The sequence below is a fragment of the Stegodyphus dumicola genome, chromosome 6 (assembly GCF_044657685.1).
Source record: "Stegodyphus dumicola isolate Sdum_Otavi_A_Nest chromosome 6, ASM4465768v1".
Taxonomy (NCBI): Eukaryota; Metazoa; Arthropoda; class Arachnida; order Araneae; family Eresidae; genus Stegodyphus; species Stegodyphus dumicola.
The window spans coordinates 44,667,097-44,728,044 of NC_140773.1; the positions used below are offsets into that span (position 1 = coordinate 44,667,097).

Genomic DNA, 60,948 nt, shown 5'->3' on the forward strand with positions numbered 1-60,948 from the left:
TTCAATTTCGAATTGGTTTTACTACTTTTTCCGTATTTTTTTTAACTTTAATGAATTTTTTATTAACAATCTCAAAGATTTGAAAGCTAGTAGTGGCAACACTAAACGGAATAAAACATTTTTATCTCCAGCACTCGAGACTGTCTATCGAAAATTCTGAAGATCTTAATCTTACCATCTTACTAAGGAAACTGAACACTGGTATGATGAACTGAGAAAAGAGTGAAACATATATAAAAATGCATGCCAACACTATACACTGCATCGGGAATTTTAAATTTTGTTAAATTAAATATAAATTTGTGATTTTGCTGTTGAATTGTATATGGCATAAGTGGGAAAATGATGTTTAACAATGAAGCTAAAAAGGCAAAACAAATTGGTTAGCAAGAGTGAGTGCAACTGCAGACCAAGTAGACTGAGAGCTCAGTGAGAACGCAAGAAATTTTACAAAACCTTTTGGACGACAGTTAAAATTTGAAACCTTTTAGATTTTTTAATTTTATTTACTTGTTTACATTTATTTATTTATTTAGTACAGGGTGTACATGATAACAACATTAAAATTATGTTCATATTAAAACTATAAATAAAGTTGCATAGTACAAACTCTAGGGATGGTGCCAACTGCTATAAGTTTAATTTTATAGTTATAAAAGAAATAATATTTTTACATGAAAAAATATATCATTGTTAAATACCCTCATAGTTTAATGAAGAAATAAATTAAAAAAATATGAAGTTATATAAATGTAATACTTTGCAACTTTAGATCTCAACAGATATTGTTGGTATAATATAACAATTAAAAATAATTTATACAGTTAGAACTCACGTCCCTTAAAATTTTGTAAAAACTACAAATCCCAGTGGTTATGTCATACATGATTTAAAACATTTTAATTCGTTGAAAACATTTTGAGTCATCTTGAGGTCCTTCTACGGAAGCAATTTAGAAATTTCTTGACACAGAATTTGCTGCTTATTTGGATTTCTAGCCAAATTGTACAGAAGAAAGCTGATTGTATGTGACATCTATAAATAATACAAAATAACTCAAAGAACTGCATGTTATTCACTTTAATTTCGAAGCCTGTTCTGATTCCGAATAAACCCGATTTTAAAAGTAAGATCAAAAATTGGGAGCGAAACATATTTTATTATCTTTGACAAAGCACATTTATTCTTGAGTTATTTCTGATACTAAAATTAATTCTTAACATAGCTAACTTTGAATAAAAATAGTATGATCCCAGCAATTACGTACAGAGTGCTTGCCGGTCTTGCTGTTACACGGTCTGTGAGCTTGCGGAGGAAACCAAACGAAACTTTTGTTTACGGTGTGAGGTTATTTTCGTTCAAAATTATTTTGCTCTATAATAGACCAATAATCAATCAAAAACCTTACCTTTCTTTGTCAAAACATTTTAGCTTTGTCACCGAAAACTTCCAAAACACTCGTGAAACGGTCTAGTGTCATTACTCTTATCGAAAAGCCATCGCCAGACACATAACATGCATAGGGCATATAAACCAAACAAAAGACAATAAGGGCACCTGAAATCATCACCACTGCAAAAACAATAAGGGAGAAAAACTATCAACACCAATTTGACACTTAGCTTAACAACTTGACGTTAGTTCAGCCACACATGGAAAAACGTTCGCAGAGATATTGACAGATATCGCAGAGACTTCATCACTCACCAAAATTGTCAGATTTAGACAGAGAGAAGACGAAAATGAAAGTTGTTGAACTTTTCATTCGCAAAAGATCATTGTTTTGTGTCATTAGAGTACTCATAGTATTTGGGATCCGTAATATTTTGACAATACGGTGAATCCAGAACTCTAGATATCGAGTTCTGGTGAACGAGGTTCATACTTGATGCCTGCTACGAGATTGGATCCAACACTTACGGTTTCAGAAAGTTCCATTCAACACGCGACGGCCGTCCTAAATTCCAGGCACTGGATTTGATCAGAAGTAACTATTATTACTGTGCAAAGAGACTTCGCGAAACGCTTTGCCAAAAGTTATGTTTGCAAACCCCTTCCTCTTCCATAACTTATTACCGCTTTATAAAGTCTACAGAGATCGATTAAAAATCATAAACAAATGAAAACATCAATATAGAATGTGACAGTTCGGTTTCTAGACCAACTCAAGTGATTATCCAGAACTCCTAGCTAAGACTTCGTTCCATAGTGTCCTCAAATGGCAAACATTTTGAAAAACCGATCTTTTTTTAAGTTCCTTTGTTCTCATGTATAAAGTCTGAAAATTTGAAATAAAAGTATTTTCTCGTTCAAAAGTTATTCAATTTTCAGTTAGCGGAACTCCTGAATATTACGATAAACCAAATTTCCTCCGTGTAACATGAACAAGGAAATTGTAGAACAGCCTTTTCCAACACCTCCTGGAAGAGCAATCTTATAAGGGATGATACCTGAGCTCGCTCCTTCGTGCGCTGTCTCGTGACAGAATCTCGTAGTGAAGATGGCAGTTGCTGATAAATGGAAAGTTATTACTCCCAACGTCACCCCTGCATCATTAATCTTCAGGTTCGAACAAAGGTCTGTGGGTTTTATAAATATAGCGGAATTTCAGAGCCAAATCTGAACTTTTCTTAGTACTAACGTTGGAACTACCATCTACTGAAGCCAGCAACTGAGAGTTGCCATGAATGGACGGCTAACACCTACAAAAACAGCTGTGCAATGCAGCATTAAAGCCTATACTTTGCATCCTCTTGTAATTACAAGGAGACTACCACTTTGTCGATGGACTCATCAGTTAATATCTGTTATCTTTATGATTTGTTACAAGTAAAGCATCATGCAACACCTTCAGTTGTATCAAACCATTGCATACATCCACGTAAATTCTTGTTAACTTAATTTTGTAAATTTTTCTTGCTTGATGTGCAATGCTTAAATAATCGCTCTGATTTCCTCTCTGCATCTGTACTTTTATGTAGACCCTGGCGTTATTATATTTGTGTACCCAATTATACTAATACTTCAATAGTAGTGTCCCCACCTTGTACTTTCCCACATTTTTTTCAGTGCATCTCTCAATATTCAACCCTTTACACAGTCTAATCCTGGGAACGAAGTTCTCAGAATTACCCACGAAGTTCTATTTTTTTTTTAATTCATCAACGGAAACAGGCTCAACCTAACCCAGTGGACCAACTATTCTTCTGATGGTGAAAAGAAAGAAAGGAAACTGCAAGTTTAGTTGGCGTCGAATCTGCCGAAAATCCGTTTTTATGACCACTCTGTACCAACACTGTGACAGAGCTCGCAAAAGAAGAAATGGGGAAAAAGTATGCTGATTATGGCATCTCAGGAAATGGCAATGTAAAATATCAATATTCTTACGAATTTTGTACATAGACAAATTTTAATGCGATTAGTGGCAAATTGTTGTATTTTTCTGTGTAATGTAACATGAAAAAAATCTAAAGAGACAGGCTATGCCGGAAAAGTAAGAATACAGTGGCAAGTGAACTTAACATTGAATAAATGGGTATCTCGGTAATTTGGCGAGGTATCGCCAAGCTGACAACAGTTCTGATGATCATTTGGCGATATTTTGGTCCGGTTCCTGCATTACCGTAATATGTATTATAATTTAATAAATGTAATTGATCACTATGTTAGCTGTAACCATAATTCGACCCTCATATTGCTTTCCAGTAACTTCGAGATGCAGAAAGTACTAGAAATATCTCGGCGGCCGGTTGAAAATTATAAGACGTCGGAGAGAGCATCTGCTCCCAGTAGTTGTTTACTTATTGTTGTTGGGAGTTGTTAGTTCAGCTTGAGCATGAACTAAGATATCTCCGGATTAGCTTTCTCTTTAGGTGTGCTTTCCTTTGCGTTGTGTTTAGCGTTCTTAGTAGTTTGAAGTGTAACTACTAATTGTACTCTGTGATACTGTGAACACATGTACACGAGTGTTTCTGTGGAAAATTCCAGAACTTTGAAGTGTTTTTACTTGATAAAAATAAATTTTATTCACATATCATCGGACCTGTGAGCATTCAATCTATTACGAAACCGTAAACTCACAACAGTATAAAACACATTAGAAATATATCGATTGTGTTTATATGCGCAACTGCTAGTGAATCAAAAGGAAATAGAAGGAATAGATTTACGATGTCAATTAAATAAAAAAAATATAGACTTTGCATGCTTGCATGCCAGGTCGTATAACTAGACTAAGGTGGGAAGTCGGTACAATCAGTAAATTTATACGCCAGCCACAAGCTGATACAACTTTTATATTTTGGTGTGTCCTCCCACACCCTCCAATAAGTTGTTATTTTTACTTTTGAGTCAGTCGGTAGTTGATTGAAATTACTACCTAACTAACTTGAATAATAGTCACGTAAATAATAACAGTAATATCGCTTAGTCCACTTTCTTGTGTGTGTGTTTTTAACTGCTGTCGAATTAGGCTGTGATTTTATATTAACGCGAACGTCGTCCCCGTTATTTTACAGGTTTATTGGAAATCGACTGTAATTCAATGGTATTTCGTTCCTAGCTTATCTAGCTCTAAACGTGCTTATGAATAATAAGTTTGTCAACGAGCAGTCCGGCGTTTTACACCCTACGACGATGTCTTTCGAATCCCTCGGCCTTGATTGCTCAAGGCCCAAGGCCAAACAACCGCTTGTCACTAGAACAGAACGTGTGGCGTTCGCCCACATGATTCCCACATCAGTTAAATTCCACAACCGCGTAGTCAGTCTTACGGAATTCTTCGTATTTTCTTCGTTACCAATCGCGGCAAAAGGAATGAAAATTCCTGACTTTTTTTTTTCTTTGTTTCTGGGATTTTAACCGAAATATATTAATTTTTCTTAGTCATAGTGACATCTGGTACATGACATCTGAAGACGACACTGAAAATTTATGTTCGGTTAATAAAATAAGTCTGTAATTTTGCAGCAAAGTCTTGATTACTAAACATTATTTAATCGGATGATCGGTTGCGCATACGCGTAAAAATACATTTTGGCAGGTCGTGAGGTAATATTACAGGAAACATCTACAAATAAATTGCGACTACGGTGAAGAAAATTCTTCGAATTGTTCCGATTTTAAATCTTCTCAATATTCGGATTTCTACGGCTTTTCATTTAAGTTCGCGCGCATATCTTTTCTTGTGAGTATATTAATTCTAACACCTAAACTAAAAAAAAAAAAAAAAATGTTTGAGGAAAACCAAAAGTCTGTATGACAGATATTTCAGTTTTTACATAATAAAGCAATCGAATCTAATACGCTAATACTTGTGTGGAAACACGGCGATGTTGAAATCCTTTTGCGGATAATCAGAAAGTTAAAAAAAATTAGGAGTCATTACAGTGGAATTATCGATTGTTCTCTACCGTTGCGCTTATCCAGATTTGCAAGAAAATTTTCGAATACCGATTCTCGAGAATTGTTATTCTTCAGATTTCCAGATTTCTAGTTCTAGACAGAACTTAGCATTTTAAAAAAATAATTTCCTGTGTTATGGTAAGTTACGTTTTCTTCAATCTGAATGCTGGTTTTTCTTCTCGACGAAAATGTGCAACTTGACGGTGGAGGTAATTTGATTATTTAAAATGAAATACCAGCAAAATAGAAACAATATTTCCTTATTATAGCAGCCATCATATAAAATTTTGGCGATATTTGAAATTTGCAGAACACAGATAGATAGATGGGTGATTAAATTTGATAGTTTTCGCAGGACTGGATTCATTACTGTTATCAGGACCGGATTCAGAAGTGCATGTATGTGTGTGTATGTATGTGCATGAAGTGTATGTATGCATGTGCATATATATGTGTGTACACACACAGATACATATGTACGTACATATATGCATGCATACATGAAAACATAAATCCCCACATGCATACATATCTTCCTGAATCCGATCCTCATAACAGAACAGTACTTTTTAGCGACTAAGCACAATATGTCGCTTTGACAAGGAACAACATAGAAAGATTTGGAAATGAAACTCAAATTATAACATTTATCTTTTGTGTTTCTTATGGAATGAGTTATCCTTCGCAGAAAAAAATTAAAAAAATTAAAAAAAAAAAAAAATCGAACGATTTTTAATAAATTGCCAAAATTTATTCTATTAATGACGTTAAAATTCTAAAGAACTTCATTTCAAAGATTACTTCGTGACCTATTACGTGAAACGCAAAGATCAAAATTCTGCGATTATAATTTTGATCATTAAAAGAAGATATGTGAGAAAAGATTGATACTGATTAAAAATAATATGTATTATATTATAAGGAAAAACGTTTTTTGGAAACCATAATGACATAACAAATACGCACGTTTTAAAAAAATTCGAGATAGCTGTCTCAATGGAAAGGGTCAGACCCTTTCCACTGAGATTTCAAGATTTCACCGAAATTAGCAGAGAAACTGTCTTAAATAAAATAAAGTAAAACCCTGTTAGCAACTGTAAACAAACAGTGTACGTTTTTCAATATAATTCAAAGTTAATTAAAAAAACGTAAAACAAAATAATTCATTATTTATTTTTCTTTTTGCATTCTTTGGTCTCATATTCTCCTAAAACAGGCCTTTTTTAATTAACGATTTTTTTTTTAACGGAATCTCGGGATTGTTCAAAAGAAATCTTGAATTTCGGGAAATAAATTAATTACTAATTCAGGAATTCTCACATCTTGGAAAAAAATAGAATCTTACTATCACTTTTTTTACTTCGCTTTTTTTGTTAGTTTTAATGAACCGACGAAAAGAGGAAAGAAAAAAAAGGAAGGAAAAAAAAAAAAAAAAAAAAAAGAAGTTACTTACGTCATCGAAACATTTCTCTTCCGAGAAGTAAGATTTCGTCGTTACATTAATATTTATGCTATCTGTAAGGGATCGTATGGAAGGTGCTCTCGTGCTATAATCGATTTGTGCGTTAACTAGCAAGTTGAAGGTCTGCGGTTCGAACCCTGGGAAGGGTTTTCTTGGCTTTTCACTTTTCCAGAAGAGATAAACCTAATAAAACTCTACAAATCTATATATTGTTACGGAATGTACAGGCACGGTGAGCTGGCTTCCCCGCAAAGCAGTTTTAGGATTGCCATAAAATAGCAAGGGAAGGTATAGTTGCCACATTTGGCGAGAAATCGCCCATTTGGCCACAAAATTGGCGATGTACCATGGCCGGATGGAGAACCTTCTGAAACGAATTCTTACCGGTTTAGCCCAGAATGTTCTCGAACACAAGCCGAATGCTATATAAACCCTGCTGGTCGGCAGTCAATGTGTGTGTGCCTGGTCTAGAGTGCGAGTGAGTTAGTATCGAGTGTGCCTCGTCTAACGAGCCGTTAAGTTCAAGTTAACAGCCGGGCAGCGAGTGCCGAATGGGGCGTCGAGTGCACCGAAGGAGTCTCTTAGTGTATCGCGGTTAGTGCATCGTCGAGAGAGCGTGTTGAACTCCGGGAACGACTGAACCGAAGAGTCGGGAGCTGTGCTCGTGTGTCGTCGAGTGCATCGTGAGTTGTAGCGTGGAGAGTCTCGAGAGTACGTGAAGTTCCGAAAACGACCAAGCTGAGTCGGGAGCTGTACTCCGGAAAGCAGAGTGCTTTGCAGGAAGCTGTCTCCACCGTTATTGTCTAACAGTGTGAAGGCTTTGTCGGTGATTGTTCCAGCGTGTTTATAGTAGATCTTCGACGACTGTAAAAAGTGACTTTGGAGCTGTCCTGATTAATATTGGCTAAATAAAGTGTGTTTCGGTACTTCATCAAGTGTCGTCGTTATTCACTCCAAATCTACAAACCCCGTACGAACGTGAAGGAAGAAAATAACGTAACAACTGGTGTCAGAAAAGAAAAACGCAACAATATTTTAATAACACGATGAAAGAATTGTAATGCTTCTCTCGTAAGTAGCAATCTAAAGGATTGGACTTAGACCTGTATAAGGTCAGCAAAATGTTTTTTAAAAAACAATTGTTACTGGGAAATCATTGACTTCATTTATATTTTAAAGTTTTATCTATGCAGTGTATGATATCATTACGCCTAACTTACGCCTAAAAAAAATCTTAAAAATGATTTTTCGGATGTTATAGATAAGTAAAAATTCTTACATGTAATAAATCTCCCGCGCCAGCTCCTTATTTTAAAATTGATATAGATCTTGCAATTTTTGCAGTCAGAAGTCAATTCTATTTGAAAAGTAACTTCATTCTTTAATTTTTTTTATTATCTTTTGAATAATCTCAAATTAAACTTTCAATAAATTTGAATTTGTTTTCTGCCGTTCGAATAAATTATATATAAGTAAATGCAACACCCAAAGCGAAATCAGGTTGAGGAAAATAAAATAAACTTAGCCTTAGATTAGCATTTAATTAAATAAACTCAGCCTTAGATTAGCATTTAATTAAATAAACTTAGCCTTAGATTAGCATTTAATAAAATCACATATTACTTACTACAAACATTCGTGGAAAATCATATGTTGATGAATAGAAAAAGCTCAAACATTTTCTTCTAAATAATGACATTTTTTTTTTCACATTCAAAAAGCAAACGATGCGGAAACTGTTGCCAAAAATAAAATAAAAAAATATTTAGTATATTGTGGGAAGAGTCAGATGAAGTGAACCATCGAATATGAGACAATGTAGTTTCAGTATTCAAATTTTGAAACGTTTGCGAATAAAGGAAGCAAATTAATCGCTTTATTTTTACGTACAGAATTTAATTTGATACACCGCTACCTCGTAAATTCAATACCCTGAGACTTTAACAAGACCATCATTTGACATTTTACTTAATGCATTATTTCCTTGAAATTTGTATCCTCTGAGTCACCCAGTAACAATGGCAGAAAACATATATTCTTATTTTTTTTTTTTTAATTTTCTTTCTTAAAATGCAAGATGGGGCAATTCACTGTTGTTTTTAGTCCAAAGGGATTTCAGTCCCGAAGGACTATTGCTTTCGTTTTGGCATTTTGCGTCGGACTCATAAACGTCGGTTCACTTTTCAAACTGTTGTCACAAATGTTTCAAACTTCAAATATAACTGCATTATATTTGAAGAAATTAAATTGTAAGGATCTTAAGTTTTACTAACGTTTATTTTATTTTAAATCTTTACTATCACTTCTTATTTTCTACTTCCGGCCAGAATTATAAGCGTGAAGGTTTTTATGCAAAGTTTGTCTGGCGAACGCCAAGTATTTAAGTGTGGCCTTTTTGCCAAGCGAAAGAGAGGAAGCAGTGAGTTAACGCAGGCCGCTTACCTTAGAAGTTACGCAGTTACTGTTTGCCTTCCAGGCCAGAGGTTTTAAGCCTCTTGATAAATTAAACGTATTGTAGTGTTCATAGTCTCTGTGCTACATACGCTTCCTGTTATTATAAGGCCAATCTTCCACGTGTATTATTCTAAAGTTAAATTAGAGTTTAGTTTTATTTTTATACTTTTACGTTAGACCCCGAGTGGCGGGTCATTGTATTCCGAAGTACGGAAGTTATTGTATATAGAGAAAAATAAAGGGTTTTGTATACCCTTCGTCTGTATCCTGTCTACTTACCACAATTAGTGAACATAGCTTTAGTAAGCTCTCTGTTCCGAGTCAGGTCCTTGTATGTTCCCGAAGAAGGTTAGAAGGAACATTGATCCTGATAAAATAATGAAAAATCTGCATAAATGATTGCTATTTCTCGCATTGTGATAAAACAATGGTACATAGAGCCATCGAATTTTGAATGACAAATCCTACTGCGAATATGGGCATCTGAAATCCCAAATTTGGAATTTATTTTATTATAGATTTTATATTTTGTAAAACTTTAACGAATTTTTGATTTACAAACTCAATGCTTTAAAAGCGAGAAATGGCAACGTTATATAGAAAAAAAATACTTTTATCTCCAGCTCGCGAGACTGTGTATATCGGAAATTCTAAAGATATGCTTAATTTAACATTATTTTGCGATATTGCTCTTGAACTGAATTTTATGGTTTAAGTGCAAAGAACATGATATTTAATAAATAAAGGTAACACTCAAAACGTTAAAAAAACGCCCCTTTGGACGTAAATTAAAATCTGAAAAATTTCAGATTTTTTTTTTTTCTTCATATTTTTCAAAATATTTAAGCTAATGAGATACATTCCGCAGGAGAAGAAGAGGAAGAATAACCTTGCTTGTTTACATTAGCTGTACATAAGTCACGTTGTCTCTGAGGGCATTCACATTGTTTGTTTACAAAAGCAATACATAAGTCACGTGATCTACGAGGTCATCGGAGTGTATCTCATTGGTTATATTTTAGCTCGTTCTAAAAGCATATTTGCATCAATACAGATTTTATTAGCCCAAAAAAGGCTGCTAGTCTCGAAACACGATTTTACGTCCATAGTGAGTGCGTTTTGCTTCATTTTTCATTCGAGTCCATTGACATTCGGAAAAATGTAAGATATTTAGCTTTCACATTTAATGTGTCTGGTTTGGATTAACAAACTATTTAAAAGCAATAGATGCTGTTCTTAAGAATCTTATTTTTTATATTTTATTCTGATATTTAGATTAACGTTATGTTAATTATAATAATATATTCTGTTATAACATAAATATCATAATATAGTGTTACGAATTTGGTATTTAAAAAGCTAATGTTAGTTCAATTATAAATTAAATGGTTTTATTTCTCGCGCAGTGCAGCGCGTGACGAATATTAAAAGAAAGATAAGCCGGAAAATTGAAAATACAAGAGCGCGTGCATTAAATAAATAAATATCTCTCTTTGATTTCGAGAAAGTACTGGAAAATTCTAGCGCGTTATTTTAAAATCTTATAAAAGGAGGAAAACATCTCAGTTCGTAGTAGTTGCTTAGTTTGTTGTTGTTTAGAAAACTGCTCTTGTTGATTGTAGCGAATTCGTGGATTAGCGTTCTTTAGCTGTTTTGAATTACGTTCTATTGGACATTTGAGTAGTTAAAAGATAACTACTGAGAGATATTGTAATACTGCATGATAATTTGAGAAAATTTAAGCATTTTTGTTGTGATAATAAATTTTTGTTCATTTTTCATCGGACTTGTGCATTCATTTCGTAACGAACCCGTACGCACGCAACAATATTTTAGGCAGGTCTCTGCGGCAAACAGTTAGCTATTTATTAATACTAGCCGTTGACGAGATCAGCCGAGTGAAATAGTTATTATAAAGAAGAAAAAATATGTAATCATTTTAATGAGCCTATTTTGTATAATTTATCGGGTGCAGCTAATCTAATAAAAGCTGTTGCCTGTCGTATTGCGGGATATTTCCTTTACTGTTTACAATAACATAATGGTTATCGATGTAACAAACAATTCAGTTTTTAAAACAGTATAAACCGAAGATCCATTACATTATGACCACCCTGTTAATAACATGTAGGGCCATCTTTAGCCCTCAAAACCGCCAGCACACGGCTTGGCATTGATTGCACAAGGTGCTGGTACCTAGTATGAAGTATCTGGTACCAAATGTTCACCAAAATGGTCCTGCAATACCTGCACATTGCGAGGGGGTAGCATAGCGAATTTGGTTTTCCAGGTAGGACCACAAATGCTCTATTGGATCAAGCTCAGGTTAATTTGGAGGCCAAGACATGACTTAAAAGTCACTGGAATGTTCCTCGAAACACTCCTGATGATTCGACCCTTTAATAACCCCCACAGGCTGGTCACCGTTCAACTGGGCATCCGGAAGACAAGGTTTCGTTTGGAAACCGGCGTATTGGCACACGCCCGTCGATGTGATCAACCAGAAAACGTGATTCGTCGGACCATACAACTTTCTTCTATTCTTCTAATGTTCAATTCCGATGTTTCTTGGCCCATTGCAAACGCAGCTGGCAATGATATGCCGTAGTGCAGGGACATGTTTCGGCCTCCGGCTTCGTAGGCCCATACGGAGCAATGTAAGCTGCACAGTGTGTTGAGAAACACAGTTTGGGTTTACGGTTGTAGCTGCTGGTGATTTCGGCTGTTGTAGATCTTCGATCACGACGAACAATGCGTAGCAATCTCCGCTCTTCTCTGGAATCAATGCACCATAGATGACATACTGCTAGCCGGCAACTTGTCGTTTCACCATCCATAAAAAACTTTCGATATATGCTCACAACAACTGCAAGTGAACAACCCACTAAACGCGCCGTTTCTGATACTGATGTTGCCAGTCGCCGAGCCATAACAGTTTTGGCCTCTATCGAAGTCTGATAAATCAGCTGCTTTTGTCTCGCTAATACCGCTATGTTTGGAAATAACTTGGGAACTTTGGGGTTATACTGTTTTTCAGCAGATAATTCTATCCTGCTCTTAGCAATTCCTTATTTATTCCTTTTCTGGGTCTGGTGGTGAGAAATCCACATAAAGAGTTTCTCCCGAATAGGCTCATCTGAAAAGGAAGAGAAGCGAAGCACCTAGCTTCTATGTTTGAGCTACCTGACTGAAGTTCACATCGTCGGGAGCAGGGTCCATGCAACGCTGATAGTGGCGTGACGGGGATCGTCGAATCAGAAACGATGCGGAGGGGCTTGCCAAATACTTCATAAGATCTTATTTCAGATGTACATGGTAAAACAGAAATACATAGTGCAAAATTGACATAATATTGACGAATAAAATAAAAAATATACATTACTCACAGCATCGAAAGTTGCACAGAGTTCCACACTAAGATATTTTCAGACTATTTGGAGCCGGTGCGGCTCAACCAGTCAGGTGCAGGCTGCAGACATTAGAGTCACAGTATGCAGTTATTAAAAGTGTAATTGCAGTTGCAAAATATTTACATATTTAAAAGTGTGACCACTTATTTTTCTCAGAAAAACATCTTCTATACGGTGGAGTCTAAACTGAGCTCGCAAGTGCCACAGATAAAAGGAAATGACCAATCTTATCACTGTTGAGTTCTAAGAAAGCATCCTATCTTCACACTGGTCCGCGCAGTCACGTGGTCCTGGAGACGCGAATTAAAAAAAGCAGATTTTCTTCTCTTTCAATTTAGAGGTGGATTTATGATTAAAACTTGCAGTGTGACCATTTAAAATAATCACAATATCAATTTCTGTTTACTGAGAAGTCTAATTAAATTTTCAGAGTCTTTATTTAAGGAGAACAGATTCACTAATGTTGTCAGTTGTTGTTCGGTAAATTGGAGTTTCCGGGTTGGTATGCGAGGTCTACGTTCAGGAGATGGACGGCAAACGGGCAGTATTTCTTATCCTCAGCTAGACATTCGTACAAAGGACGTCTGCGAAATTTGCTGGGTTGATACTGATTAATCGGTTGAAGAAATTACTATTTAATCTGGGAAGGACCTCCGAGATCATCTCAATACGCAGGTCAAGAAGCGTTAGTGATGAACCTTAGCACCTTATTTTGTGAGATTTGCAGTCTTCTGATTTCCTTTTCACTCGCGTTGGACCAAGCAGGAAATGCATAAGTCATATTTGGCCGAATCACTGATACATAAAGTCTCTTTTTGATCCTGAGAGATAAAATTTCATTTTTGAGCAAAGGGAAGAGATGGAAGTCAACTCCGTAAGGTGTGCCGGACTGTACACATATGGTCGGTCCAGTTTAAAGTTCTTATTTGGGGTGACCCCTAAATGAATGGCTTTATCAACCGTAGGTACTCGTGCATCGAAGAGTTTGACTTCCGTGTTGATAAGTTTGGAAAGACATTGCATAGCCACTTTATATACTCCAACATCAGCCGCGCACGGGCAGTGGTTTTGTTCCCGAGCGAGCATATTGTTATAGATGGAGGGTGGTCATATAATGTAATGGCTCTTCGGTATATATTTCTTTACATTGATTCTTTCGGACTGCAACAAGTTTCATTAACATCTATATCGTTTGCGAAATTAAGAGAGCTAGTCAGAATAGACTTAGAATGAATTTATTAATATTGAAATCTATGAGGCGTAATTTATCTTAGTATAGCAGTTTTTGAAATGATCAGCTCTTATTGTTATAACACATGCTTAGACCAACATGTCCGCCATTCCTTGAAGCCGCATCAGCCTTCTTGAAAATGACCATTGGATGATTCAAAATGGTGGCTTCGAAGATCTGATTTTAGGCAAAATAAAAATAGTCATTGCTTCATAATACGCTAAGGAACAGTCACATTTTCAGGCATTGCAAGATGATAAACCCTTTCATGACAGCCAAAGCAAGAAGGAATAGTGACTTTACAATTTTGGACTTCTTTCTGACTTTACGATTTTAGACTTCTTTGAAGAAGAACTTTGTGATTTTTAGATTGTGCTTCTATGTTTGCTTTTAATGTCATAGTCAACGCTCATTAACAATAATGACGGATTTTAAATACATCTCATTATTTTCCGCTATGAGATTCTGAAGCTCACAGCGGTTATATTCCTCATAACGCTATTCAGTGCTCTAGCAAGAGCATCGAATCATATTGCTTTGAAACACTGCCTTCCTCAAATTCTTTTAACCGCAGAAATGCTCTTGATATTGTGGTAAAATATCATCGCCATATTTTGTTACACCATTCCATATGCTCCTGTAGCAGATTTCTGCAAAAGAATGCTGAATTTAAGAGTTATTTACTGACCATCACGAATAGACTATATTTCCTATGGGGAAAAAAGAATTTGAAAAGTGTTTTTATATTCATTTCAGCAAAGACTTTGCCAAATTTACATATATTCCCCCCCCCCAAAGCAGATGATATCCGAGCTTTAAAGAAGATTTATTTCGCTGCCGTAAATCGCGGTGCTTTTTAAGAAATTTGTTAAGAAATAAGATGTTTGTAATGTTAAATTTTTGTATATTTCAACTACAGAATTCCTATTTAATTTTCCTCTGCATCCGAAAAGGAGATTAACGATAATATGATTCTAATGATCCATGCGTTAAGTCTCTTTTTTTTAATTTTTTTTTTTTTTTTTTTTTTTTTTTTTTGCTTGTTGATTAGGTGACTGGTTATTTTAGAAGAAAACAACTGACTTTACTTTTGTTAACGGAAAGCATGGTTTTCTAAGTATGGATAATTATAGAAAAATTATATGTAGTATTCGAATTCCTTTCAGGTTTACGCGTTAGAATCATGTATAGAAAGCATCTCTTTTTATATGCATAGAATACTCAGCTTGCACTTTTTTATGAACTCATAAGTACTACAGTTCAGAGCATCAGTATATGACACCCTTCGGGTTTAAACGAAAATTTGAAAAATATTGCAGTCAAGAGACGTCCTTAGCGGATACTCTCAAAATTTTTGGTGCTTAACATGTGTTACGTTACGTTATGCTACCACAACTACACCTACACGCCATATCAAATAATGTCATTGTGCAGAGCATCAGGTCTTTTAATTCATCTTTCAGGCGGTATGCTGAAATTGGGTGAAACATAAGAAGTTTAAGTTACCTTTAAAATTTAATTAATTTATAATTTCCTACTATACTGAGCGATCTAACAACATATTTCTTAATAATTTAAATCTTTATTTTACTTTTAGGGACATATATAACTGATACAAAGTAAAATACATTTAATTATTAGTTAAATATTTTATAAATATTATAATTCATAACATATCCAACTGGTAGTTTTTATAAACATTTGCAATGTTAATATAATTCATTAAAGATACTTCGAACGTCGTAACTTTATGGACCAGGTACAAAATCTTTATTCGGGTCTTTTTTTTTTCTTATGCTGTTTTGCTTCATTTGAAATAAAAAATATTATGGCCAAATTTCTTTTTAAAATATTCTGATTTCAAATTATCGGAAGAGCAAAGTAGGCTTATTAAACTAAGCCTCGAACAAATTGAAATTATCAGGATACGATACCTCGCTTTTAGACATATAATTTAAAATTCTTATAAATTATGCATATCTTCTATAAAACGTGTTATTATTATGCTTTCAAAGGCAGAATTGTCAAAATTTATATTCATTTCATCATGCTCAAATATCTTTGAGGAAAAAAAATTGCAGGATAACACTGGTATTTTGGTGCAGATTTTAAGTAGACAGAAGTAAAAGTAAATAACAACTTTCGTTGATGAATTCTTTCACTGCAACCATGCCGCGAAGCGCTCTGCAAGAAGATACGCCCTTCCGCTTTGTTTAGTAAATGAGCGCTTCAGATTTATAAAGAGAAATGCGTAAAACTGTCGGAGAAAACGGAACTAGATGATAGTGTTTTATAAACCATGTGCTCATCCTTTTCATTATTTTTTTTAATATCATCTACTGCAGTAAAACCTGGCTCTGCGGAGACGCGATGCAGTGAAGGAAAACGCGCTAAGGTGCCGATGCTTTCGAGTATACGTTCCACATCAATTGCGCATGCTCGCGGCCTGCGGTGCGAAACGTCACATCGATCCCCTCACTCTCTTGACAATGCCGCACAATGTAGTACTTTGATCAGGTGTTTTTATTTGTTTTTATTTTCTCCCCTTTTCTCTTATTTTCATTTTCCGGTTGTTTACGGAAAACGGAAGAAACTTTCCAAGAACTTTGGCGGGTGATTCCGCCATAAAACTTGGATCATTGTTTGCTTCTTTCTTTTTTTTCGCTGTTAATTCAAAGGACGGAAGTGCATAAATCAAAAGAACTCTTCGCGATTCTTTTATGATCACGAAATGAAATTTGGTAGAACCATTTTCAACTCTTAAAAAAAGTATTATTGTTTTCAGTTACCTACAAAATCCCTCTTGTCGCAAACAAAGATCGGATACACGAAAGCACGTTGTTGCCAGTCCAGTGTTGCCAGAAATTTTTCAACTAAAGTAGCAAAAGCGTACTAAAAAAAAATCGAAAAATATCGCAAATGACGTCAGAGATCACGTGATATTTTGTGACGTTATAGTTACTTCTATCCTTAGTTGTTTTAATTACGTATCTTAACTTACTAACTTTTACGAAAATTTTAAAACTATATTGCTCATTTTCAATTGTTTAAATATACATTCCTTTTGTACTTAAGTCTCATTTAATTTAGATTTCTGTTTTTAAATTAATTTGTAAGATATTCCTCACTTTTAGATTGTTAGCGCTTTTGTATTAAATGTTTTGAATTGGTAGTTGATTTTTTAAATCCAGTTTTTTTTTTTTTTTTTTTTTTTTTTTTTTCATAATTGTAAACATTTAAATTGAGGAAAGCTTTACAGTGAGTTTTCCGTTCTGGGTGGTGGACTTATTCCGGATTCTGATTACTTAAGAAAGCCTTGTTTGTTCTTTCACTGTTAAATTTATTTGTGTTGTTAATTAGTGTGTGTGTGTGTGTGTTATTATGGCAAAGCCTCGAGGGCTATCTGCCTAAGGGGAGGGATGCTTTCGTGGAGAACTTTTTAAGGGAAACTGGCTCGTATACACGTTACACATGTTGAAAACCACGAAAACGCCCATGCAGCCAGCCCGTTCGCGGCATTCGAACCTCGGACCGAACTACCAGTGTTCAGCGACTTTACCGCTCGGCCGCTAGTGGGCGTGTTGTTAATTAAAAAAGTGCAGTTGCTTTGATTTGGAAGTAATTTCTATTCTTTAGTTCTTAGGAATATTATAATCAGGAGAATAAATTTTATTTCTTTCTCTGTTTCGGTACCCAATATATAGGGCGCAACTGCAAGTACTTTTGTTCAATTCGTTATCATCATAGAATGAAGCTGGGAGGGGGCACTGTCTTTTAAAAAATGTAGAGCACCAAAATCATGAATATTAGTATTAAGGTACATAATTCTGTGTTTCACAAAGCATTTTACGATATATTAAAAAATTCTTTGAAGTCGCAAAACGTAGCATAAGGTAATGATGGAGGTGGCAAAAATTTCGCAGAATCGCAAATGCTAAAATTTTAGTAGCACAATTTTTCGTCAAAAATTATTAACAGTGAAATTATGAGGTGCTTACATATTTCTTCATGCACCATACTCGGCGATGTCACCAAATAGTGTAATTTAGTGTCAATAATATATAAACGTGTGCTCACAGCACACTCGTAAGATCTTCGCTTTGGTTTAATGTAACCCTGATCTTCAGTAAGCAAAGTTAGGTTTTGTAAGAAAAGGTATTTTAAGAAACCGCAACTACTTATTAACCTAAAAGAGCTTTATTTCGCTTTAATGCCTGCGTTGTTTCACTTTTCATTGGAGTCTGTTGCCATTTGGAAAAACTTAAGATACTTAAAATTTTTCAGATTGTATCTGTCTGCTATGGATTCACAAACTGAAATATTTAAAAGCAACAGATGTAGTTCTTAATCGGATTGATTGACATGAAATTCACTTGATTCACGATGCATCTAATAAAAAAACATTTAATATTTTTATAATGACATTGCACATATTTTTTATTTTTTAAATATAGAGATGATATATAACGTTCCAATCGAGTGTAAATGCATATTCACCAAATATACCATAAAATGTTTTGCTATTCCAGCTGGACCATCTTTATCGATAATCTCTACTGATAAACTCATATTAAACTTTAAAACAGCCTTTTGCACGATCGTTAAAAATCTTAACTCTTCCGGATTTTTTATTTCCCTTTACCATTTTTTTTAACAAATGGTAACAAAATAATTAAAACTTGTAATCTGTTTTCTATCTTCTAGCAAGTAGCAGATTGTTCTCGAAGTTACGGGATTAGACTAATGGGCGTGCACAAAATATTAAATGACTCTGGAGTTCGCTAAAAATCGCGCAATATACACTGCGGAAGGGATTGTATTCGTATTTAAGAGAATTTATGTGACACCGATTTCCGTGTTGTCAGCTAGCGATATTTTTCGTAAACTGCCTACTTTTGACAAACCTGTGCTTCTAAAGTTTATGTCTATGTGATTTTATGTATTTTCTATTACTTCATCGCCCATTGCGCTGCATTTAGTTGTGTAAATATTTTTAATGTATAATAAAATGCATATACATTAATATATTGTACCTTATTAAAATTAATTTATAATAAAGAAATAATTTATTTAGGCTGAGATAAGAACTGGCAGCTGGTAATCCTGCGATCATAGCCCATGTAGAATGTGCGTTCAGTTTTCAACACAACTGCTAGTTGTTTTCACGTGCTTCATTTATTCTTTTGTTTAATGTTTTAATGATATGTGAGTAGTGTTTTAAAGTCAGATTATAGCTGCTGTGTTAACTAAGTTAGAAATTATAAATAATGTAACACAATTCAATACCACTTTCCAAAATGCTCGGTTTTAAATACTTTTTATTTTTCTTCTCAGGAATTAGTACATTAATTACAAAATCTATCTTTAAAGTTATTGAGAGCATTCTAAAAATTACAATAAAAAATTTAGGGGTAAACTTTGAAAATTATAGGAGAAGAAATTAAAAGATTCTCATCATTATGCTAGTTAATGTTATTCGAGTTATTGCTTCGTTTTTATCTTCTTGTACGAAATAAGGGAAGCATTGTAATCGCAAAAAATTTCGAGTATCGTATTTCAAAGAAATTATCCATTTTGACCGCTCTCGAATCTATTTGACCGATGTTTTCGTGTGACATCTGTAGGTTCGGACGTAATAAAGGAGTCTTTTTTACAAAACGGATTATGAAATGGATTCACGAGATTTACTCGCGACGTCTGTATGTACATATGCACACACACACACACACACACACACACACATATATATATATATATATATTTGCATCTCGCATAACTCTAAAAACAAGAAGCCGTAAAACGTTGAAATTTCGTATGTGGGACTATTATAGCATCTAGTAGTGCACCTCCATTTTTTGTTGCAATCGGCAACACCAAACGTATATATATATACATATGTAGTTGCGTGCGTGCGTAATAAATTGAATGCACAAGTCCCATAAAATTTTAATAAAATTTTTTCTTATCACAAGAAATACAATAAAAAGCTGGAATTTTCCTCAGAGATATTCGTACAAGTGTTCAAAATATCAGGCAGTAATAATCAGAAGAACGCAAATACGTTAAACAGAACACAATTGACAACGCATTTAAAGAGAAAGCTAACCCGATCTCACCGCGAATCCGTAACAATAACAACAGTAGCTAACTAAACAACTGAGCTGAAATGTTCTCTGTCTGGCCTGGTATAGCTTTAAATCGGTTGCGAGAAATTTCTAATAATTTCTGCTTCTCGAGATTTCTGGAAACCAAAAGCAATGGAATTACGGTTACAGCTAAGATAATGTTCAAAAACATTTATTCAAATTAAATACAAATTACCGAGATAAACTTTTGTTCCATGTTAAATGCACGTGCTCCTGTATTTTTTCTTTTCCGACATAGCTTTCTCTTAAAGTTAGTCTCGCTCTGCGTTGCACGGTGAAATAAAGCAATTTTAAATATAATTCTAGTAACATTAGTTATATAAATACAAAATTCGTAACAGTATACATATATAAACCCAACCTCTTAATCGGGTCGGTGAGCTCTATTTTTTTATTCTTATCTGTTGGTAAATTGTGCACTTTTTGCGTCAAAAGTGATAGAATTATGTTGATAATATGTTCTGGTTAAGTTTTTTATATCTTTAGTTAATGTGCATACAATAGTTGTAGAATTATCAACAATTTAAAAACGTTTAAGAGTGTTACTGGGCCCAACAAAGCTGCTATTTGTTTACATTTCATACTTTTAGTAGAATCGTAAATTAAGTAAGTTGGGGCATCAACTTCAATGTCTTTTTGCCCAGTTAGGCCAAAATTTAACTTTCAGTTTTGTGCACCGAAAAATTAATCTTCTTGCCCGCAGGTCTAATTGTTTCTTTTTCCGTAAAAATTCCCATTTTAATCGCAAAAATTGTATTATTAAACTGTTTTTATTGCATTTTGTGTTTTATGTTTTTCAGTATTTAACTATTTTTAATGAAGATGTTTTGATTTTTCAAGTATTTTCGCGTTGCCTAATTGTTTGTTTTTGAAGTGAAGTGAGAAATAAATTGGTTGAATGAGATATATATATTTAATGAATTTCGAGGAAATATGTTTAAATGAAATGCAGCAAAAAATGTGTATAATTTAATAGGCCATACAAGGAAGTCATGTGATGTCCATATCAGATTTTTTTTATTATTTACCAGATATTCTTTAAATGCTAATGTAACATCAGATATTTTTTTGTTTAAATTATTTCATCTATGGAAGTGACAAATTTGTCTGTTCGAAAAGAAAAATCCGTGTTACTGTTGAAAGGGAAAATCCGTGTCAGTCTTTTACTAAAATGCATAAATGCAATGTAATTTAAAAAAAAAAATCAATGCAAGCTTTTTTTTTTTTTTTTTTTTTTTTAAATTTTTAAATTTTCTAAAAATTTTACCTGATTTCACATGTGCATTAGTTGTGTGCATTCTTCCTACTGAGTTTTCCTGCGTGAGAGTTGTGTTTGCTAAGAAAGTTAATATACAGGGTAAGAAACAATGCTTAAAACGTAATATTACCTGTCTTACCTTTGATTACAAATATATTTTAAACCTAAAAGAAGTGTATTGTTTTTAGTTAACAAATTAAACCTTTACTATGCAAAATGAAATACACGATCGTGTCTCTGAAACTGAAAGATTAGAAGGAAAATACTAGACTCCATTATTGGCTCTCTATGCGGCACCTAAGATTTCTCAGCTATTTTCTACGTTCGCTCACATTGTGTATTGCGTACAAGTGCGTTTACACAAAATGTTTTGAAAACTGCTGCCATTTGGCAAAACGTGAGTTATTTCATTTATCTTTCATATTTTATCGGTCTGTTATTGATTAGAGAGCAATGTAAAACTAAGCGATACTAAGTGATTTAAAAAGAGTGCGTTAACTAACAAACGATTTAAAAATAATGTGTTGCCACCGCCAAGATAAATGATGTTGCTTAATCTTCCCCGCATCATCTCACGTAAGCGTTCTTATAATGTTGTCATTCGACAAAACTTAAGATCTTTAATTTGTCTTCGAAATTTAATAAATTTGTTATCATTTAATTAGAAGTTTAAAAAACAATAAATATGATTCTTAATAATTTAATTCTTTATTTTACTTTTCAATATTATATCTAATTAATTATAAATTTATTATAATTATAATGTATCTGCCTGATAATTTTTAATAATGCAATTAATATGTATAATTTAAGATGCAGTTAATTTATAACAAAATTAATTGATAAATTTTATGAGCATTTGACGTTTTGCAGTAACTAAGACTTCCTAACGCCATATGTTACGTAACTTATATATATAGGGTGGCCCAGAAGTCACTTTACATTTTGAAAATTAAATAACTTTTTCTTAAATGACTGTATTTAATTAATTCTTTTTTATTTTTTGCTTATTCACATGTCCATTCAAATGGAAATGAGCTTCATCTCCCATGGTCAACTTGTGAATAAACTCATTGTCATTTCTTGCAGTTCTCTGAAACCTGACAGCATAATTTACTCGTTTCTGAAAGTCTGCTGGTTTTAAAGATTGCACTAATTGAACCTTGGAAACGCGTCACTAAGTTCCTTATTGCAGGCCTACTAGGGGGATGTCGAACATTAAAATGGCGCATATAACGATCTTTGCATTGCAACAATTGACCGTCCATTTTCAAAGTAAAATTCAATTATCTTCACTCGTTGTTCTGTTGTAAACTTATCCATGCCAAAAATTTCCAGGGATTATATTTTTTAATTCTGAAAAGAGAAAAAGAAATATATTAATAGAAAAAAAGTTATTTAATTTTCAAAATGTAAAGTGACTTCTGGGCCACCCTGTAGAATCCTTTTTCATGATGTTTTACAATTTAAAATTTTTAAAAATATTTTTAAAAGTATACTCTTCTTGGAGATGCGAACGGTAGTCTGAAGTTTTCAGACTACTGTTTTTATTTCGTATAAATTTCACCGCTTCACTAATTGTTTCTTTTCTGTTTTCCCTTGAAATGAATGCTTTAATTCAGTTTACCCAACTTTACCAGGAAATTCAATTAAGCTACATATAATTATGGTATTAGTGAATTTTTTATGTATTTGCAAGTTTATGTTTAAAAGATTTTGCTACAGAAATTAAAAATTCTTTGCTTCTTATTTTTTAGCATTCATTCTTCACGTTTTTCGTTTCATAGGGCTTACGATTAATTAGAAAACTCGTCATAACTTTCTGAAAAAGTAGCAATTTTTGTTCTCCCAAAAGTATATAATTTTAACTTATGTACTTGATACCTGAATATTAATGTATTAGATGACATTTCGTAAGCTAAGGAATATGAGATTTAAAAATAATAATAACATGCGTCTCGAAGTGATTTAATTTAACAGAAGGAGGAAACTTAACAGCAGATGTTTTTGTTGTTCATTTCTGAGTTTTCGTTCTTCAAAGAAAAGGTTAAAAATTATTCTTAAGCCAAAATGTTTTTAATTTATTTTAACAGTATCACGAATAAAAAATCAAATTAAATTTTGTTCACTTTTAAACCGGAGATACTTGTTTAAAGTTTATTGCATTGCAAACAAGTGGAAATTACTATAAATTCACAGGTTATAATTTTAATATGGAATTTTCAAAATTTAAGAAGTTACGATCTCAAAATTATATCTCTCTTCATTAACAACGTAATCTCATTTTTGTGACAGAAAGAAATTTAAAAGCCCTTTATTGTATTGTATATATACCTTTAGAACGTATTCTTCCGAAGTCCGCTGACATTTCACCTGTGCTTTAGGTCTCTTGAGAAGAGATCTTTCTAAGCCTAAGCCCTCCACGATTGATGGACTCTGCAAATTAGTCGAAGAGGAAATAAGTACCTCTGTAATATTTACTAAAAGTCCTTCTATCATGCAAATTATGATGCAGGATTATAGTGCCGAGAAATGGCTCAGATCGAACATTAAAAATACTCTTTACATTTAAACATTAATTAAACAGCCTTGAAAGCATTCACAAAATATGTAAACACTCTATTTACTTGTTTTATTCATAAACTATACAATTATCAGGAAAAACGAAAACAATAAAATAAATTGATTTAAAAACGCTGAGTTCCTGGTATTCGAAACCTGGTATTCGAACTTACGAATCCAATATTATTTTTTTCTATCATTTTGGTTAAACGAGATTTTTGTTGTGTAAATCTGTATTTTAAAACCTATCTTCCACCGGAATTTTTTCCCACCATTTTTTTTCTGATGTTTCAGTTAACGATTCAAGTCATGAGTGCCACCAGATGTTGCACGCAAAATTATTCATCGACACGCGAGACCAGTTTGTTCGCGACATTGCTTTAGTATTATTTTTCGTGATATATGATATTTTTGAAAAACAAAACGTAGCTCTTATGGTGTTTTAAGTGTAACACACTTGTTCTTTCTTCCTACTGTTAACTGTTGCAACGTTTTTATTTTTGAATTCCGAAAGGATGGGACTGTTTTATTCTTTTTTTTCCGGCAATATGTACCGATTTTATTCTTTCTGTGATAAAGATTTTGTAAAACTCAATCATCTGCAGTTAATCTCTTACTAAAATACAGTAATATTCCGATACTTCAGCTCTGTCAGAACATTGTAATTTTGGATTATCAAACGTGCTGGACTGTCGAACTTTATAATGCTGTAGATATTATTTCAAAAACGTTATTTAGCATGCTACAAAAATTCAATGTTTTAAATAAAGTTATAGATATATTACATATTTAATTGAAAACATGTACATAGTTGAAAACGTGTTAGAAAATAAGCTATGTGCTTAACGTAGCATTCTTAACTAATTTATATTTCGGAATGTACTTCACTGCATGAAGTTACTTCATGCATTGTTATTGCATGAAGCCTTTCTAAACAGAGTTCAAATGTTTATTTATTTCATAAATTCAGCATTCATTAATATGCTGAAGTGGTAATATGATTAATATAGCAGTAATTACTATGCTGCATTTATATACTGCAGTATTGAGGTAATGCTCTAATGCAAATGTTGGCAGCCTATGGCACAAGTGCCAGATTTGGCACGTAGTACAATTCTCAGTACTCTCTACACTCTACATCACTCTACAAAGTTAAATTTAAAGTTACATAAAGATACGCGTTGTTTCTCCTCTCTACACCGACTTATCTCCCACCTTACTTATTTTCTCGCCTCTCGTTCGGTTCGTCGCGCCAATGCATGAGTATCGATTATGATTTTAATTGATACGCGTTGTGCGCTATAGGTTGCGTTTAGCTTTACGACACGTTTCTTAGTTTTATTGTGAAAACCTAGATTTTCTTTGTTTAATTATTGTGACAATTCATATCTACATATTTAATTAAATGTGCACTAAAGAGAGGAAGCCTGATGTTCCCGGTTTTCAAGATTTTTGGATGAATGAATACATATTCGTACATAAAGGGAATCGTGCTGTATGTGTGTTATGTGGCACATTAAGCATACAAAAACATTTTCAAACTAAACATAAGTCCACATTTCAGAATTCTGATGAGAAATTTGAAGTTTTAAAAAGATCTTTTTCTGGATATGAGAAACAAGTTACATTTATTATCAAACAATTGGAACCAAACCTAAAGCGACGAATATTTTTTCGTAATTACTCATTGTGCAGTCTCCAAACAAAACCTTTCACAGATGGCGAATATATTAAAGAACATTAAGTCTTTCAGCAATTTTTTTCAAAGGATCGCCTTTTTAGTTTTGCACCAAATGAGTAATGATTTAATTGAATATATGATTGATCAAATGATTTCTAAAAGTGCTGAAATATTGTTCCGCGATTTACCAAATCTGCAAACGATATTACCCCAAATTCAAGAAATATCAGCTTCGGCGCGAAATATTGAAAGGCGAATAATTGAAATAGCAGAAAACTGAATATTATAACTGAAATAATAGAAACACAGAATTCTGGATTACAAGAAACTGTTGCATTTAGCCGTTGCTCCTGATGAAAATACTGAAGTAAATGATGTTGCGCGCCTTATTTTGTTATGTTGCAATTGTATGTTGTTTATCTTTCATTTTAATAAATATGTTTAAAAGATACATGATGCATAATATAATTTTATTTTTTATTTATGTTAATGAAATGGTTACATTTTATTTTGTTTATTTTATATTAATAAAAACCTTTAAATTATGCATAATTAATATATAATAAACTCTAAATCTGTATTCTTGATCTCCGTTCCCTAACTCTGCATGCATTGCTAGGGGAATCGAATTGTTTCAAACATTTCCTACTGTGCGGCATCCTGAATCAAATTGGTAGACTAGTTTTGCTCATCACAGCTTCAAGGTTTGCCTACTCCTGCTCTAGTGCCTAATTTCATGTTCTAAAATTCTTCAACAGTGGTTTGTTTTAAGGAACACTCTGAATTGCATTCAACATTCCAAAGTGTTTAGTAATAGAACGATCAGTAGCTTCGCCTTCTTCGAAAGACTGTTGCATTCCAACACCCGGAAACAATTTTGGGTTACATTCCTAAATGCATTTCACAAGTTTTCAGGCCGTAACAATAGCAAAGACTGCATTTATATGAATTCAACATGCACTTTCTTGACACTGCAGTTATAATTTAATAAACTTTGTTCAAGGAATGACTGAATATGCACTTCAAATTTTGAATAACATGTCCTTTCATAGGTTGAATTAAAAGTATTGTAATTGTGGATGGGTTATTATATAATAATTGCTTATCATGAAGCCAGAAGTCAGAATGACGGCCATTTGGTTGTCCAAGAGCCAAAGCGTTTTAGTGGATAGTACCAGGAGTCTTTAGGACAGAGGATTCCAAAGGCTTTAGAATTCCAGATTTTTCAAATCAGTTTTAACATATGTTACATCGTAAACAAAGATTAACTAGTAGTAACTAGTCCGTAAAGCGAAACAGATCCTGAATGTTTCCGACTAGTATTGCTAAATGGTACACTTGTAGTGATTTTTGATGATGCGCAAGCTGGAGATATGTATACTGTAATCGGATGTGCCTAGTCATTGGATACAGATCATCGACTTTTTTTGCTGTAGGTTTAGTGCTTTATTGTAAAGCAATGAAGTAAGTAATTTTATGATTTTCTATTATACAAAGTTTGGTACACCTCATATGTATCAAGACAAGCAAATTTATATTAAAGAGGTAAAGGCTGGCTAAAGGGTGGATATAGACAATGAGAACTTAGAGAGATGTGAATTAACTAATTAAAAAATTGATGCTCATGATCTTGAAGTGATTTTGATTTAAAAGAATAACTTAAATGTAATGTTTTCGTCACGATATAGTTACGCAAGGGAATTACAATTTTAAGTAATCGTAATGGGCGAATAAACGTTGGATTGTTTACAGAATGAGTTAACTTATAACACTTGAAGACACTGATAAGTTTACGTCGGATGATGTTAAAGTACTACTTGAGACACTGGATGATTATAATCGACTAGTTAAAAAAAAGGAGGAAAGACTTCAAAATTTGGGCAAAATATGCACCTATATGTGAAGCGGCATCAATTTGAGTGGAATCGTTCATCCTTAGTGTCGCTCTGCTTGTGTTCTTGCTCGCAGCATTCTATCACTTTTTTTTTGTTGTTGTTGTTTCGTGATGTGAAACCAAAAGGGAGCAAACGGGTTTGCCTGAAATTTTGCTTTTGTTAAAGGAAGCTGCAACTCAGACCGTTGTTATGCTTCGGCCCACCTATAAAAATGGTGTTGTGAGTAACAAAGAACACAGATTTTCTGAGTAATTCACAGATTTTGAGAGACTTTTCCTGATTGCAAAAAGGATGCATGTCAGGTGAAGATTGCTATGGATTTGGCACCCATCAGGCGCGAAAATGAGGAAAACATTGGAACAGTTCGACAGGTTGCTAATCAAGATCATCCAGATTCCCCAGATTTCTGAAGAAACTTTCTCTGTCCAACAGTCCTTGGGGAAGAACAACATGATGCTTGATGTCTCAAGCTGCTAACCAAATGTTCTTCCAGATTAACAGCTTAACATGTTTCTAAAGAAAAATAAAGCTTAAAAAAGAAATTAATTGTATTAGAAAAATTTGGTGACAACATAGATGATGTGAAAGAAAATACGTTGCTTAACCTTACAATAATTCTTCTCAAGGATTCCATAACCGTTTCCACGTTTCAAGCAGTGGGGAAAATGTTGAACAAAAGGTATCGATACTACTACAGAACATTTTGTAAATGATTGCAATATGTAAATGTAAAGTACAACTTAACTGTTTAAAAATTACTTTATTTTTAGGTACGCCGTTTCATATTCTGCAGAAATGCTGAATGAATTTGAAGTTCAAATTGATTTTTCCATTTCAAACAGCAAAATACACCTTTCTTGTCAGAGATTCATTACTCAGATAAATATAAAATAAAAACAGGTAAAGAAATACTTAAAAAAGAAAACATTTTGGAAAGAACTATACTGAAATTAAAAAGACAAGCTAAAGTAATTAAAGCTGTCTGTTTGACTATTATATAAAAAGCGACAATTATAAAGAATATTTAAAATTATTGTTGCTTTTTTATTTTTGTTTATGTATTATTATTTCATCTATTTTAAGTGATGTGCAACTAAGAAAAATGAACACATGTTTTTTGGTCACCGCATTATTTGTCATTTAGCTCCAAGTGCAGAGACAGAAACCAAATAATTGCTAACATCTGACTAATTTTAAAATTCCGTGAGATATCTTTCCGTTCCCACTAATACAGAGAAGAGTTGTCAAGGACTGACTCAACTGCGTCTAAAATTTTCACACAGTAGATTCATACACGAAGCGTGAGCCAAAGAAATAAATTTATCACGTCCCATTCACGATACCTTTGATAACGTAAATGATAAGATTCTTAAGTTGCGTATTTGATAGTCTGAAATTAATTTTTAAATCACGGTTTTCCTTCATGGCAGCACTTTTCTTCATGCAAGGAATGGTTTGAGTATCTGGTCACGAAATGCGCAAATGGTTCAAAATCACGTGATAATGTTGTTGGTTAAAGTTCCATAGAGTGGAAAAAAGAATGTTTTTTGCAAATAACGCACCCATACTTTGAAGAATACTAGCGTAGGAAATCACTCATGACCAGAAATTAATTTACGACGTTTAGTCCTTGATTCCTTCAATTTCAATATTTTAATTTAAAATCATATTGTAATAAAAAAGCGTTAGGAATAATTTTAATAAAATTCAAGTTCGATACTTATTGCACTTATTTCAAGTAATTCTTTCTGGCAGCAATGTACTTGCCAATGAATTATTTTAATCTTCGAAGTATATTTAAATTCGTTTTCATGCAACTTCTTCAAAATTCGCAACAAAATATCTTTTATTGCATACATAAACTCATATGGGGACCGATGCGACAATTTTAAACTTGGAAAAAGTCATGCAATGCCATTTCAAGAGAATATGGAATTAGCAAGATATCTTTGCTGACTTTTAGCCCGTAATTTATGAGCAACAAGAGTACATTATCTGACGAGCGCATTAACCTGACGCAAAATCCATGGGTTATATACACTGTTTAAGTCGTTTTCTTCGAATTGCTCCAAACAAACAGTATTCTTCTTAACAGTTTCACTACTTGATAAAAATTCATGATACACAACAGTGGAAGACAGCATCGGGCATTAAAACTGCCGTATTCGAAGAGTTAATGAAGACAGTTTGTTACAACTGTTTGGCTAGAAGTTAAATTTGGAGCTCTTACAAGTTTGCAGTTTTTATTTGAAAGATCTAGAATAATTAAAAACAGGACGTGACTTGCGAATTAGTGAAAAGGATATAAATTCCTGACGTCCACTTTTCGCGAAGCTAACGGATCTTCCTACAGTTTTTATTTATTTTATTATTTCCATTTATCTCCTGCTAAATAATTTTCATTCAGGTTTCTACAAATTGTTCTTCGTTGAGTCACATACTTAGGCAAAAAAGCTGGTGAACGTTATGTGTTTTAGCATTTTTAAGTTGTAAATTTTGATTTATAATTTTATTTTTTTGTTACTACAGATGTATTTAAAACTTTGCAATTGATTTCTGCGTCGGAGGATTTTCTTTTGTAACCAAAAATTTAATTTTAGAAATATTAGAGACAGTATGTAGTACCTTTTTCTTGTACTCGTTTGGAGTCTTCTCTCCAGGTAGAAATAATGATTGACGGTTTTTCCCTTTCTGATTAATAATGTTGTTTATTTTGAAAATAGATATTTTAACATCATGCATTTCACAACGCTTTCGAACTTGGAATAGGAATATTTCTCTTCAGAAACCGCAAGAACATATGCTTCAATGCACAGCTTGTTTACATGCAACATTTTGAAAGAAAAATAAAGTTAAAAGCAGCAAACAATGCTTCTCATTTCAAATAATAAGCTGGTGCGGTAAATTTCCTTCCAAAAACATTTGCTTTTTTTAATTATTTATCAAAATTTTTCTAAAAGTGCACAGACACCCTCTTTATATACAGACAATTTCGTGAATCCATTTATGGTAATTTAATGGGTCCACCTAGTAATTATTAATATCATTCAAATTCATAACTTTCCTATGGAATTTGCCACATTGTCGCTATTTTGAACTATTTTAATGCTTTAGAATAAAAAAACATAATTTTTAGCATTGTAAAATATGCTTGTTAATATTAATTCTGAATGTTTTAATGTGATTCATGTTTATTACATAAGTGTACTACATTTATCTGAGTGCTTAAATTTAGCTGACGGAAAAATACTTATTAATGTTGGCTTCTAGCTATTTGTTGCGTGAAGTTATGCGCATTATTGCATTAAATAACTTGCATAGCGATACATCTCTTTTTTAAAGCTCTAGGAAGTAACTTAAAAAATTTATTGGGAGCCCATCGTCGGCCGGAGGTAAAGTCTCTGAAAACTGGTAATTTGACCCGGGGCTCGAATTCCTGCAAATGGGCTGACTGCATGAGCGTTTTCGTGATTTTCCCCATGCGCAATATATATGCGAGCCAATTTCTCTTGAAACGTCGTCCTCCGAGAATGCATCTCTGCCTTCGAATGCTTTTCATGATCAAATAAATCAAACTAAAACAAACTTTTGATTTAAAAACCTATTTTGTATCTTTTGCTTAATGTACTTCATAATTTTTATCAAATTTTTAATGATGGGTTTTTGTTGATATTTGTATGTGGTAAGTATTTAAATGCAATGGAAATAAGAGATTGTGTGATTTAAATTGTCTTCCTGGAATCTAAGTTTTTGAATTTCTAAGGAAATTCATACATCGTTCGTCATGTTTATGGAATTTCGGATGAAATTCATAATTTCTTTCATTATGTTCGACTTTGCATCATGTTTCATGAAACAATTTGTTACTTGTTCTCTTATTAAGTACAGAAGTTTATTATTTTATCCAAAAAGTACAGAAGTTTATTATTTTATCCAAAAGGTACAGAAATCTATTATTTTATCCAAAGTGTACAGAAGTTTATTATTCAAGAAAAACAAAAGTTTTAATTTAAGATTAATTAAGAAGTTTATTATTGAAGAAGTACAGAAGTATTAATTTAAGATTAATTAAGTAAAGATGCTTATTATTCAAGAAGTACAAAAGTTTTAGTTTAAGATTAATAAGGTACAGAAATTTATTATTTTATCCATTTATTGATAATTTATTATGTTTTATTATTTTATCCAAAAATCAATCTATTATTTTCTTCAATTTTTGTTTCTGGTTATTTAATTCGGAGGATTTTCGAAGAAACATTTTTACTTCCTTGTACGAAGTATTGTAATCACGAAAAATTCCGGGTACCATATTTCAACGAAAACATCCATTTTGACTGCTATCGAATGCAATTTAACGATGATTTTGCTTGACATCTGTATTTAACGACAGAATAAAGGATTGTTTCCCCTCCAAAAAAACTGTTTTAAATGGATTATGAAGAGATTTTTTTCGTGGCTTGTGTACGTACGTACATACGTATGTATATATGTATGTATCTTGCATAACTCAAAACAGAGTAGCCTCAGAACGTTGAAATTTTGTATATAGGACTGCTATAGGATGTAGTTGTGTACCTCCCTTTTTAGTGGTAATTGGCCGCATCAAAAGAAAATATATATATATAATATATACCAAATCTTTTACTCCACTGATTGAGCTCAGGTTTTTTATTCTTACATGACGGTGAATTGTGCATTTTTTTGCTTTATAAATGATTGAATGATATTTTTCTTATCTTCCGTTTAAGGTTTTTATGTCTTTAGTTAAGCTGCATGCAATATTTATTGCTGCATGCAATATTTGTAGAATTATCAACAATTTAAAAATTGTTTAAGTGCGGCTAAGCCTATTTTTTTAACCATAGCAGCCATATTTGATTACATTTGAAACGTACCAGTATAATGGATTTGTTGCCAATCTAGAGAAATTAAACTTCCAACAACAAAGTAACGCCTTCTTTTATTGTTGCGAATTACAATGCCTCATCCAATCTGGAATTATCATTTAAGTTATTAAATTATCCCATATATTGACTCAGCGTCCACAGCAAATTAAGTCAGTTTCTACACCTTCGGTGTCTTTTTGCCGAGTGAGACTAAAAGTAAACTTTCAGTTTTGTGCACCGAAAAATCTGCCTTTTTGCCCTCTGGCCGAAGTGTTTTTTTTTGCGTAGAAACTGTAACTTAAATTGTAAAAATTGTTTTTTAAATTGTTTTTAACTATATTTTTTATGTTTTTCTATATCTTTCAATTTTTAATATAGATATTTTAATTTTTTATGTATTTTTGACTTGTCGTCAAATGAGAGCTCAATTAATTGAATGAGAAATGTATCTCTAATGAAATTTGAGGAAATAAATTTAAATGAAATGCACAAAAAATGCGTATAATTTAATATTCAGTACAAGGAAGTCATGTAGTGTATATATCAGATTTTTTATTAAAATGTATTTATTAATGGATACAATTTCTATTTTAGTATTGTCATTTAAATCATCTATCCATATTTAAAATCACTTCCTTTCCGACTATGTAATTGCTTACATTCCCATGCCTATCTTTCCTTGTAAAGAAAATTATAGAGGGAGCTACGCCGCTCTTAGTTAATGATTCTATAGAAAGCTTTCAGTGATTTGAATGAGAGATAGAGAAATTTATTAAGTGTGGATGCAATCTATTTAAAATATGTAATTATATTATATTCATAAAGTAGTACAACCATAAAATGAAGTTAACTTTCCGTGCTATTTAAATAAATTTGTTAGTAGCTTATTTTATGCTTACTGCAAACTTCTAATGTTCCTCAGCATGCTTGAAACACTGAAAAATGCCTAGAGATAACTACATGTAAATAGCAGTCTGACTCAGCTGATAAAAATGAGCGAGAAAAAGTGACGAGGTTTCAACCAATTGTACAACGAAGATTGTTCGTAACAACTTGATGTTAAAGCGAGGTCATATGGGCCACAGTACCATCGCGAATTCCCATATGGCACAGACTCTCGTTTTCAAAATATGGTAAATTAGATTCACCGGTCATCAATATTCAAGGATAATGGCAGAAATAAAACGTAACTGAAACTTGAGGAGAAATTATTAATAGAAATTCGTACAAATGCATTAGTTAACATAAATTACAATATTTGGCAGTTGATTTTTCGCAAAATGTTGGAATTAAATGCAAATTTATGGAAATTGAAAAATGATGGAAAAATTAAGTCACCTCTTGTGGAAAACGCTCTTCTTTAATATGGTGTATGGTCACTTCGGACAGATATGCGTACCTCACATATTGATTTCATAGACTTTCATAGACTTTACAAAAGCGTTCATCAAGTCTTGGGAATTGCACTCCGCTTTTCTAAAAGTATACTTTTAAGCTCCTTGGTCCATGGAGGAATTTGTTGCGCTGAAATTCGGCGCCCTTAAACATGCCACTCATGTTCAATCGGATTACCGTCGGGTGAGTAAGATAGACAATCCATTCGAGTGATATCTTCTGTTTGCAAGTATTCTGACACCGTATATGCTGGATGGGGGCCGGGCATTGCTATCCATTAGCAAAACCTCTGGGCCAAAACAGTCTAACTTGGAGTTCCAGTACCTCGTGCACATATCTCCGAGCGGCTACAGAACCATCTTGAAAGATATGCAGCTCTGTAAGGCCATTTGTCATCATTCCTCCCCAAACCATTCAACCGCGGTCGCGGAAAGATATTTCGCGAACAAGGGAAGGCAAGTTACGTGTTCCTTCCTGTCTCCAGATCAAAAGACATCTAGAATCTCTAGAATCACTATTCAGACTTTATCTGGACTCGTCAGTAAATAATACTTTAGCCTAGTCATATTGGCTTCATTGAACATGACGACGGAACTAGTTTAAACGGGCCCGTCTGGAAGCTGGAGAGAGTGGAACACAAACCATTCGTTTTCTGGTATAGAGTCCAAAATCATTAATCCTCCATGCAACAGTAGAATGGCTACTTCGAATTCCTGATGAAGCCTGAAGGTCTGAAACCAAATCTCTTGTAATAGCTTCGCGGTTTCTTCGAGCTGGCAACGACAGAAAACTGTGTTCTGATGCAGTTGTTGCTCTTGGTAGCTCTTGACCAGCTGTCAATCAACTGATTAAGTGCTTCAAACATGACACTTTGAGGGATATTCAAATCTCCATTTGTGTTTGACCTCCCTCGATTCTACAAATTGTTCGCCCCTTTTGACCTTCACATAAATGATGCCTTTCAGCCATACAGTACATTGCTCTACACATTGTCAGTCACTGAATTTGCATATTGCCAGCGTAAACGTATGCAGGGAAATGCGATGTTGTGTTCAATTAATTGCATTTAATTAACGTAAATAAATAAAGCTTTGGGCACTGGTTGCAACATTAACTCAATGAGTATATTGTTTTCATTATACTTTAATTTTCATGACCAGTGTATTACGAATAACCTTTATTCTTTTCTGATGTCATTATGGTACGCACCCGCGTGGATCACGTGCCGCTCACTCGCGAAATTTAAAATTCTTAGATCTCTCAAGCTTCGAGATTTTTTGACAGGACATCAAAAATCGGAAATAAGAATTATATGCATGAATACAGCTGACTTCGGTCAACATGCCATCTCGAATTGCTTATCAAGTATAAAAGGTCTGACATGGACAACATGTGACTTCCTTGTATGCCTGTTAAATTATACAAATTTTTTGCTGCACTTCATTTAAACGTATTTTCTCCTAGTTTAATTAACCGATCCCTCAAGTCAAATTGAAAATGACATCAAAAATTAAAAATTGTGAAATTAAATATCTCAGTCCATTTTTCTCGTACGGAAGTTAAACTTATTGCAATTTTTTTTTTCGTAACGAGTATAAAACATTCCCAAGTACAAGTATAGGAAACAAGAATGGTATTAAAAGTTAGATTTCGTTATTTGTTCAAAATTAATATCTTTTGAAAAGTGAAATTACCAAATCATGAATATTTTCGTCATTGAAAACACTTCTGTAATTCAAAGTATATGTCTACGGCCAACGATTGCAAAAATAAAGCCAGGGAAAGAAATTTAAAGCCAGGAAAGGATACGGCAATTTGAAAAAAAAAAATGAGATGAGTAACGAAATATCATAGCAGTCGCATATGCAAAGTATTTACGTTCTACTGCTAATAGGTTTTGAATAATGCGAGATACATACGTACGTACGGACATGACGAAAAAAATCTCTTTAATCTATTTTACAATATGTTTTGGAATAAAGTGTCCTTTATTGTGTTCGTATCTACAGACGTCAAGCAAAAACAAAATTTTCAAAATATATATTTCCGTTGAAATTTGAATTTTTCCAGATTTTTTTCTTTAATTCGTGCAAGGAAGTAAAAACAAGATTATTATTTTTCATTTTTAAAATTCAATTACATTAATAATAAAAATTAAAATTAACAGTTTCAGTTAAATTTACTATTAGAGAGTAATGAGTTTAAGTTTCCTATTAATATTACTCACATTAATAATCAAAAGGAAATTCCAACTCTGAATACCATGGTGTAAGAATTATTTTTACCATTACTGCAGCTACAAATTCGTTGTCGTACGCACTTTGGTTTTGGGTACTGTAAAACTTATCAGAAATTACATTTATTGAAACAATAATAGAATTGGCTTTGTGCCATTCGAACACAAGGCTAGAATCCAAGTAAGAAATCAAGAAGATGATTTAATTAATAGTATTAACTCAATTGTTTGATATTTTACAATCGGTAACTCTGTTACCGCTTGCAAAACGAAAAGATATTTACATTTGAAGCAACGTAGCGATCTGTATTTTTCAGTGAATATATGTGTTACATTTGAGTTTATTATGCCTGGAAGATATAGATAAATTGAATTTTTAACTATATTTTAAATTTTTATATACTCTAAATTTAAGTGAAAAGGCTAAAAGTAGTATTTTCCCCATTCACATAGTAAATTTTTCTCTTTCTTATTCGTAGCTTACAATTTTAGTACAGAGATTAAAATTGGGATAGGATTATAAAAATAATTTTTTGATATAAAATCATGCTTAGTTTAGTGATTTCTTCGTAATTTAAATGTGTAATGCAAAATTTAATACCAGGTCATGCCTAATATAGTAATGTTGGTTGAATTTTAAAGTGTGATACAAAATTTAATTACAAGACTTAATAATATTTTCTTAATTTAGTGATTTTTATTGAATTTTTTAATGTCTTAGAAAATTTAGTTACAAGTAATGTTAGTAAATTCTCACAATCTAAAATGACCAGATTCTTAGTAGCCATTGCCGCAAAGACAATTTTTCCAGATTGAAGTAAGTACTTTAAATAAAATAAACAAATAATTGAAATAAATACTAATAAATTTTTATTTCTTAAAGCTGTTAATAGAACAATTCTTATTCATCAACATTTAATCATACAAAAGCAGCAAAAGAATCAGCTAATCAACAAACACTAACATTTTATCTGATAAATATCTTCTCCGAGTATGTTATTCAACAATTTCTAGTCATACTCTTTCTAAACTGGCTGAAATTCTTCGAACACTTCAACAGTGTTAAGTATCATGATTATAACAAATTCCAAAGTATCGAATTTTTTCTCCAGCTGCTCGCGTGTTATTTATTATCGAAATACGTGCTATGCTGCTGCGTTTATTCCCCGAAAACACGCTTCAGTTATTGATGCTACAAATTTGCTTTGAAAGATAAATGATTATTCCTAAGTCTGAAACAATATCTATTTCACTTTAATTTCAATTTCATATTCGGCTATTGTTTCATTTCTCAATTGTTGCATGCCATTCATTTTAAATATAATATTTCATTGAACGATTTGTAAAGTGTTTGTTTATTTTATTTAACCAGCTATGTTATCCCACGAAGCTTTACTGTCACTTCTCCCTTTTCGCTTTCCTGCCAGAAGCTAATTTTAGCTCAGGAGTATTTAAATGAGGTAAAAAAGAGATAGTATTTAAACAGAGGTTTTAAACTGCTTAGACAGAGCGTGTTCCACCTGCTGAAGGCCACATTACTAGTTGATATTCTACAATATCAAGGTGTCTTCGGTATAAATTGCTTTATTCTTGCAGTAGTGCTTATCACGCTAAACAGATTTGAGTCAACTATCGCGCTAAGTATTTTTTATATGTAGCCTTTGGCTAATTTACTATTTAGCTTTAGTTTAAGTTTGAATTGCTTATTTATGAGTTACGCCGCAAATGCTGGCTGGTTTTGGAAGCACAAGAAGTGCCTTCTGTTCAATTATTTGAGCTCTGAATAAAAAGGTCTTTTATACCTTTCTTACGTTTTTGTATGATTAACTAGGCATGGCGATAATTGGTTTATGTCTAATTGGAGCCTCGACTTAGTGCATGCTACCTAAGAGAGTGAAACTGTACACATTTTTTATCAGATAATTTTGTGTCATCAAAATATTTTCTCCTGCGTTTTTATATTTTATGATAGTTTCAAAATGAACCATATAAAGTTATGTACCTAATTCATTACACTGCTATTTCAAGCACTATTTCGAAGTATGAAATGAGTTTGGAGTAGAGTTTCAACAGTTCTTGAACAAGTAATTTTTTTATCCAAAACGCGATTTTTCTAAAAAATTCAAAATTCGAGGTACATCCTCAAACAGAATATGATCATCCCAGTACCTGACATATCCTAAATAACAGACTGAAATGCCGAACCATCCCGCGCAGTCCGGTGCGAGTGGACCTTTATCATAATCCAAAAATAGATGAATATAGAGATCTCTAGATAGATACAAACAGATTCCTTTCATCTCAAAGCATTTAAAAAACTCTTCGATAAGAGATAGATTTTATTGATGATGGTATTGATTTATTGAATGATAGTATTTGATAAGAGATAGTATTTATTGATGGCATAATGAACTAAGCTCTTTATTTAAATATTTTAAAAGATAATTTTAAATCCTTCTCCCAAAATTTGAATACTGGAAACAACTTTTTTTATCAGAATAATTAAGCAAATGGCCCTCAACGTTCGCCTTTGGTGTGTCCGCAAGCTCTAAAATTACCACATCACTCACTAGATTAAAACCCGAAAGAACGTATTTGGAGATAATTACAGGTCAGAGTACGATGATACAACATAAAAACGTAAACCGAACTTTAGAAGGAAAAAAAAATCTGAAAGCTTTCAGATTTTACATTACGCACAAAAAGGCGTTTTTTAACGTTTTTTGGGTTACTTTTATTTCTTAAAAATCAAGTTCCTCGCACTTAAACCCGCGCGCTGAGATAAAAATGTCTTTTTTTTGGGGGGGGGTACAGTGCTGCCATTGCTCGCTTTGAAATCGTTGAGTTTGTTAATCAAAAATACGTTAAAGTTTTATAAAATATGAAATCTCTACATATAATAAAAGAAAGATTCTGTCTGTGTGTGTGTGTGTCTTTCGGTTGCGCTGCGCATAAGCTAATAGACCCACGGCTACGAAATTTGGTACATAGGTGCATCTAGACAAGAGCCAGTGGACTTCGAAGCGAATTTTTCGAAATTCGAATTGGAATTTTTTTAATTTTATGTTTTGTGACGAAATTGCGTCAGTTTGAGACATAATGGTCTATAGGAAAGCGAGATTTTACTTTACACATTCCATTTTCACATCGTCATGAAACGTAGGCACTTAGCTAATTTACGAACTTAAAATAAATTTCGTGTTTTAATAAATCGATTAAATACGAATTTATTTAACAAAGGGAGCTTAACACCTTTTCAACGGGATTTTTTCTAAAAAAGTTTATTTTTAAAAATGTACAGTTTATTTTTCTGTGATTTTTGGACACGTTTAACTTTCATCCTTGCGACTGCTTTTACAAGAAGAATTTTGGGAAAATGATAATATTTTGTATTTTAAAAAATTTTTTAAATGAAGCTTCCGAGTACACTTCTCACATCTCACATCTTTAAAAATGTGATTTTGGCAACAATTTTCCTTTCTTATTGTTGTTGATAGATTTTTGATGAAATCGCATCATTTTGAATAGTTTCATTCTTTTAGAAATATGGGTTTGGCAACAATTTTTCGTCGCATTTCTTATGTCCCTGTTTTTAAGAGATTTTTTATATATATATAATACATTTTTATTGATATTTTTATCAAAAATTTAGTTGTTCTGCAGAGTAAAACTGTGTGCGGAAGTTTTTGGTTTTTGAGTTTCTTTCATTTTATTGTTTGCTTATTTCACTGTTTGTAAAATATTGAAAAGTTTTGCATGATTTTTTTTTCTTCAACGGAAAGTTGGTTAATTTTTTTATTAGGATAATTAATATTTGTATTAAGGGATATAGCTTATTTCATTGTAATTTTTTTCGCTTGAAAATATAAGATAAAGTATCATTAATTATAATTTGCTTTTCCGAATTTTTTTCCTTTTTGTATTCCTTAATGTTATTAATTGCTCATTTCACTGTTTTTAAGATATTGAAAAGTTCTGAGTGATTTTTTTAGGAAACAAAGTTCTTAACCTCCTTTATACGATTTGAGTTCTTAAGATTTTGCAAAGGGAAGTTGGTTAATTTATTTATTAGGATAATTAATATTTGTATTAATGGGTATTGCTTATTTCATTGTAATTTTGTTATACGTAATAACTTTTTTTTATGAAGTTGCTCTGCAGAGTAAAATTCTACGCAGTTTTTAAATTTAACGTTTGGTCCCGTCAGCCATTTTTACAGTACATTTAAAAGCCAGACGAAGGCTGGGAGCGAAGCTGCTAGTAGATAATAAAACATATTGTAAATTTGGACTTCCAGATGCGCATATTGGGCTGGAAACGTACGCTATTAAAAATTTGATGGCTCTAGATTTGATGGCGTTTTATCACAAGAAGAGAAATATACATACATTTGCAGATTCTTCATTGTTTAATTTCTTTAAATATAATATAGGGCTGTAATATTTGGTAGCAACAGTTCGAAAAGTGAACCGCCATTTAAATATTTCAACGAAAAATGTCAAAATGACATTAATAGCCCTCTGGGCTATAAACTGGTGAACTCTATTATCTTTCTAAAAATAATAAAGCTCAGAAACTTAAGAAACTGCAGTACCTCTACAGATTGATCTGAACAAACGATAAAATTTATGTTTCCTTTTTTCCAAAGGCAGTAAAACCTATTTACTCCCCCTCCAACAAGTTTTAAAATTTTCCTCTTCTAATTATTATGCACGCTTTTCGAATTTATAAATAGAAAATTTTGTGTGTTTTTAATATCTCCTATTCTGTTTCTTTGTCAAGGTATTTTATTTTCATTGTAAGTGATTATCTGCTTCATTTCTGTAGTGGAAGTAACTCCCCAAAAATAAGTGAGAGTATAAAGTTAAATTAACAACACTTTTTGTCTCCTCAGTGGGACATTACCGAGACACGTCGAGTAAGTATTAGGCTTGCAAATAATAAATATTCTTAAACATTATAAGGAAAGGACAATACTGAATCACAAAGAGTTGAAAAATGCGGTAGAAAGCATAAAACTACCACTACAGATGGTTTCTGCCTTGATAAGAAATCAAATGAAAACGCCGGGCTTCCTAATGTTCACCTACAAAAAGAGTTGATATATTCTGGAATTCTACTGTGCGTCAAAAAGAAAGAAAAAGGCTCAAAGCAATCGTAGAACTGCTCGACCTCGGAAGAGGCAACTTTTAACAGCCAGTATGAAAAAAAAGGTTTAGTATTGACACTAAGATATTGGGAAAACATGATGTTTTATAAAAATACAGACCTCGTTGTTAAAGGTAAGCATTCTCGATATTAGAAAATCATTTCACGATAGCATCTCGCCAAAATGTGAAGTATCCCGAAAAAATAACATAAAAGTGTCCTGTGGTTGCTTCTGTATTCTGGATACCGAGCCATTTGCACTCATTAGTTGGGTGATCATTTTGAAAACCTTATCAAAATTGCAGAGAAAAAAACTAGTGGCAACTCTGGGAAATAGGTGGCCAGGTAGAAATGGCATTTTTCAACAAGATTCTACACAGTGCTACAAATTCAAGAAGGGAATAAAAACTTTCCAAAATAATCAAATGCGTGTCCTTAACTATCCAGAAAATTCAGCTGAGCTCAATCTAATTGAAAATATCAGATCAGTTTGGGAAACTGCCAAAATAAGGTTTAAATCGAAAGATCTTAATCTTTCGATTTAAATAATCAATAACAAATCTTCCGATTTCTAAGATCATTAATGTGTGGTTTCGGGATGACGAAGGTAAAAAAAAGGTGAAATCAATGCCCGGAATGCTGGAAGACGTTATCAAAGAAAAAGGAGGATATATTTCTCATTCGGTTGTTTTAGATACATGTTTTATTAAATTATGTCGTTTTATTATGTGTGCAGATTAATTTGCAGGCGAGCTGTCATAAGATCTTTCGCATCCCACAGAACAGCAGTGGATTGCACGTCAGTGTAAATAAGACAGTCATTTAAACACACAAAACGTTTTGGTACTTCTGATTATCCGTGCATCGGGTTTAACATTCAGTTGAACCGACGCATTTTTCAAATATTTAAGTACACATGCGATATTAGCCAATGCAGGGGTTTCGTATGCAAAATACATGCTTGAGAACATGTGAATTTATAAGATTTATATTTAACCGTTGTTTCGCGGATCAGTATTTTTGCATGCGGACGTGTTCCTAATAGACTGAATGCACACAGAACCGATGATAGCTTGATAAAATTTATTTTACCAAAAGGAACACTTTACATTTCTGGAACTTTCCACAAAATTACTAGAATAAGTCTCCTCAGTATCACAGAGCACAATCAGTAGTTACACTTCAAACGACTAAGAACGTTAACCCCAACGAAGTTCAAAGTTAATTCTACGTGATCAGAGATTTAGAGAATTTGTAAAAATTCCGCGTTTGAATGCTGCAAAGAATTCTACATAATTTACTAAAAAAGGTTTTCTACTTCAGTTTCACCTGAAACTGGATTATATAGGCGCTTTGCTCGAAGACATTTTTTGTAAGTGCTAGAAAGCTTATTCTTTTCTTTGCAAAATCAATGGTAAATAAGCCGAAAGCTTATTGGAATCATGTCTTATTTGCAGATGAAAGCAAATTTAGGATTTTTTGTTATTTTAGCAAATTACATAAATTTGCTATTAATATTCACCAAAGTATCTAATCTGTATTTTCGATTTTCAAAAGTTTTTCTGATCATTATCTGAGAATAATATACAATTCGAAACCGCTGCATTTGCATTAGATAAAAAATGGACTTCTATGCTGATGCATATGAATTCCATTTTCAAGCTAATTATGAATATGTTGCAAAAACTCATATACTGTTGGTGCCATCAAATTTAACTAAAATTATAATAAAATATGTCATTAAATTTAATTATTTTGTTTTAGGATGGAATTTTTATTATTGAGAAAATGGTGATTATTTTTTCTCAAAACGAATGAAAAACAGCTGCAACAAAAGTTTAATCTCTTACTGAATGGCAATAATATATTGTATACATTTGAATTTGGTGAGCTGTTTGTCGAGTTAAGAAAACTTTGCGTGTTACCGTTAATTAATGTTTAATAAGTTCTTTTAAGTTGGTAGATTAAAAATATACTGCTTCTTTTAAATCTTCTTTTCCTTTTAATTTTGCTTAGTATCTTCCATCCACTTTTCCAGGCAGATTTTAGGCTCATCTGTATTTAAAGCATCTAAATGTTTCCTATCGTCATTCATTGAATTAATGATTTAAATAAAATTCCATTATATTTTACCTAGGGATTAAAATTCTGTTTAAAAATTTTTTAGTTTAGAGCCACTAAATGCATTCAATGCATATGGTCCGTATATTTTCGATCGAATTTCTTTCCACTGACTATAACTAAAGACTTGTTCTTTGTAGGTGTCGCTCGTCTCTGCGAGTGAATTTGTAATACGAAATCTCTCCCAATAGGAGGTAGTGGCTGAATTTGTCCGCAGCTAAAGATCCGGCTGTTGTGTTCGGACGCGCTTTTTCGTTTCCATGGAGACTACTGCACGTGCTGCTCCCTCCACCGAATCGTCTGTGAGACATCCGCAGCGCGGGTTTTCTGTTGACGCCACCAAAAACCGCTGCTCGTGGTCGCAATGCAGTCGCAGTATACGTAAGATTTCAGGAACTCGAGGGTTTCGTGGCAGAAAGTCCGGTTTGCAGAAGACTGATAATCGATATTTGGATGTTAAAAGTTCTTGCTTATTGAGTCGGCTTTGGATCCGAATAATTCCATGATCATTTCTTCAACGCATAAAAACTGAAAAAGATGCTATTAGCATTCTCATTCCTTTTATCTTTCCCCCCTCACCTTAACAGCTAAAGGTTATAATTAACTCGAAAAACTATTGTTCATTTTCCTCAATCACCTCTTCAGGATGGTGGAGGCTGCGTCCTCAATCCATCCACGCCGTCAAAGATCTTTTATTTACCTTCGAAGCTGCAGCAGCACATTTCCACATAGTTTAAAACAAAAGACAGTCATTTAAAAACAATACGTAATTTTCAATTATATTTCGCAAAAAAATTTTACTGATTTATTATTATGATATTCACTTCAATGCAATCTCCATGCAATAATTTCCAACAAAAGCAAAAGTTTAATGCTAACTTAGTATTCCGTAGTAGCATATAAATTCAGTTAAACTTTCAATCTATTGAAGTTTCTATGAAAAATATTATTTAAAAAGGGCTTACCTATTAGTTATACTGAAGTTCAAATATTCATAAAATTAAGAGTTTTGATTAGATTTAAGCTAATCTACGTTACATTATAGAGTCATTCGGTTACTTTGGAGCAGGAGACATGAAAAATGAGCAATGCCCTCGCCGAGACTTGAACCTGGACCTCTCGAATACGGGCCGAGGTGCTACCGTTACTCCACAAAGGCATGCAGAAAGGAGAGAGAAAATACCTTATAGCATCATCACACAATTAAGTACAGCGTAGATTGACAGTTACTAATTCTGTAGATTGCTATAAGTTTCTGGAAAAAATATATTTAACATTCAAATCATAAAAATATATATCAGAGTATGGTGGTGTTTTGGTGTATTTAATTATGGCAAAGCATACTAGGGCTATCTGCCTAAGGGGAGGGATGCCTTCGTGGAGGACTTTCTAAGGGAAACTGGCTCGTATACACGTTACACATGGGGAAAACCACGAAAACACCCATGCAGCCAGCCCGTTCGCAATATCAGAGTATGGACTGAGAGATTTAAAAAATAAATTTTCTTAATAATTTTTCGTTCCAAATTTTAATGTTATAACCTGTTCTTAATTTTATATCTCATTATCATATCTTATTATTCTCACTCCTGAGTCATGAATAGAAAGGCTTCACAAAACTCATGGACTGAATGAGAGTATAACTGCCATTGCCAAATGTGGTGACTTTGTACAACACGTACACAGTTTTGACCACATGCAATAAAAAGGTTCAATATACCTTTTATTTTGCCACAAACTTCTTGAAAAAACCATCATTCAACAATATCCATGTAACTTAAAGTTATAAAGTTAGAACAGAGCTAAAAGTATCTATCACTTTTGTAGAATATGATCCTAAGCACAACATTATGACAGCTTGTTCTGCTAGCCTTTGTACAGTTATGGATAACTATTAATTTATACTATCATCTCTGTTACTAAGTATTGAATAATTTGAACATGTTCTGTAGAGTCATTAGGTTATTTTGAAGCAGGAGACATAAAAAATGTACTGTGCCTTCTCTCGGATTCGAACCTTGGACCCCTTGTGATGCTTCTTTGGCGAAATGAAGCAACTCCAATGATGGAACACAGCAATAACATTTATTTAACACTCAAAAAAATGGCGACACACAAGCAAAAAGAGAAAACATATTCTAACATTTTAAAAATAAATTACATTCTTCGTGCGAGAGTCGCACGAGGCACTCGAGTCTGGTTTCAAATATTGCCATTCACAAATACCTTAATGTTCATGTATTTAAATTATTTAAACTACAAGATTTTAATATTATTTAAATCTGTTACAACCTCTCCCCCAACGGAGAGACTTTTGCCAAAGGGAAAAGTTCTGTAAATTTCGAAGTTTATAAGCTCGGCTTGCTCAATTGCTTAAAGAGAAAAGATAACTTCTCTCATAAGTTTCCAAATTTTCAGGCCGAAAATTTTAAGTTTTAAACAAATATTTTTACACCACATTTAAATAGGAAGAAAATGGACAGTGTTGAAATTAGTCTTCTTTTTTTTTTTTTTTCTTGACGGCGCCTAGATCTCTTCCATGGCGGACCAGTTCCTCGGCTATATTTCACAGCAAAGCCTTTCTTCAGTTCATCTGTGCCTTTCGGATAATATTCATTTGTCATTTGCTTTCAACATTTGTTTTCTTCGTCTATTAGTAGCGGCATTGATATTAAATCGAAAGCCGAAAGATGATGATAACGCTGCATTGCAAAATGATTCTCAATATTAATTTCTTTATCGTTTTTCAAATTTTCGTAAAAATCTTCCACGTTTAATTCCGGTGATTTAACTTCTTCTTCAAAGATATCTTTGGATGCTTTATTTTCTTCCTTCATCGGTTCCAAGATCTTCTCTTCAACTATTTTTCTTTTCCTTTGAGCTCTAGTAGAAACGGCATTAAAATGGTATCACTAAGATCACCTTCAAGTGATAAACTAATAAAATAAGGCAGTTCAGTGTTAACAGGAAGTAATAACCTGCTATCACTAATATTACGTTCAGTGATGAACTAATAAAATAAGGCAATTCAATATTAACAGGAAGTAATAACCTGGTATCACTAATATTATGTTCAGTGATGAACTAATAAAATAAGACAATTCAATATCAACAGGAAGTTACGTTCAGTGATGAACTAATAAAATAAGGCAATTCAATATTAACAGAAAGTAATATTCTGGTATCGCTAATATTGCGTTCAGTGATGAACTAATAAAATAAAGCAATTCAATATTAACAGAAAGAAATATTCTGGTATCGCTAATATTGCATTCAGTGATGAACTAATAAAATAAAGCAATTCAATATTAACAGGAAGTAATAATCTGGTATCACTAATATTACGTTCAGTGATGAACTAATAAAATAAAAATACGCACGATTATTCGATCTCGCCGGTGCCTCCAAAATAATTAAGACTGTGATGCTTCTTTGGCGAAATGAAGCAACTCCAATGATGGAACACAGCAATAACATTTATTTAACACTCAACAAAATGGCGACATACAAGCAAAAAGAGAAAACATATTCTAACATTTTAAAAATAAATTACATTCTTCGTGCGAGAGTCGCACGAGGCACTCGAGTCTGGTTTCAAATATTGCCATTCACAAATACCTTAATGTTCATCTATTTAAATTATTTAAACTACAAGATTTTAATATTATTTAAATCTGTTACACCCTCAAATACGCGTCGAGTATGCTTCCAATTACACCACAAAAGCATGCTGAAAGGAGGAAGAAGATACCTTATATTGCTATCCCTTTTAAAGGGCGACTGGGGATGAGGGAACCCAATCACCAAATCCTGGTGGTGACGAATTACTGTCCACGGCGACACTTGTAGAGGCGCCAGTTGTACACCACTTGTTCAGGAGCCACTTATAGTCATTAGATTTTTTTTAAGCTGAAGATATAAAAAATGTGCAGGGCTTTCGCCGGAACTCGAATTCTGGACTTGTCGAGTGTGCTTCCAGTTGCACCACGAAGGCATACGGAAAGGAGGGAGAAAATGCCTTATAGCTTGTGTGCTTTTGCATTGTGGAAAAAGGACAGCATCTAGAAACCACCAAATTTTGAATGCCATAGTTATCGGCACGAACATGTGCACATCGAAGGTCGAATTTTGAATTTCGAACTAGCTACTTATTTATGAAATATTTTTTGAGAATTTAGTGAGCTTTTGATTAAAAAACTCAGTGATTTAAAAGCGATATATTTCCAATGCTCGAAATAAAACATTTTTATTTTCAGGACCCCAGTCTGTTGTCGTTGGACAGAATGTAACATATTTATCTTTAAAATTTAATCCATTTAAAAGCTTAAAATTACGCCATTTAAAAGCAGTGCGTTGCCCTTGCCTGAAGTAAAATACTTTTATCTTCTCCCGCGCTCCAGTGTGTTGCCATTTGGCGAACAGTAAAATATTTAACTTTCAAATTTATTCTGTTTGTTATCGATTAACAAACTAAGCAATGAGCGCAGTTTCCAACAATGTTTTTTAATTTTTTTATCTGATTGATATAAATAAAAATGCATTTAACTCATGATATATCTAATTAAAAGCATTAACTTTTTTATGAAATTGCATTAGCTAGACTCATTAAAATTCATTACACACACACACACACACATATATATATATATCTGTCATAATTTAATGGGTAGAAGAAAACACTGGAACTTTTAACAGGTTTCTATATTCGTCATGGCTGAGACGGCAGTGGTGGCTGAAGGTAAAAGCTATGATGACGCAGTTAACACACTTGAGCTTGAAGAATTTTCAATCTTTATTTTCACGCATATAAAACCATCTTAGCAGATCTTTATCCAATCGTAATAAAATGCGATAAGTTTTATGTACATTGGTTTTAAAAGTACGACGTTGTTACGTAGAAAAAAAAATAATATTTTTCATTTAACTTTTATCTCTTTACAAACTGACTGCTTGGTGCCGCGACAAAAAAAAAAAAAAAAAAAACTAACTACTAAAACTTAGTACATACAATAATCAAAACTTTTAAACACTAAAAGACATCAAATATATCCTCACCTGGTGTTTAAGTAGAATCACGATTAATTGACAAAAACAAAATTCGAAAATGCACTTCCACAACAAAATCTTTAACACGCTATCTCTCACTAAATTAAAACTAATTTATATCTCCAACCTGTAAACACATAAATTTCAATACAAAATCTAGAGATAGCCTTAAACCTTTAACATTTCAAATACCACACATATCTCTTCAAACATCTCTTCAACAACCCATGAGGTGTTGCCCCGGATAGTTGCGGACCTGGACTAGACCCGAATAGTCTTAGTAAGCCGCACGGGTGTCCAGATTCTGCTCTCAACTCAACTCCTTTTCCGTGCAACAGCTTAAGAAACCTCGGTTTACACTCTGCAAGAAACGCCTCAAAATTACTATTGGTTCAAACAACACTAAAATTAAAAATTTAGCCAATCTTAAGGAAACTTGGACTCCCTTTCGCCAATTAAAAGAAAGATAATAAATAGCCACTGAAATTCTCAGAAATTCAGAACTTTCTACAAGAAGACAGACCCTTTCTTTCCCACGCAACAGAAGAATGTTTCCAACCTATAACTCTGTCAAAAAAATCGCCGCCCCTTAGAACTATTCGCCTCTGAACGAGAAAAACACATGTTTTCAACCCCCGCGAAAAAGGGGAAAATGCAGCTGGACAGTGACCTCTAACCTCCAAAGAAGCCTACGCGTGAGAAACGGAAATACAACCGCGCCCTTTTAACTGTAACACATATTCTTCCAAACTTAAGGGAGCTTTGCTGTAATGTTTAACAATATTAAATATTATACATTAATTTTAAAATAAGCACAATACAAATTCACAGTAAAATAATACGCAAAAATTATACACAACAAAAATACATAAGAATTTTCCATAACAACGTAAGCATTTAAGCAAGGTAAAACAGCGCGGTGTTGGTAGAGCAGAAGTTGGAGAAAGGAAGAATGACGTAATTATTTGTGAGCGGTATTTATACTGAGTAATTGCAGAAAGTACTCTAAGCTACGATTGGTTAATTTTAGTTTTAGTTACCTTTTTCCAAACAGTGTTATATAACATGGAAAGATCTCGAATTTGGGAGAACAGCAAATTTAGAATAGTTAATTTTGAGGTTGGCAATTATTTCTTACAGCAGCCATCGTATTTTGTTATATCTGTATATCTGTATTTGTTATATCGTATTTTGTACACATATATATATATATATATATATTTTCCCCATTTATAATAATTAATTTAGGTGGCTAGCCACACAAGCGGCTAGTTTTATAAATATTTTAGTCGTTAATATGCTTTTGATATCATCTATTACACGAAATGCAATTTATATTTCTTCTATTTGAACTTGATGAAAACAAAAATCCAAACAAATTATATAAAAATGTGCGGATAAATATTTGGTAGTAACAATGAAACGAAAAGCACGAGAAGTATAGAAGATCACAAGAAATAATTTCCAGTAATTGAAATAGCATCGGTCTAAAAAAATATATAGCAAAAATTTATATTTCTACTTAAGAAAGAACAATTAAAAAAAATAATAATAAAATTTATGTTTTCATTTCTCATTGCACATTGCAATTTGTTTACCAATAAAAATTAAAACAAATATTGCAACTTTAACACTTTATATTACATTCTGACACCTCAAATAAGAGTTTGTAAGAATTATGTGAATTTTATTAACAGTTAAATTTTCAGTTAAACTTCATTTTCTATCACTTCTTAATTTCAACTTACCATTTCCGGCTAGAATGTAGTTTTAGAATCACCCTAAAAATTTAAAATACTAATAATTAATATTAAACATATTAAAATATAAAGGTTTTTTTAAAATTTAGAAAATTCCAAACTGATCTTCGTGAGCAAATTTCACATCAATACTCGTATTTCATTCTAAATAATTACGATAAACATCCTAATTTAAGAAATAATTGCCAGCAATTTAAGAATTAATTGCCAGATAGAACACAAAATTATACGTAAAATCAAGCACAAATGTTAGATTGCGCAGATTTTAAATAAATTCCAGGAATTTTGAGGGCGACTTGCACAGGTCTTTCTTATTCAAAAGAAACGAAACAAACATTCTGTCTTAAGACTGTTTTTCTTAAGTTGACATCGGTACAGATAAAGCTATGTACTATTTAAAACTAGCTTGTGGAGCTCTCAACATGAGACGTTAAACATTAGCTATGCGCTTGCCGAGATTCTATCCATAGATTTTTCAATTACTGGTTGGACGTACTACTAGCTACAACACGAGAGCACGTTCGCGGAAGGAAATAATTCCTAATTTGATCTTCAAAAGAACAGTCCTAAAATTTAAAAAGAAAAATTTTGTAATATTGTTACGTTATTTTCTTTCTTCACGTTCGTACGGGGTTCGTATATTTGGAGTGAATAACGACGACACTTGATGAAGTATCGAAACACACTTTATTTACCAATATTCTCAGGACAGCTCCAAAATCACTTTTACAGTCGCCGAACTGTCATAAACACGCTGGCACATTCAACGACACAGCCTTCACACTGTCCGGCAATAACGGTGGAGACAGCTTCACTGCAAAGCACCAGAGTACAGCTTCTGACTCTGTTTGGTCGTTTTCGGAACTCCACGTACTCTCGAGACTCCACGCGATGCACTCGACGATACACAAGAGTATAGCTCTCGACTCAGCGCAGTCTAAGACAAAACTCGACGATGCACTAATTCGCGATGCACTAAAAGACTCTCTCGATGCACTCGACGACCAACTAGGCGCTAGACTTCGAGACATTCGCTCAATGACTGACTATCAGCTCGCTAGACGAGACACACACACACACTAACTGAAGGCGGACCAGGAGGGTTTATATAGCTTTCGGCTTGTGTTCGAGAACATTCTAGGCTAAACCGGTAAGAATTCGTTCCAGAAGGTTCTCCACCCGTCCATTGTACATCGCCAATTTTGTCGCCAAATGTCGACAAATGGGCGTTTTCTCGCCTAATGTGGCAACCCTGCCTTTCCTTGCCATTTTTATGGCAACCCTAAAATTGCTTTGCGGGAAAGCTATCTCACCGCGCCTGTACATTTCGTAACAATATATTATTCCACTATAATTTAATACAGAATGAGGTATTTGCACATTTTTAATAAAGGAAAGGCTTATTTATTCAAGACGTAGCTGTGGTGATTTTTCAGTGAATCACTTGCGCCTGAGACTTGAGGAAAATGTTCATCGCGCGTGAATTTTAAAATATGATATTCGCTTACTGAAAACAATTATACTTTAACGGAATTCAGTACCTTCGATAGTTCGTGCTCTTTAATTCGATTCCAGGGGGGGATTCAAAATTATCAGAGACCGTGGGCAATTTATTTGTAAAAGCATCATAACGTTTACGGTTACAGGTAAGTTAGAAAGAAGAGATGGAATTACCATGACGATTTCTAAATTTCTTCAAAACGAAACCACTCGTTTAATCTGAAAGTAAATGTTCCCATATAAATATGCGCACTTAATTTCAATAACGAATGTGTTGTTTGTAATGTGTTTTCTGCCTTCTAGTCCTGTGCCTTCGTAGTGTGATTGGAATGCATGTAAAGTTAGGAACTGGAAGGTCCAGAGTTTGAATTCTGGGAAGGGCATTGCACATTTTCACATCTCCTGCTCCGAAGTAAAATTCCTAATGGTCTCTGCAATGGCTACCGAGCTTAAATAAGGTGTTGGATGATAATTCGTCACCGAATTTTTTATCAAGTTTTTCGTCTTTTTTTGTCGACTGCGTTCTGCTTTCTCAGATTATTTAAGTAATGCAGAATGTTAGGTATTTTCTCCCTCCTTATCGTGTACTTTCGTGGAGGAATTGAAAAGCACGTCCGGATAGCAATCGGAAGTTTCACAATTCGAATCTCGGCTAGAACACTGCGTGTATTTTTCCCGTCTCCTGCTCTTAAATAAAATTCTTAATGAACTCTACGTATTTATTGAAATAAGAAGTATTAGACATTCAGTATTTCTAGGCTAAACACTTTCAAGTTCTTCAATGGATTCTTTAACGAGCTGAAATAATAATATATATTTAGAGTCTGGATTTTCAGAAGCGCCTCTTAATGGCTGGCAATGTTAACTCGTAACATGGAACGAATCTTAAAATTGTCTCAAACTCTAATATTAAATAGTTCTTCAATCTGGCCATGTACAACCTTTTTCATGTCGTCTCAATAAACTTCCGACGCAGCCTCTTGGAGCTCCAGGGAGTTGTTGCCGCTAGATAGGGGAGAGCGAGGGATATACACGTGTTTGCCTATGTTAGACACCAGGCGTCCCCGTCCTCCGTAACCTATAGCCTGTGAAATCCTACGCAAAGAATGAAAGAAAAGAAAACCTTTCCTTATTATTAAGAATTTTTTATTGAAACAAAAATTGAAATTTTTGTTAAAGTCCTAACAAATTTAAGAATACAAGTTTTTAAGTATAATACTAGTTTTTTAGAACATGTAAGTAAAACTTATTAAAGGAAGCACATAATTAAAGCACTTGTGTCCTATGGTTCATATACTTAACACAATATGAAAAAAAATATTTAAGTACCAGCCCTCCTCTATATTTTTAACAATTTTCTAGATTATTTTTGGAAAAAAGCAAGTGTAGAGGACGGAAGATTATTTCGCATATTAAAATATAGATAAATCACAACCAAGCACGGAATTCTAAACGTTAAAATCAAAAACTTGTTTATTTTGAAAGTATATAAAACATATTTTTAATATGGTAATTTAGGTCCCACCCCTACGCGATGATATTGATTATCCACCGGTTAGGTCTCCCTCATGCTTTTCCGTATTAGGCTTTTCTTGAAAATCGTCCCAACTCTGCCAATGGGAGTGGATAAGAAAACTTCTCATCTCAGTCTTTCAGGATCAACGCTAAATGGGAAAATTCCAACAAAGTTACGTGATGGTGGGATACCTATGAAATGATGCTTCTTAACCTTCACATTCAGTTAATGTTTAGATGAAATATAAAAGCTTTAGATAAAACATTAAAGTCACATAGTGGTGGTGTCGCTAATATGGTAATCATGACTTTTTTTTATTTAATTGGAATTAAGTTTTGCTGTCATCCTGAGATATGGCCACACCAAGTTCTAAAAAATAATAGTAGATAAAATAAAATGAGAGTTTTAAATCTTAAATGAAATTGAAGATTGATTTTTGAGTTATTAAATCTCATTAAAAATAAAATGCTTCAAAAGCTCATGAAAATCGTAATTAATGATTTCATTTTCATTTTTAATAAAAATTGATTCATTATTGCACTGAATAATTTTTTTAAATGTGCATTTCATCGTGGACGAGAATGTTGAGTCATAACACAGAAGATGTATAAAGAAATGGATGCTTACTATATTTGGTATCCCAGTACAGGATATGTTCGCCTTTTCCGCATCAAGCAAGTACTTTGCACCCAGCTGGAAAAAAAACCTTCCTTTTTGATTTTGCTTGTATCAACGCAATTTATACTAAATTGTTTAATATATATATATATAAACTTTATTTTTGAGTTCCTGTTTCTAAAGCAAACAATGAGAAGGTTTTTTAGTGATATTAAAAATTTTCATAGCCAATAGCAGAAATGATTTAACGTGAAATCAATGAAATAATTATAGTACGCAATGTAGTTACAAATTGTTATTTATTTTTTTTTTTTTTGTAATTACTAGTTTCTTCAATAAGCCCTCTTTCATGATGGGAAAGAAGGGCTGAAATAAAATTTTTTTGATGCTCTCGGAATTAACATTTGCAAAAAGAAAGAAAAATTCTGAAATAGTATTATTTGTTTTGCCACCTTCAAAACGCCTGGAGTAGGGAAAGCTGAAATTGGACATCGCGAATCCTTGAACCATTAAGTTGTAACAGTTGCTGTCTTTTAGTAATGAATGCTTCTACTAGCTCTCAGTGAAACTAATCTTTGTAAAGTTTTGTTTTAAATGCTTAATTGTTTTTCAGATTAAAATTACATCATGCATTGATGGATTAGTAATCATATTTAACGATGAAACGAACAGGTTAGGATTCAGAGGATTATAGTAATGCAAAAATCACAAAGTTTCAAATTTTCGAATCTGTAATCTTTTTTAAAATACGTGGTATCTGAGTATTCGAAAGTCGAATCTTAATTAAAAAGTAATTACTTCATCCAAAATCCATTTAAACACCGGATTTGGGAATATGAAAGATGTAAGAAATCTATAATCTGTAATCAATTGCCAGTAAACATGAATCGCATTCAGGCGTTACACTAATTGGACTAAAGAAACAGATTGCAGTTTTTTCCAGTTATTGATTTGATAGAAGTTCAGGATATGAGTTCCCTTTAACACGCCTTAAAAGCCGTTTCCCAACCTAACTATTAGCTGACGGATAAAGCCGTCGAGCTGATAGTTTATCATTAACGTTGAACGTGATCGATCAATATTATTGACATTCCTTGTCGTTGAGATATATTTTATCGCTTTTTCAAACTATCTATCTACCTTTGGGATTAATACGAAGTGTAGTTTCTGTTCTGTGGTGTTCGATGATGACAGCTGACTAATGTTTCTTTCAAGAACTAATTTTGTAACTTTCTCTCTTTAATCTTTTTCTTTCTCGTCTTGGGAAATAGTTCAATTGGTTACCCATTTATCAGTTCATGACCGAAATGGCTGTCAAAGGATTACTTCGATGGTTATATAATGGGCTGTCTGGCAAGCTTTCGTGATTTCTTATTAAAAGGGTTTTCGCCAGTTAGAATACTATGTTATTGAGAAATTACAGCAAAATTTCCCAAGGGATGGACATTAATGAAACAATAAAATTCGCTATAAAATTTAATATTTATTTATTTAAATGTAGGCGAAAATTTTCAGCTAGAAGGAAAAGAACGAGATATAAAAGCAGGCGGAATTTTATGCGCCATTTTCCTTCAAATGCACCACTTACATATGCAAAATTAAATACATAAAAAAATAAGCATTTTTTTCCTAATGGCGGGCACTTGCCTATGCAAGGCATTGGCCACTCCTTAAGGCCATATGTGGTGGTCTCTTTATTATGGAGGCACCTAATAGGTGGACCATTATTGTCTTCTATGAAGGCACAGACAATTTTTACATTCATGCCTTCTCCGGGATTCGAACCCGGGCCCTTTGGTATCGCAGTCAGGCTCTTCTAACCACTAGACCATCTGGGAGGCTCAATAAATAAATAAACTAGCAATACGTAAATTCCAGCCTATTGTTTAACACCTCGGAAAAGAATTTACTGTTGAAACATGTCTTTGTAACATGTTTGTTGAAACATGTTTTGTTTGTTTGTATAATAAAAAACATGAAACATGTGCAAATATTTTGTTTCCTTCTTCAGTAAAAGCAATATGTACTGCTACCGATTCATATCGATTCATAAAATGAATCATCTAAAAAACGTTGCACATGCCTATTAGGAAGAGTCGGATTGATATGCTACGTAAAAAAAATATTACCAAATAACAGCAAAAAATAACACAAACAATAATAATACAAAAAATATAAACAAAATATAAACAGTAACAACAAAAAAATGATTAAAACAGGACAATGGTACATCAAATAAAACTTTCAAAATCTTATAATTCTCCGTTGGACATCAGATGCCACCATTTCTAATGTATTCTATCACACATCAGATCATGGAGCCATAAAGATCCCTAGCGTAATCTTGCTGTATCTCGTTCCGTACAGATTGGATTCGAACTTATTGTTCTTGCATATTTTGTGACAATGTTCTGGATAGAAGGGCCTGTAACATTCCAGAGGTTTTCTGTGTGAACAGACCTGTGGATATGGCCGGCCATGCTGAATGTCCATGATTGCAAAGTAAGCTCTTTAGATGCCAGTAGTACGAAGATCAGCAAAAATGCATTGGCGTGGTGTTCACGAAACAATCACTGGTCGAAAGACTTCATCAGCATATCGTTGAATTGTAAAAATGCTCACGATTAAGACAATGGTGATACCGCATCACACAAAATCGCATTTCAGACCATGACATCCATTCGTCAAGTCGTATGATAGCGCTAATCATGTTACCTTGGTCATCGCACCAAGGCAAAATCTAGTATCATATGGCTAAAGAATTACCTGCTGCCATTTAGCATTTTTCGTGCCACAATTATAGTCTGCAGTGGCTTGCTGTTGTGTCAAGGCAGTCAGGATAACGGCGAGAAAGACGTCATATTAGAGTAAAAAAATCTTATAAAATATATATAAGTCATATAAGAATAAAAACTGAGCTCACCGACCCGGGTAATAGAGTGGGAATATGAATAGTGCGCGGACAGCAACGAAAAAAGGGATTTGCACTACAAGATGTTATAGCAGTACCATATACAAAATTTCAATGTTCTACGGCTTCTCATTTTTGAGTTATGCGACATACAAACATATGCACGAACGTACATACAGACGTCACGAAAGAAATCTCTTCTGAATCCATTTTAAATCCATGTTACAATCCGTTTTGGAAACCTTTATTCTATTCGTAGTAAAAAATGTCTATTTATTGATGTATTTAATTTTGCATATGTTAAGTGGTGCATTTGAAGAAAAATGGCGCATAAAATTCCGCCTGCTTTTATATCTCGTTCTTTTCCTTTTGGCTGAAAATTTTCACCTACATTTAAATAAATAAATATTAAATTTTATAGCGAATTTTATTGTTTCATTAATGTCCATCCCTTGGGAAATTTTGCTGTAATTTCTCAATAACATAGTATTCTAACTGGCGAAAACCCATTTAATAAGAAATCACGAAAGCTTGCCAGACAGCCCATTATATAACCATCGAAGTAATCCTTTGACAGCCATTTCGGTCATGAACTGATAAATGGGTAACCAATTGAACTATTTTCCAAGACGAGAAAGAAAACGATAGTCCTTTATTCTATTCGTCTGTACAGATGTCACTCCAAAAATTACTCAAAGGAATTTGAGAGAGGTCAAATTTGATATTTCCGTTGAAATACGATACCCGAAATTTTTCGAGATTACGATATTTCTTTTGCTTCGTACAAGGAAGTAAAAATGATAAATACTTAAATTTCTAACAGAACTTGTTTTTAATTTGCAACATCCTGCCTTGTTAACTTCAGATGTAGAACTTTTAATATATTTTGCCAAATAAGTAATAATTTCCAAATACAAATGGATGTATTTTCAAAAAAAAAAAAAAAAAAAAAAAAAAAAAAAAAAAAAGAAAGAAAGAAAGAAAAAGAAAAAGAAAAAAGAAAAATTATGACAAGAAACTTCATCTGTTAAAATAGCTCAAAACTTTCGATCGTCTGAATTAGTATGCGAGTTACCGACTAATAAGTTTTGAATTAATTATTTTATTACAAGGCATAATTTAATGATATTTTGCAAGAAACATGGTTTAAAATAGAGAAAAAATAATATATTAGAAAAACATTTTGAGTCTATATGCCCATATTTAATACAAGATTTGCGCAAAAAAATTACAAAAATAAAACTGTCCCAGAACAAATGTGATGCAATGTTAAATATCGTGTCTTTGAAAACATCCTTTCGAATTTTGGATCAGAGATCTGTTAATTACTCTCTGTTGTGCTGATACGCATAATGAGTACAACCACAGGAATCTGAACCGACAGGTGTTTCCAAGTAGTCGAATTTCTAGGCTATCCTTCACTATTTTTGTACTACTGCCAACACATGCGATGTTCTCATTGTTGTATCAGGAACATTTACGTAAATTTGCTTCAGTTTCTGACGATAGAACGAAGGTTAAAAAAGTGGTAATAAAAGGCCTTTTTTTGTTTTCAGTTTGCAGAAAATCTTTTGATACATTCATACTATTTAAGTAGCTCATGAGTTGCAGATTCACTACACTGAACTATTGAACAAAATTTAATTATTTATTTCTTATTAAACTAAATGTTATCAGAAGTTTTTGACCTTAATATATTCTGCCGACATAAAGTATCTTATTTAATATTTGCAATTACTGCGTATTATTTTGATGCGTTTTGTGGTCGTTTCTTGTAAATGCGCTTAAAAGGCTAAGTTTTCTCACTCCTGAATAATAAATTTTATTTTGTATAAATTTAAGTATTGTACTTATTTTTCTTGTATCGTGGTTTACGTTTATGAGTAAGATAAATAAGTAACTCAGACCTTCTTCATTAAACTTTTTAAAAGTTACTTTTAAACGAGAGAATTTAAACAATCTTCTTCACTAAAAGAAGTAAGTCATTTGTAACTGTAATATCAGTCTCAAGCAACTACATCTGCGTAGTATGAAAATGGCTTGGATTTATAAGGTGTACAATTCTATACAAGTAAGCGCACTTATATAGAAAACAAATTGTTATCTAAAATGCAGCAATTAAGCAAATAAATAAATAAATAAAAACAATGTAAAACTTTACAACAATAAACAAAAACAACAATGTAATCAAATTTGTTGAAATATTTACAGAAATTTACAGCAGTACAAAATAGAATAAAAGAATTCTCAGCTTGTGATTCGAATAATTGTAATTTTCAAAGAAAAATATTTATATGAATTTATTTTTACTTCGAAAATCAAATTCAGTAATACGAACAGAATTATGCAGCTCACTGAAGAAAAAATATGAGAAACAAAAATCAAAAACAAAAGTTTATCTTTTTTTATTATTATTTTACCTTTTTACAGTCCGAAATAGTAAGCATTAAAGATTACCGTTGAAGTTTTATAAACAAAATAATAAAAAATGGACACTTTTTTTTAAATGTTCTAATTAATATATAGTGTGCTCACTATACAAATAATTTTGATAATTTTGTGAATAAGCGGATAGAACTAACCCTGTCTCACAGATGAAGTGCAAACGCAAAGTGCTATGAATTAAAATCATTCCTGTTCATTTCATTATAAAAGAAAGAAAGAATTGAAAGTGATAACTTATCTTTTCAAATCCTTTTCTCATATTATCTATTTTCTGAAGGGTTTCTCTTTTCTTATCATTCAAAGTTGATAGTGACTTCTAAAAAGTAAGAAAAGAGAAATTTATTTTACGAAAGCTTGCTTATATATTTATTAACCTTATATCAGTTTGAATATTCAAACTAATATTCTTAAAAAATTTTTATGAACCCACAAGGTGAGATTCATTCATGTAAGATTGATTACATTGTAAAAAAATAAGCAACAGTAGCCGGAACAATTAACCGAACATTTTCTTCAATCTTACTAATATTTTTCTATCTTTTAAGCTAATATTCCTCCGCATAAGCTTATATTTTCAGTTTTCAAAGTTATGTAAGCTTCATAACACAGCAGAACCTCGAATCCAGATAGCCCCACTTCATGAAGAATTCGGTTCACGAACAAGTTATCTGAACAAAACAAGCCTTGAATGAATGGTATCTCAATTACGAACACTCAAGTCAGTTGCATGTGATTTTCAAAATGTATTGAACTAACTGATGTTACATAGATACTCGGGAAATTATGGAACACTTTACATACTTACATACGCTCAGGAACTTATGGACATAGCATTTTAATATTTTCCATTGCTCAACTCCCATTAGTAAATCCTGAGAACATTTGACTTACTACATCACGAATATTCAGCATGGAGGAAATTATGGTCAGATTGGGATGTATGCAGAAATTCTGAGCGCTTTCATTCTTAGAACTTCTGTTGTTACCTGTAATATTATGTCTGTAAGCAAAACTATGTGCTAAGAAGTTAACGTCAACGACGACATGGAAAAGTAGCTAAAATATCATAAAAATGAGCTCAACAAGGAAGAACTGAAACAAATTCAAACGCAGCAAGAAAAGACGACTGAGGAAGAAGTTTCTTTAGAAGGAGGTGAAGAAAGGAAAAGATCCTATTTTTCGAATCCACGAAATTTGAGCAAAATGGGATATATGCCAAGTGATCACGAATGATATCAATCTGATAAAGCAACAGCAAGCTGCAAAATAAGTATTTTCAATGACAATGCCATGGCATTTAGAAACTTTTTAAAATATAGGTAAGAACAAATCAAATTGGACAAATCTTGAGTTAAATGGAGGCTCAAGAAGTCTCAGAGTTAAATTTTGCTTAAAGACCAAAAATAAATAAACAAATTAATTAATGAAGCTGAAAGGGTTTAGACGGTTATCCAAAAGAGGCGATTTTTTTCTAGAGATTATTTAGCTTTCCAGATTAACTTTGAAAGTATCTTAGTTTTACTGAATTGTATCATGCTGGCACGGGGAAAATAAAAATATTTTATTTCCGACTACAGCAACATATTGCTTTCATAAAGCCGAGTTCAAGGAGTTTAGAATAGATGCAGTAAGTCAGATGTCCCAAAAGTGAAGCCAAAGAAATGTCAGCAACGTAAAGTCAAGACTTATCATGGCCGCCATTCAGCGTACGGGTATGACTACGAAATATATTGTTAAATAAAATTACACTGAATTGGATAGGAAATATTAAAGTCTACAGGCTCAGAAAAGCGTCTTTAAGCATAATTTGCATAAAATATTATTGAACCTTCCTCTGATATTCCAGTTTTTTACTATGTATAAA

At 32.9% G+C, this 60,948-nt stretch overlaps 1 long non-coding RNA gene across 2 annotated transcripts; it reads right to left on the reverse strand.

Annotated features, from left to right (window-relative positions):
* Positions 1-22,181: 22,181 nt before the first annotated feature.
* On the reverse strand, positions 22,182-59,390 carry LOC118183458 (uncharacterized). 2 transcript variants are annotated; one of them, XR_015041631.1, is made up of 4 exons: positions 59,222-59,390; positions 53,738-53,803; positions 52,536-52,689; positions 22,182-22,720 (listed from the first exon to the last, which is right to left on the reverse strand). It is a non-coding gene; the product is annotated as an uncharacterized LOC118183458 (long non-coding RNA). The 2 variants fall into 2 exon arrangements; XR_015041630.1 differs by lacking the exon at positions 22,182-22,720 and having other exon boundaries at positions 52,391-52,689.
* Between the last annotated feature and the right edge of the window lie 1,558 nt (positions 59,391-60,948).